Source organism: Acartia tonsa, chromosome 14 (assembly GCF_053477335.1).
Source record: "Acartia tonsa isolate MP-2025a chromosome 14, ASM5347733v1, whole genome shotgun sequence".
Taxonomy (NCBI): Eukaryota; Metazoa; Arthropoda; class Copepoda; order Calanoida; family Acartiidae; genus Acartia; species Acartia tonsa.
This window is the reverse complement of record NC_137273.1, coordinates 27231949-27303407: the sequence shown is the minus strand read 5'-3', so window position 1 is coordinate 27303407 and position 71459 is coordinate 27231949. Positions and strand designations below refer to the sequence as shown.

The window sequence follows — 71459 nt, the reverse complement described above, 5'->3', positions numbered from 1 at the left end:
TTAGGCTAGTTTTTTAAATCGTTAAATACAGCGTCTCTAGATGCTAAGGACGAATTATAAAGTAGTATTTTTTGTTTAATTTAAGTTATCGTAAACATTTCTTTCAATTGCTCAATTTAAAAAAATCACCCCTCCTATTTTTGTTCATTTTTATTTCAATACTAAAACCAAAATAATATATGAATAAGGTCTTGCTCAAAGCACCATGAGGCTAGGGGCGCAAACACTAGTATTTAGTTTTAAAAAAACCTAGTCTGAAGTATAACGGCTTATGATACATTCAATAAATATAATCTATACACGTTTTTTCAAGTAAAAAAAATGCAAGGTATTTATTCTGCAAGAAAGGACAACGAAAATACGTGGATATATTGACAGAGGAAAAATTATCGTCGATTTAGGTTGCTAACATTCACCTCATTTTTTTGGTCAGTTCGTTCATACGGTAGTTGGGTAGGGGATGGGGTGAGGGGGTTAATGGAGGTATCGTTATTTTAGCCACTTGCGAGTTTAACTTCATTAGAGAACATAAAATTCTAGTGCAACATCCAAGTAATGATATATTGATTAATGCAATTGTGTTTGCAACAAACAAAAAACGGGTAAACCCCTCAATCATACTTGAACAAAGATGACAACATCCATAAAAGCGAAGCTCTGAAACGGTAGGACAAACGGACATAAACACTTGTATAATGTCAGAACTGAATAATCAGAATGCGAATGTATAAGAGTCAAAGCAAAATTGTAAGTAAAAATTGTTGAAAAACTGCTTGATACAGGATAATGTTTATGGACATACTTACATTTTTAGGACTTGATTATAGAGTTGCTTCGCTTATAAAATTGTACTTTGTTGTCCCAGGAATCAGTATACCAAAAATCAGACCAATCGGATAATTTTGTCACATACAAATTTGTTGTTAAAAATGTAAAAAAATCAACATGTTTAAAATGGACGTACGGACATTCTGGTAATGATTATAGAGTTGCTGCGCTTTCTAACTCGTACCTAACTATTACAGGAATCACCATGCAAAATTTGAAATCGATAGGACAATTCTAACATGCCTTAATTAACGAAAAAAGCTATTTTAAAAAGTAAAAAAAATCAATATGTTAAAATAGGACGTACGGACATTTTGGTAATGATTATAGAGATGCTACGCTTTCTAAATCGTACCTAACTACTAAAGGAATAACCATGCAAAATTTGAAATCGATAGTACAATTCTAACATGTCTAAATTAACGAAAAAAGCTATCCGTTACGGACGTACGGACGGACTGACCCTAATTATAGAAAAGCTTCGCTTTTAAAATGTATAAGGCCAGAAAAAAAACATACATTCTAAAACATATCTAGAATAAATTTGACTGTTGTTAATTCCGCACATTCAAACATTTATCGATTTAGCGAAATGGATTCCTAAAAACAGAAACGTTGATGTATTAAAAATTTAGATATTTACCGGATTTATTTTTCTAGTACCAAAGAATATAGTTGATAAATAGATAAATTTCTGTCATTAACGTTTTAGAAGAAACTCAAATTGCAGTGCACGGAAAGAAAGTGTTTTCCCTGTGGAAAAATCTAAAAATCATTTAAATGTCGCAACCAGTAATCTATCCTAATGATACACCATGTAAATAGCTGGCATAATCTATAATACAAAGTAGCTTGATGTCTGTCTGTCTGTCTGTCTGTCCGTCTGTCCGTATGTCCGTTCGTCTGTCTGCCCGTCTGTCTGTCCGTCTGTCTGCCCGTCTGTCTGTCCGTCTGAAGCTTAAGATCTCAGTAACCGCTAAACCGATTGGGCTCTACTCTTCAGGGAATATACCTACTGGCCCTGTGTTGGTTTTAAGCTATTTTCTTGGGGGTATGACACCCTCAACCCCTCCAAAACTGAAAATCCCCCCCAAAAAAATTGTTTTTAGGTAGTTACTTCACATAAATTAGCAGCACCAGAAATTTTTATTTTTTTTTTAAATCAACTTGGGGCAAAGCCCCTAGAGGCTAGAAGCGAAGCCGCTAGTTTTATATATATCACTAGTGGTTGCACCTCTAGATGCCTTTAGGGCGATTTATCTGGGGAGGATGGGGATACCCTCCCTCTAAATAGTTATAAACCTTCTCTGAACCTATAAAAAGCTACACTGTAAAGCAGAACCATATCGATGTAGCGGTTAGTGAGATTCTTCGCTACAGACAAAAAAAGCTTACTACTTTATAAAATAGGATTTATGAAACTTGTAAATATATTAAAGAAGTATGAACGAAAATTGGGCCGAAGCACATTGAAGATTGTAAAGTTAATCTATTTTATTTTTATGCAAATAAATATATTTATAAATGAAATCAATGTAATTTAAAATGTATTGAATTATATGTAAAATTAATCTGTAATTTACTGCTAATAAATCCTATCATATAATATTTGAAATAGCCGAGTGTTTTTTTTTCTGTTTGATTATTATATTGAGCAAATATCATATATCTCTAAAATCACTTTCTTCGTCAATCTATCAATATGATCTGTATATAAGCTTTGCTTCTTTAATTTTTAAAGGGCAAAAGATCTAAGAAAGATGTAATAAGTTTACACTTTTCAGGGAGGTATTGTGGTGTTTCAGTTTGTAATCTTTCGCTTTAATATCCGCTGGATTAGAACCTGATCTATAAATTACTGAAAAATCATGTATCGTATATAATTATAAACAATTTTCTTCGAGTAAAATAAAATCATAAAATTTATATTCTTTGCCCGGGCCTTCTGTCCCCCGGGGCTAAAAAAAGTTAATTTAATCATTTGTAATTAACTATTCGCAAAAGCAACATATTAAAACTACTTTATCACTAGGTCTGTATATAAAAGTTACACGCTGTCTTTCTGTCTATGTATTTGTTTGGCTAAAGAACTTTCTTATCACTGGACCGATAGGGTTCTTTTGGTGAAGCTTCTCATAGATCCTTGGAAGGTTTATAACTATTTTAGTGAAGGATACCACCACCCTCCAAAGAGAAATAATGCCTGGAAATAAATTTCCCTTGTCCTCCCAAGAATATTTTCTATATACTTTTTAGTTGCGAAGCTACTCTATAATTAGGGTCGGTCCGTACGTCTGTACGTAACGGATTGCTCTTTTCGTTAATTTAGGCAAGTTAGAATTTCCTATCGATTTTAAACTTTGCCTGATGATTCCTATAGGAGTTAGGTACGAGTTAGGTAGCGTAGCAACTCTATAATCGTTACCAGAAAGTCCGTACGTCCATTTTAAACATTTTGCTTTTTAACTTTTTTAACAAAAATTTTTATGTGATAAAATTATTCGATTAGTCTGATCTTTGAAACACTGATTCCTAGGACAACAAAGTACATTGTTATAAGCGAAGCATCTCTATAATCAAGTCCTAAAAATGTAAGTATGTCCTTAAACAATACCCTGTATTTAAGCAGTTTACTTACAATTTTGTTGCGTTCGATATTTATATTCTGATTATTTAGTTCAAGTCTTATAAAAGTGTTAATGTTCGTTTGTCCTACCATTTCAGAGCTTCGCTCTTATGGATGTTGTCACCCTTGTTCTATATAAAACTATTCAAAAAGGAGGGTTGAATAACCTCCACACCCTTTTTTAAAGTGCCTTTGTTATGGTCCGATACTATAATGTAAATTACCCGCCCTAGGCCAGTATAAAGAGCACAAAACTTATATTTGGTATGTTCCTTGTAATTTTCCTGTCTTTTTTTTGTAGAAAATATATAAATAGTGTTATTGGTTGGACTGAGGATGGGAGGGGGGATAGAGCAGAGAAAATTAATGAAAAAAAGGAGTCTTTGTAAAAACGATCCCTCCTTCTATCTTATATTTAGACGTGTTACAATTGTCCTATATATTTCAAACTTGGGAGATACTAAAAAATCCATTGGTCCATTAACAAATGTTGATTTTTAAACTTTTCCAAGATATAATAGTCATATTCTTCAGTTTTTTTTAATTGATTCCTCTAACAATAATACACACAAATTACAAATGTTCAATGGTTTTAGTACGTTTGATTGAAGAGTTCCTTTTTATGGATGTTTTCATCCTTTTTTATATTAGTAGTTGATTAGTAGTATTTATCCACTACAGTTGCTTAGTGGGATATTTGTAAGCGTTACTAAATTTGAATTAAAGTAACTTCATTCCTTGACACACAACACCCACCTGAAAGAAAAATGGATGGGTTTGTTTTTACTTTGGATCTCTCGGGGTTTGTCAATAAATATAATCTAAAAGTAGCATATAAATAACTATCTAAGCATCCTTACAACTTTGAGCTGTTTAATCCAGCCGTTTACAATATTTGACTAGACAACAAAATTAGCAATCTTTTTGCATACCCTTTAAATGCATAAATGAAAACCTACAATTTCCCGCTGTAATTTGCAAAAATATAGTCTAAGTATGTTTGTGTGTGAGTGGGTACAGTGTGTATATGATATAAACAATAAGATATATAAGTTTTCCGGAATTTTAAAGTTAGGGGGAGATTTAAAATCTGCATCAAATTTTAAGGATTTTTTATAAAATTCGTTTTTTCTATAATTCTTTATCTAAAAGCGGAAATGCAATTTAAGTTTATTAATTTTGGCATCTGTGATTGGTGGATTTAAAAAATCTGCGCTCTGATTGGATGTAGTAAATCATTCAACCAATTAGAGCGCAGGTAGTTTAAAATCCACCTATACTATTGGTCAAAATTAATTAACTTAAAATGCATTTCCGCTTTTATATAAAGCATTATACAAAAAACGAATTTTATAAAAAATCCTTAAAATTTGATGCAGATTTCAAATCTCCCCCTAACATTAAAATTCCGGAAAACTTATATATCTTAATAAACAAGGATGACAACATCCATAAAAGCGAAACTCTGAAATGGAAGGACAAACGCATATTGACACTTGTAGAGTGTCAGAATTGAATAAGCAAAATATAAATCTAAAAGTGAAAACAAAATTGTAAGTTATTTTTTGCAAAACGGCTTAAATACAGGAAATTGTTTAAGGACATACTAATGTACATTTTTAGGAGTTCAGATGAATGGGATAATTGTATCACATAAAACATAAAAGACATTCTGGTAACAATTCTAACATATTTAAGTAAACGAAAAGAGCTTAACAGTTTCGAACGAACGGACGGATCAACCCTAATTATAGGAAAGCTTCGCTTTTAAAAACCTACACCTTTCCGCTGTGGTTTGCAAAGAAATGGTGTATGTGTGTGTCGGCATGGAGGGAGGGGACATTAGGCTGTTTATTACACTAGTCCCTAAAGTTTTTTTTAATAACTTTTTGTTATTCGTTGGTTTCACAACTTAAGGAATTTTTATTGCATTTTGCTTGGTCAGATGAGTGTCTAAACGTTTCAACCACTAATTGAAATCTATAGAAAGGGTAATTTTGCGAATTAAAATTGGGGTTATACTCAAGTTTATCATCCATTGTCTTATCCCTTTAGATCACGTGTATGGGTATATACTGTGTATATTTGATATTGCTTTTGCTGTGCTACTTATATAAACAAGGATGACAACATCCATAAAAGCGAAGCATTAACACGTGTAGAATGTCAAAATTGAATAATCAAAATATAAATCTAAAAAAGTAAATTTGTTGCAAAACTGCTTACGTACAGTATACTGTTTAAAGGCATACTTACATTTTAGGAGTTTAGATGAATAGGATAATTGTATCACAAAAAAAACATTAAAGGTTAAAAATCAAGATTTACGGACATTCTGGTAACAATGTCTAAGTTAACGAAAAGAGCTTAACAGTTCCAAACGAACGGACGGAATAACCCTAATTTAAGGAGAGCTTCGCTTATGAAAACCTACACGTTTCCGCTGTAGCTTGCAAAGATACAGGGTATTTGTGTGTGTGTGTGAGTATTGTGTGTATATAATATTGTTTTTTTTTCTGTTCTACATATAGAAAGAATAGACCCTGTGGATTTAAGAATGAGAATAAAAAAAACATATCATATTTAGTTAAAAATGTATTTTTTAGCTACCATGGCAAGTTAGAGAGCATATTAAAACATGTTAATATAAATATTGTAAAAACTTTCATCAATGATTTTATGGCTGGAAATTTTACCAATTGTTATATGTCTTTGTGTATGTTCTCCTGGGGTAACTGACTCTTCTGGGACTGTTGTGGTGATTCCTGAAAAAAAGTGGTATTAATATCTGTAAATGTATTTGATTATACAATTATTTTTAGTGGCAAAGCAACTCTTTAATTCCCCTCTTTTATCTAAAATCTTTATTTGTTGGTTTGTTCTAGCAATGTCCAAACTTTTCTACCTACAATTTTACTCATAAGAGAGAGTAATTTTGCAAATTAATTTTCCTCATTTGTCTTATCCCTTAAGATCCCTGAGTTATTTGACTTACCTGCAGGTCTTTTGTGAGTAGGAGCAGCTTTCATATCCATTCTTGGTACAGCAGTACTTGCAGTTGTTGTCCTTGTAGTAGCATCTATCTGTGCTGTGGTGACTAAAATAAAATTTTAATGATTTAAAGAAGGCTCAAAACTAGATCCTTGGAAAACATTTAAATAATTTCTGGCCCCTTTGGGGAGCTAAAAACCATTGGAGTAATATTCCTACAGGACTACTCTAACCCTTATTTAACCTATCCCATCCCACAGTATGAGAAATTATTACGATTTCTCTTTAGCACAGTTCATCAATCTTGATTTTCATTAAAACTCTGCATGCATATTTGCATTTTTGCACGCAACATGTGGTAAAATTTCAATTTTTTTCTTTTTTTGCAAAATTGCAGTTAATTTTTTCATTGCATTCCCAAAATGAGTCAGCTATAAAAATCGCATGTATACTAAGTCAGCTTTTAATAGATGAATTCCTTAGGATAAAGTTAACTTTCGGAAAATTATATACGTTGCTGTGCTCGTATTATTAAAATGAATTGTATAAACAAAAATAAACAAAAGCGTTTGTCTGCTAGAATTTCCTTATTAAGTTTGGCGGATTGTGGGGCAAATTTAATTATATACTAAACTATATCTATTTGTATATATTTACCTATGGTGGTTGCTAGGAGAACGGTTGTTGTTGTTGTTGTTGTAGTGATGTTCAGAGGCAATGAAACATTTCTCAGGATATGAAGTTGTGCAACACTTGGTACATTGAGAACTGAAATAAAAAAAAGTCATCGATAAGTAAAAAGCTCATTAATAATAAAAGCTCATTTAGAATGAGAGAAATAAAGTTTGATTGAATTTATATTGCAGAAATTGTAGATTATAATCAAAAGACACATTCTCAATCAAGTTAACACATTTTTGCATCAAGTGAAGCAAAATAATGCAATGAAAACACACATAAAAGAAATTACACAGTAATCTCGAGAATCCTTTTATGGAAGTAATACGATGTTTTGGTGTCATTATGTGTGTAGCGAAGGATCTCGCTAGCCAATTAACCGATAGGGTTTTCCTTTGGAGTTTAAAATTTATTTGGGGGAGTAAGGGGGTTATCTCGACCCCCCCCCCCCCCTAAGATAAAAAGCCCTTAGAAACACCCAAAAGTTTGGTTTTATTTTTAAAATCGACAGTAAAGGGTCGACTTAGGGAAGCACTTTTTAGTCAATTTAAGAAATGGTTTACCTGTATTGGCTGCTAGAAGTGGTGAAGCAGCTTTCATAACCATAAGAATCCTTGGTACAACATTTCTTTGAGGCATTCATCTCATAACATTCACGGTTAGAACTAAATATAAAACAATAATTATAAAAAGTAGAAATGATTTATATCTTTATTTTATCCCTAAGAAAACTTAAAACATTGTTAGAACAATCTTGCCAAAGCCATAAAGTAAAGAATTATATTTACCTAGGCCATAATAAACAGGATATATCCTATATTTTTGTTTATTTATTAACAATATTATAAGATAATTTTGCTTATGGTTGAGAACCTTTCTAATCCAGTGGAAACTAGATGATTTTGGAACGATTAAGCACAATATTGTAAGCAAAGCATTTCTGTAATAAGACCAAAAACGTAAATTCATACATTTGATGAAATAAAGCAACTTTTCAAAAATTAAAGAGCTGTTACTCATTCTTTGTTAATTGTCTGGATTGGTGAGCTTTACTTTTATGTATGTTGTCATGCTTGTTGGTAACTTACTTAGGTGTATAGTAGTTGTTGTTGTCATAGTAGTGGTCAGCATTCACCAGTACTGCCAACTGGACCATCAGGACCTTAATAAAATATAGTTACTTAAAATCTCACAAACTACACAACAGAAATGAAATATTATTATACTAGGGGCAGCGTTCCTAGCATCTAGGAACTTTATAATCAAAGGAGGTTGGAAACTAGTAAAATAGCCTAAAACCATCAAGGGATCTATATGAAGCTTCCATAACAAGAAGAACTCAATCGGTACAGTGGTTAATGTAATCTTAAACAAAACAAAAACATACTATTTTATATGATAGGATAGAGGCTTTATATTGGTCCTAAACTATTTTTTATACTATAAAACAGATCCCAACCCACACAAAAAAGGTTATCAACTTCACAACAAAAAGTTTAACATATTTTTTTTTTTAAAAGGATACTTATATATCAAGTCTGTATATTGCTAGGATGCTTGTCTGTCTGTATATATGCTTGTACTAAAAGATCTCGCTAACTGTATAACTGTTTTGGATATACTTTCAGTGAAGCCTTATATAGGTCTTTAGAAAAAGACATCAAACTCTTATCTATCCACCAAAATCAATATTGGGCCTCTTTCTTAAAAGATATTACATTTGATTTTTAAAACAGAAAGTTTAAGATTTAAATATAAATTAAAACTACGTACCACAATCTTTAGAGAAGTGTTCATTTTGAATAATTTAGTTGAACTGATATCCTTACGAGGCATATGCCAGCTTATATAGGGGAGGTTGTAAACTTGTAATTGGTGAAAATCATGACATACATGTATATTGAAAATATATGTAGGAACAAGAACGCGGAATTAGCGTAAAGGGTTACGCAGTACGCACCGGGGTTTAAACCAAACTTTGTCATACAAGAGACTTTAAAATATATATCTACTCCTGTTATGTCCAACACATGACATCAGTAGAAAGACTAAGGGATATGACTTCCACTTAAACAGACCATGTACAATGAACAATTAGGAGTTTCAGACAAATGTCATGAAATCAAATGTTTTTTTTGTCTGTTACCTATGCTAATATCTTCACAAGTTAACCCTATCTAAGTCCTTTAAATACGACGATTAATCACCTAGGAAGCCTTTTATTTTGGATGATGTTGGCTGGTAAAAATTTCCAATAACTATTCCTCCTAAGAGTTTTTAAATATCCACCCCCACTCCCCCACCTCTCCTGAAAATGAATTCTGAATAGAATATCTTACATCCCAGGGGGGGGGGTCTTGATTAGGTGAGTAATTAACACTTTATTCGAGGGGGGGGGGGGGGGGTAGGAAATTTTTTATCCACTCCTCCCAAAAGTTTTTTCTCACAAGGGTAAAATTTTTATTTTTAGGGGGAGATTTGGGGTCACACATTAAATTCTTTTGTGAAAAATATATAATATCACTAGAATTTTTTAAAACTAAGGTCCAACCCCTATCCCCCTTTCAACTTTTGACATCACACAAACTTTTTATAAAAATGTTATGAACCAAGACCTCCAAGACCTTCGAAGATACGCTCCTCTACTCTTGGTTCACATTTTCATTTTTTGAGGGTAGAGCCATTTTTAGATCCCTCAACTTCATTAAATTTTGTGGATTTTCAGGATATTAGCTACTATACTAACCCTCTTTTTTTGGATGGGGAGCAATAGAGATTCGTTTTTGTGGTGGGTAAATCAGGGGTTAGTCCCCCCATCCCCCCATATGAACTTTACTCCTGCATGCAGAGTATTGCCAAACTTGTAAACTTATGGGAAAACATGAATGTCTTGGCCGATATTAAAGGTAAAAGTCTGAAATTTTTCGCCAAGATTCCTCTGAACAAAATAACTTCCAGATAATTAACAATACAGAGAGTTAAATTTGCATGATACCCCAGTGCATCAATATTTTTTTTCCATTTAACATTTTTTTGTCAAATATATTAGTTTTCAAATAAAATGTCTCTTTTACCTTATTTTATGGTCTTGAGAGTGCTGACAAAAGAGTAAGTATAGTAAGCTTTTGGAATATTGTTTATCGCATCGTATTATAGACAGCTTTTCGTGGATACTTCTATGAAAAATTATATAGTTAAAACAAGTTGTGTTAGCCCCGAGGGGGCCGAAGGCCCAGGCTAACAAAACTGGTATTGATTTTCAGATTTTCATTTTGATATTCGAGTAAAATTGTCTGTAATACGATAATATACATGGTTTTTAAGTATGTCTGAGAACAGGTTCTAATCCAGCGGATATTAATCAAAGCCTAACCGGAAAATATATTTATACATTTCTGTTGACATATCTGAACTTCTAGGGTTAGATAAAACCTTTTACATAATTGACCTAACCTAAGACAATAATGTAAAAATATCATTAATAAAAAGTTTGCACGTGCTATTACAGTTTCAGTTAAATTGCCTTGCAAAAATTAAATGCTGATTTATAGCTGTTTTAAGTTTTAGGACTTACAATGGTTGATAATTCAGGAATCAAAATACCTGTAGCTTTCATGAAGGTCACATCCTCTATCTAAGGACCGTTTGAGACTATTTAGGGTTTTTTATTCTTAGTTAAACTTTGATTACTAGTTATTGATTAGTCTAGTTCTAGTATGTAATATGTATTTTTCTAATACGTTATCAGGAATCAAAGGGAAAGGGGAAGATAAATCAAAGTACATCCCCATTTATGATTAACAACATTATCCCATATGTAGATTAGTTTATTGTGGAAAAGTCTGGCCACTGATAGATTGTATAAACTATTTAAGATTTGATTATATTCCCCAAGGTTTTTGAATCTGGAAAAAGATTTTATGTGGACCAGTATAATTTACAGTCCAATATCCCCTCACTCCCTGCATATATGCATGTTCTATTACTAGGGGGCAATCAGTTTGGAAACGCCTTGAGTATTGGAAAATATTTTTGCGTGAATCACTGGTTTGATATTTTGCAGATGCAAAGCTTGTTTATATTTTAAGAGTTTCCATACGTCCCAAATATTGACAATGTAGACTTTTTATATGTACTAAGTTTAAGTATTCCTGTGATAATGTGGTTTCATTTTAAATATATTATAACTCTATAAATAAATTGACCTCTTTAAACCATTTAAAGTTTAACTTATTTTATAATTGAGATTCCTTTCATATTAGGAAGTAATGTCATAAGATTCAAAGCAAGTTTTTTCTATTAAGAAATTCTAAGTAAATTGCTAACGAAACAAGATACATATCTTGAATTGGATTGCTAAATTAACGTGCAAAATAAGCATATTGTTTTACCCCCCCCCCCCCCTCTTGTATTTAAAATAGACTTAATTGACTCTTTTAAGGGGTAGGTGGATGGAGATACCCCTCTAAAAGGCCAAGTTAAAAAACGATCGGTTATCTTTATGTCTGATTAGATGAGCTACGCTTTAATGAACATTACCATGATTGTAAATCGTGTAAATTACTTTTTAAATAAATTTTCAAACTTTCTAATCTAAACATGTTTATGGCGAGGCGAGTGGGTTGGAATTTAAAGGTTACTGGTTAAAAGGATTTAATTTAAAACCATTATTCAGCATTAATAAACCTATAGTATATCTATCTATAATACAAAATAGAATGATGTCTACCTGTCTGTCTGTCTGTTTGTTTGTACCGAAGGATCTCGCTAACCGCTGAACCGATCGGGTACCCTTAACAGGGTAGCTTCTCATAGGTCCCGGAAAGGTTTATAACTGTTTGAAGAGGTTCCTTCCCACCTTCCCAAGATAAATCACAAAAATCGAGAAAAATTTTTTTTCGACTGGAGACAGGTATCTAGAGACTTCATCGCAAAATAGATATGTATCGTAGAGACTTGAACAAAAAAACATTTAAAGTTCCACTAGAGGCCTCTAGGGGCGTAGCCGCTAGTTTATAATACAAAGTAGAATAATGTTTTTCTGTCCGTCTGAATCTCAGGATCTTGCTAACAGTTTGTGGGAGTGGGGTAATGATGTATTTAATTACCCCTCTATTTTGTACCCCCTCATCTCCAAAAAAAAAAAAAAACTTGGACGTCCTTGCTTTGAAGTTTTCATTAAAAAGTAGGGTTAGCTTTTACTAAAGACTAGGGTCAAAGCCTCTATTAATGCATAATTTGAAATAGTTAGAATTACGCTTTAATCAATTACAATTACAATTAATCAAATTTAAGAAAAGTTTGTAATCTATTTTTTTTGGAATTTTTAAGACTAGCAAGTTATGTTTTGATAAAAAGTAGATTAGCATTCAAAATTTAAACCCACACAATAAGATAAAAAGAAATAAAGCATTTCAAATGCTTGTAATTTACAAAAAAAATTTTTTTTAAATTTAACATAATCTAGTCCATAAAAATAAAAATAAAAACTTGGTGTTAGAAAGTTTAAGGGCTTTTTGGGTGGGGGAGAGGGTACGGGTGCTTAGTATTTATCCTAATTCACATCAAAATAATGACTTGATGACTGCTTTCCATTTATTTTTGAAAGGTTGACATACCGAAATTTTTAGAAATACAAACCTTACTGTGAAATAATTTTGGCAGACAGCGAAACAAAAATGGTGTTATTGTGTAAATTTTAAAAAGGTCTTTTTGTACTATTTGGAAAGTTTCTTGCAGTCGACAGAGGCTTTAAAAAAAATAAACCACAAACCAGAAGCGTGCAGTAGAGAGATGTAGGGGGGTGTTAACACCCTCTTAAAAATGAAAAAAAGGAAAGCCTGCCCTTTCCCTTTTTTCACCCCCTAATGGTTTTGAAACCACCAGGTCAATCGCAGTGCACGCCACTGACATAAACTATTAGGATTGAGGTGGGGTACGGTGACCCAATCCCTTTCAACAAGAGCTAGAGGCATAAAAATTGATGTGTGGTTTCACTTCTTCATAAAGATTTTCTGATCTTAAGTAAAGCAGTCAAAGACCTTTTGATTTAGCACACCACACCGCGTCACACTAAAGATGATCAAAATTTAACATACTGCTGCTATGTCTGACACTTGACAATAATAGTGAGTGTAGAGGAAAAGCCTTGTCCCAAAAAAGGCGCAACTTATTACCATGCACAGGGTTGATCGTCTGTTGGAAATACATAACATCATATCCTATTGTGAGCGATAGAGTATCGAATCTTATTACTAGCAGATGATACTCTGGTTTTTCTTGTTAATCACTTGACATCGAAAGATTATCCCACCCCAAGAAGGTAATTAAAGGATAATTTTTTGGCAACTTTTAACACTTTTTTAGGCCCTGTAATTGTACCTTAATGGCCCGACAACATTTGTTGGCATCCTCTACCCACTAAAATTGAATTCAATTCTGTTTCTTTAACATTAAAAAAAGTCTAATAATATTTGACCTTCTATCTTGAAAAGAAAAGATCTTTTAGGTTCAACATTTCTAAGTTGTTCACTCTCAAATTAGGGTGCTGTCTAGCCGTTTCAAAATATTTTATCTTTATTTTGTGCACTAAAGCAAGGTTTGGCAGCCGCGAACGAGTCGGCAATAAACATTAGAGTAAACACTATAGAGGGAAGGAATCCCAATCCCAAAAATCTTGTACCGACTCTCAATAGGGTCTTTGAAAATCAACCAACAGTGTCGGAAATATTAACACAGTAGCAGAAAACAATTTGCTAGCTGACGAAATATGTCCTTGAAAAAGGAAGCAGGTAGTTATTTGTCAATACATCTATACTAAAGATCGGTTATTTAAACCTCTTTCGATAGTAAAACTGTGCTGAACAGGATGAAAGCCATATAGAAACAAATCATTACCGTTAATGGATTATAAAAGTTATAACTATCAATTGTTCTGCGGTTCACAGACCAGCTGTCTTACGGCTGCCAAGCCCTGCATTTGAGGCAATTTAAGCACTAATTCAGACGCCAGTCAAAAAAAGATACAAATCTTGGGTAAGGAAAAAAGTATATTATTGTTTTTTGATGTGTAAATAATACAAATATTAAGTAAATTTTAATTGAATAAAAAAGAACGTACAGGAAACCCCTGAGTAGGAAGCACTAACTATTAAAGATTGTTGGGAAGGGTATTGAGCTCCTTCCCTCCAACCTAGCGCGGAATTTTTCTGTCTCATTCTCTATGTGTGAGAGATAGGAGCTGTAATTTATTGTCTTTTTAATTGAAGGCATTAGATACAAGTATGAATTATTCTTTGAATTATCTCCAAATAAGCTTGCACAGGAAGACAGCAAACCTGGCAGGGTCACCCAGGTTAAGAGAAAAACATTCGTTTTAATTCAATAAAGTATTTAAAATACAAAAATCTAAATTGATTAATTAACATTGCAAACCAACAAAATATAGCAATTCCAGGTTCCAGGTATGATCCTACAGGTCTACAACAAAACTTGAATGGTTCCAGTGGCCACAATTTATTGCTTATATACTTCATATTTAAAGCTTAAACTTATCTTATATGTATTTATGACACATTGGAGTATTGTAAGAATACTCTGCCTAGCATAAGCGCTACCACCAAAAAATTTGTTTAACCCTTCCTGATAAATTGGTCTTCTAGATTAAAAAAAAATATTAAATGTCAAATAGACGACATAAATGTTTAAACCTTTATCTCTGAAAGATGTTTGGGAATTCTAATAACAACTAGATTAGAAAGTAAGGCGCAAAATAGCTTTTTTCTGTAATTTACAGGTAAAAATATTCAAACTAAGATTCATATCTTAAATTTTATAGACGCAATAAACAAAGGCCTCTAGGGGCACTTACGAGAATAGGGAAGGGTTTAGTCGACCCTTCTATTTCAACTTTAGTATTAATAAGGAAAAAAGGGGAGGGGGGACTTTTACAGGGTCGATGTATCTTGGGAGGGTGGAGGTACCCTAACCATAAAAAGTTAAAAGCCTTTCAAGGAATAATAAGAATCTTCACTGTAGAGCAAGAACTTACTCTACCTATGGACAGACAATCATCCTAATACTTTTATATAAGGATTTATACTTATACATTGCAAATAAATTATTGTTGAAATGCTGCTACACAACAGTATTAATAGATTCATATTAGAGCACGCCCCTTATTTTATCTATCTTTCTTTTAGAATAAAAGAAAAAAAACAACCATAAAAACATTTATAAGTAGGAAAGCTTATGATAATAAAGAGAAACAAATTCTATAACAAATAGCAAAGCATGAAAGATATCTTAAAATATCAAAACATACATACATTAAGCTTGAGAAAGAGTTTTCCCTATATTTGTACATAAAATATCTGTGTAGTATTAAAGACGTCAAATAGACAGACAGACAATGTAAATCATAACAGAGACACTCATTTATCATGAAAAAGCTCAAGCTAGCGATTATATAGGGGATATTTTGTCTCGTTTTAAGTGTGTAAAAGAAAGAGGACTCTTTATCTTTTTGAATATTTTTAAATAGAGTTTTTATAAACGAGTGGAATTTAAACTTTTTAATATCCCCGTTCCTGGCAAGTATAGGATGCTAGGAATCCTGGCAAGGTCCTGCAGGTAAACTACTTTTGACTTCAACAATGCATTTGAATTTAAACTGACCAAAATACTATAATATATCCTATAATAATTCAAAACAATAAGATATATAGGTGTCCAATTCAATTGGTTGGCAGCAAACGTTAAATAATAAAACAATCTGACCCAAGTTGTTGAGACCCTTTTCGTCTGCTAGGAAATTGCTATCTGTTCTTTCGTTGGGACTTGGCTGTGTTTATATTTACGACGCTATTAGCTGATTTAAAAACTGAACACAAAAACGGGACAGGATCCAAAGCCTGTACGCAGAGTTACATATAGCTCATGTCCCCTCTATTCTTTCACTTCAATCTTTGAATTTCTACTGTAACCATGATTAATTACTTAATCATACCTGTCTACAAGACATATTCAAATTTTGTTAAAATTCTGCTGCCGATTTCCTGCCGACCAATGACGGTGGCAATCGGCTGCTGCCTTGGATAACCAAAACTGCAAAATTGTAATGAAATTTTTTTTTTAAATTAAAACTAGAAATAAGTTTATGCTCAAATAAACTGTCTACGTTAAAAATGATGAATTACACCCGTTCAAAGGTTTTTTTGAGAAAAAAGGACCTAAAATCAAAGATTGCTGGAAAAAAAACTAAATTAAGAAATTTAGGCTCCATAGAATAACCGACAGACCTACAGACCCAAAAAGTTACAGTCCCAATTTTTTTCAAATAATATTCAGATACAAAATGATGTGCACGCCACTGTTTGTACCTGTTTATTTAACCCTTACAGATCGGGCCCCAATTCCCACCTTATCAGATCGGGGGGGGGGGGGGAATAACGGAAACCACCATTTTCGGCGGTTACGGCGGTAAAACGGCGGTTGGCGGCGCCAATTAATATTCTTATCTGTTTATTGTTGCTCAAGGATTTACCAAAAAAATGTATTCATGATATATGTCTGTAGTAAAAGCCGGACAAAAATCGGTCATAAAGTTGGTCAGGGAGCGGTCAAACGGTCATAACACCACTTTTCTCAGAAGGTCATTGATATCTAAGTATTCACCATAAAAAAAATTAGAACACAGTAATAGTGTGTGACAGATTATGACGTAACAAAAAAAATTAGCCAATGAGAGGCCACTATAAATTTTACCATTGGTCAATAACGGCCTCTCATTGGCTAATTTTTTTTTGTTACGTCATAATCAGTCAGACACTATTACTGTGTTCAAAAATTTAGGTTTCTACCTTATACACAAAAGTCATAATGTATAATTTTTATGCTACCCAACCGACTTTGACCGGACACCACGACCGACACAGACCAGATATCCTAATAAAATCAACTCTTGCCGACGTATAATTACTAAACTTAAAAAGTCATGAAGTCACAGCTCTCCATCTTACCTACAAAAAAAATGAGATTGAAAAAACTGTAAGGGTTAAAAACCATTTTACCTACTCTTTCTATTGCTTTCAAATGCCAGATATTACATAGATATAAACCACTTTAATCGTCTGTAGTATGAATTGTTTTGGGCAAGGCTTGACCTAGCACCTCCCCAACAACAAGTAGATACGTACTCTTTACTCTAATGCCGCGTCGATATTTATAATATATTTTCTATATACAGTCTATGGCAAGTACATTTCAATCCCTATATAAACTTGAATACTTGATCATAAGGTATCAGTTGAACCTAATTATTCAATATGTACACGTCTCTCAAGCTTGTGGTAAGTGATTTATCTATTTATAAATGCCTCTAAGGGCACTTGATTGGGGGGGGGGGGGCGGAGGGGGAGGGGAATCCTAAACTCCTCAGTTTTTTATTGGGCGGGCTTTTTTTCTAGGAAGGCTGGTTTTAACCCTCCCCCAAAAATAGTTATAAACTTCTTAGGACATATAAGAAGCTACAAAATTGTACAAGAAAACCATATGGGTTCAGCGGGTAAATAGATACTTTGGATGTCAGTTTATGAGAAAATTAAAAGTTTTATCAAAATGTAAAAAAATATTAAAACCTCCCAGTATAAGAAGATCAAAAAGTCATCCTGCCTATAACCAATATAAAGCCCTCCCAGACATAAAGACAAACATCTCTTATTGCTATGTACTCTACAATCTAACCCAATATATATTTACAGGTCCTCCTAGTTGTCCAGCTGACAGTTCTAGTGAATGCTGGCCACAACTACCATGACAACAACGACTACTATTCTTCACCTAGGTAAGTTATTAGTTATCAACAAGGTTGACAACATACATAGAAGCACAGCTCACCAAAGTAAAAACAATAAACAAGCATATTTAGTTACAGCTATTATAGTACTGAAAAAATCCATATTGTTAAAGATTTTTTTATGAGCATTATCGCTTCCAAATCATAATCATTTCCATAGGTTGTAAGACGTACTAAAAATTAGTCGTATTGTTTTATATAAATTCTATATGAATAACAAAATTTAAATTTTGGTGTGTTCGCAGCCAACAAAATTTCTATACATATCACTGAAGATGATTAAAGTCCCTCAACAGATTATGACGTCATACGATAAAATAACCAATGAGAGGCCAACATTAATTTTACTATTGGTGAATTACAGTGTATACTGGCCTCTCATTGGCTATTCTATCGTATGACGGCATAATCCGTTGAGGGACTTTAATCATTTTCCACATCACCTTTGTTTTACTTTTTATAACTACATAACTACCCTTTTGTATACACTGAACCCAGTAAAAGTGTCTGACTATGACGTCAGAAAAAATTAACAATTAACCATTCGTCAATTACAGTAAGTACTGGCTTCTCATTGGTTAATTGTTAATTTTTTCTGACGTCATAGTCAGACACTTTTACGAGGTTCGTATACACTTACTAATTATGGTTGTATTGCTGAATTCCTATAAGCCAAATTAAGAGATTAATCATCTATACTTTCTATATTTATTGTTTTATAATTAGTTACCAGCCGGCCAACACCTATGATTCTTTTTCCAATATTCAGCACAGGTAAATAGACAACAAATATTCATTAACTGATCGGTCCTTTCCCTAAAAGCAATGCTTGGCCACAGAAAATGTCACCCATACCTTAATAATGCAAAGTCATCAAAGTTTGAATGAAAGCATTATTGCAAGAACTTTTTTGAGAGAAAAAATGTATTGAAAATATCATGTAATATAAGGGTTAGAAATTCATGGGTTTGATGATCCTTAGTTTACTCAGAGAATCTTCTTTAAATTGTAATAGCCGTTTTGCCACTAGCATCTTGAGGCTTTGTATCTGTTTTCGAAGGTGTAGGATTCCAAGAGCAGAAAATAGCTTTAAATCACCCGAAAACATACATTTAAAAACCAATAATCTAAAACCACCCTATGCATCTGTTATAAAATGGATAATAATCGACAAATCGTATCAGTATTATCGAAATCGCTAAAGACAAATAAAAACGTTACTACTTTATATTAGGATAAATTTTATTTTAGCCACCACACCACAGAGAGATGTTGGTACAAGAACAACAACTGCAAGTACTGTTGTATTAAGAATGGATATGAAAGCTGCAACTACTCCCCAGAGACATGCAAGTAAGTAATTCTTCTCTTGATTTTTTTTAGGCAGCTGTATCTTTGACCGATGCTGAAATAAAGTCTTCAGACAATTTCCCTACAACCTTCTTACCTCTTATTTCACACTTCCCTTCAGTCACATAAAAAGTGTTACTCCAACTCTACGGCAACAAAACATTTAATTTTTGACAACTTCAAATTGAATTAATTGGCTGAATGACTGCTCCAGATAACTGCAAAAATGACTCAAACACAAAATTTGAAGAAAAAAATTAAAAGTGGAAGGGGTAGAACATTTTGGTTAATTTTACACACTTTCCCTTTTTACCATCCCCACGCCGATATCGTATGCATGCCATTGTATATTATGTTTTAAAATCTTTAATTAAAACCATTCTCAATATTTTAATACCATGTTTTTTTAGGACTCGCCACAGCAGCAGAAGAGTCAGCTATCCCAGAAGAACTCATACAAAAACTTACAACAAATGGTAAAAATGCCATTTTAAGAAAATTATGATTATAGATAAAATTTGTCTATTTTTACATGATTTATGTAGCCTTACCATTGTATACATACAATGGTAGCTAATAACAAATATATTGTTAAACTCTTATTTCTTTTTTTATTTATATTAACCCATATAACTATTATTAAGAACGTACTATCCTTACATAGAAGTAAACGAATGTCTGTGTGTTCTTCTGTATGTAGATTAAGATCTCGCTAACTGAGGACCGATATTGTTCTTATTTACAGTGAAGCGTTTTATAGGTTAAGAGATGGTTTATAACCATTTTGGAGAGTGTATGGTACCTCAATCCTTGCCTCTGAAAATAATACCCTCCTAATTTTGTTTTCTTTTTCTTTTTAAAACTCAAATTGAAAATTGCTGTATATTAGTGTAGTTAGTCTATACATCAAGGTATAAACTTAGTTTTTTAATACCTTTTCTGATAATATTTAACAAAAATATTTTTCTTTGTCTTTTTTAAATGTACTATTAGCTTGTGCCTAATAAATATATGTATGTCAAAGACGCCTATAGTTGGTAGTAAGGGGAAGATTACATACCCCTCGCCCCCCCCCCCTCCCCCACCCACAAACAAATGTAGGAAGTTAAAAACGCGCGTTTCAAGCACGCCAGAGAGAATTTGGTTTGTGAATTACAATTTTAGAGCACAGTGTAATTCACATTTTTTGAAACCTACTCAACTCTACAACTAGGTCCTGACATTTTCATTGTGTACCCTCTATATCTCAGGGAGACAAATGAATGAGACAATGGCCGGTAAATTGATGTACATCCCCCATGATGATACACAAAATTACCCCTTCTGTAGATTACAATTGGTGGTTGAAACGTTTAAACACTCAACTTAATGACTAACTAATTAAAATTCAAATAAAGTCCCCAAAGTTGTTGTTCCAACAAATAAGAAAACCTTATTATAAAACTTAGGGGACTAGTGGGTATAAACCGCCCAATGACCCCTCCCTCTCTGTATACTACAACCACTTCACCCCTCCCCCTTCCCTCCAAGTTGACTTTGTGTAAAATTGCGCGCTTTTTAGTCATTTAATAAGGAAGTAAAATAAGGACAGGATTTTTAGTTAGATACAACAATTGTAATTCACAAATTTTGACAACCCATAAAACATTAAAAAGCGAAGTTTTCTATATTTATTTATATATGTCTGTAAGAATATATGCCCATTTAGGTTTTTAAGTATCGTCCTTCCTTTAAAAATCTACATGAAGATTCCTATGGGGATAGAGTATCATTTTGAAACCTTAGAAAATCTATGACTTACTAACAAAATTAATTTTTAAACTCATTTTTTCGACCAGTAAATCAAGACACAAAAATACTTACAAAAAATTGTTCTTCTAAAAGGTGATACCTAGACGATAGAATCTCACTAATTTTATCTCTTAATAAAACTTACGTAATTAATAAACATTTAACAAATTTCTCTACTTATGAACCATAGATTATTCTGACTTCTGAAAAAATACGTTTCTTTCATAATTTCATCAATGATAATGTCTAAATAATTGATTTTATGTATGTTTTCGTCCTTGTTTTTAGTAAGATAACCTTAACAATGTAGGGACGCTACAGGTCCATAATTAGACAAATAACAATTAGAGGCAGCTTTATATATTTAGTATATTAGGGTAAACCACTAGAGGGAGATGGGGTCATTGTGCCGACTCTTAATTGTGTCAATGAAAATAAACCAATAGTGTCGGGTATATTAACACAGCCAAGTAGCAGAAAACAATTTGCAAGGAGACGAAAAAGGTCAATGAAAAATGGAGGGAGGTAATTTTTATTACATACATCTATTGCTGAAAATTTCGATATTTTAGTAGCGTAGTTTTGGCGTAAAGCTTTGTTTTTGCAGTAACCAAAGGTTAGTGGGCAAGAATGGGGGGGGAGGGGGTTGAAGTGGGCAAGAATGGGGGGGGGGGGTTGAAGTGGGTTAGAGGGCAATTTTCACCTAGAATTGTTTGTCAGAATCCTGGTCTGTTGTCACTGATATTTAGTATCAAAGCTATTCTTTAACCCTTACAGATCGGGCCCCTATTCCCACCTTAATAGATCGGGGAAGGGGGGGTCATATTGACCCCCCCTCTATCTCGGCTTCTGTTACAGATAAAGACGTAAAATTTTTTTTCTGGTGGTTCATGTGTATTTTTAGAGAAAATTACTTTTTCTAGTCATAGCGGTCAGGCCGCTCCTTAGCCGTTTTTTAGCGGCCAGCTGCTAAATTTTGAAACAGCTGTAGAGCGGCCAATTTTGCAGCTAGGATGACCAAATTTTAGGACGAACTTTTATTTTTCATAACAAAAAAATTACTTTTTCTGATCATCGCCAAAAAACGGAAAATAACGGAAACCGCCATTTTCGGCGGTTACGGCGGTAAAACGGCGGTTGGCGGCGCCAATTAATATTTTTATCTGTTTATTATTGCTCAAGGATTTACCAAAAAAAAATAAGGGTCTCTAGCTGTAATAGAAGCCACGATATTCATGATATATGTCTGTAGTAAAAGCCGGACAAAAATCGGTCATAAAGTCGGTCAGGGTGCGGTCAAACGGTCATAACACCACTTTTCTCATAAGGTCATTGATATTCACCAAAAAAATTTTAGGTTTCTACCTTATATATAAAGTCATAATGTAGAAATTAAGACTTATTTAGAATTTTTTTAAATTTTGGTGCTACCCAACCGACTATGACCAGACACCACGACCGACACAGACCAGATATCGTAATAAAATCAACTTTTGCTGACGTGTAATTACTAAACTTAAAAAGTCATGAAGTCACAACTCTCTATCTTACCTACAAAAAAATGACATTGAAAAAATAGGGGGGGGGGTCAATATGACCCCCCCCCCCCCCGATCTGTAAGGGTTAACTGTCCTTCTGTCTCTCTCTGCCTGTCTGTCGGTGATGATTTCAATTATCTAAATCATGTGATAATCTAATACGACTTTTCCTTTCTTGTGTACTTTTTAGATTTTTAGTAGCGAAGCTACTCTATAATTCACTTTGTTTGTCCGTACGTCCGTCCGTCAGTCAGTCCGTGACGCTATGGGGTTAACGTGATTTTCTCGGCTTCTATTCAAGAGAGACAGGTGAAACTTTTATTGAAGATTCTTATAACACATGCACATCTAATCTATACATTGTTTTGTCCTTCTGTCTGTTAATTGGGTTGCTAGATAGATTCCTGGATTTTCACGCGTCCATAATTTTCTTTGCTCTTTTTAAAAATAAACGACGAAGATTTACAGGAATTAAATAAATTCACATTCCGCATATTTTCACTAAATTACATTAAGAATTGTATATTAATTGCGGTGCTAGATCAATTATTAAGTTTTAATAATATATGTATCTTATTGGCAAAGAAGGTGTATCAACTATTTTTTTTATAGCTAGCCGGTTCTTTTAGTAAGTAGTAGATGTAAAATTTTTCATAGAATTCAGATATGCAATCGGTTTTTTTGTAGACCTCTTATTTTTTAAGTAATTTAAGTTTTAAAAAAAAAAAATTAAGTCGATTTTAAGGTACTAAAATGCAACAAAAAAAAGAAAGAAAATGGTCATTATGAACAAAAATAGTAAGATCTTTAATTTGACACCTTACTTTTTCAATTCTGTCAGGTAATTATTGAAAAAATCGATTTTTTTAAACCCACGAGAATAAAAACTTTGAACTTAATTTTATTATTTCACAAATAAAAAAATATGGGTTCATATATACCATTAGAATCAGAAAAATATTACGAATCCATTGTAAGCAAAATTGAAAAAAAAAGTTTACAATATAGTATATAAACTACAATAAAAGGAATTATATGAAAATATCATATTATGTTGTACAGGCAACGTCTTAATTCTTCAATTGAGTATAAAAATGGGAAGGGGGTAAAGAGGGGGTAAAGAGGGGGTAAAAAAGGGAAGACAATAGTGTTGTCTGAACAAAAAAAATAATTGGCCATTTCTGTAATTTTTTAATTTTTTATTTTTTTTCAATTTTGCTTACAATGGATTCGTAATATTTTTCTGATTCTAATGGTATATATGAACCCATGTTTTTTATGTCTGTTTGAGAAAATATTTAGGTCTAAAGTTTTTATTATACCGAGGTTAAAAAAATAGATTTTTTCAATAATTACTCAACAGAATTTTAAAAGTAAGGTGTCAAATTAAAGATCTTACTATTTTTGTTCTTACTGACCATTTTCTTCTTTTATTTTGTTGCGTTTTAGTACCTTAAAACCGACTTAATTATTTTTTTTAAAAACTTAAATTACTTAAAAAATAAGAGGTCTACAAAAAAACCGATTGCATATTTGAATTCTATGAAAAATTTTACATCTACTACTTACTAAAAGAACCGGCTAGCTATAAAAAAAAAAGTTGATACAACTTCTTATAAAGAAGTTGATACAACTTCTTTATAAAATTATATCTGGAGTTGAAAAAGGTGCAGCCTTTTTATTAACATTCCGTAATCCGTACCTACAACTTGCTGTTTCAAATATGTGTTGCTCATTATAAAATACACTCTAGATAACTCTAATATTAGACAGTAGTCTAACTTTTGAGCTTTCTAGATATTACTTTTAGGGCATATTTTGAACCTTGAAGTAAGTTTGAATTTTGTTTTCAACATGAACACATCAATTAAGCTTATGGTTAGTCTATTTTTTTATTTTAAGTGATATTCTTTAAGCATTTTTACCTCTTTTGATAACTTAAATAATAACGAGTGGATACGCCCCTAGAGGCCTCTAGCTGGCAAGCATTTGACACTTGAAAAAGCAAAACACAAGGCTCTTGGATTGAAATTAATGTTCGCTTGTTTCAAATTTATTACGTTTACAAGCCTATCATATGGATTGTCCATAAAAGTCTGGTAGTTTAAAGCTAAGGCTTTATGAACTAGACATGGGTGATGAACTACATTTGAATAATCGGTGCTTTCACAAAAAGAGCCTGTTGAGCCCTATACCCTTATTTTTAAATGAATTGTGAAAAATGGTGGGGGGGGGGGAGATAGCCTATACCTACGGTGCACTAACCCTGCGGGTCTACCCAGTTTTATATTTTAATTTATTTCAAAAGAAAGTGGAGGGAGGTAGGTCACCAGCGCTCAACAAGGCATCTTGTGTGAAAGTTCTTTTACCTCTATCTTTCTTATTATTATAGGTATTCTGTTGTTTGCAGTTTGTAAACGTAATAGAAGCACGTACAGATAAAGCTTTGACATATAACAGAGCTCTACCTTCTACTGAATTTGAGGTTCCAGATAATGTTAGACCAGTTAAAGTTCCAGATTACGAAAATGCTCCAGTGGAGTATCCACCATATTGGACAACAACTACAGAATATCCCTGGTATCCAACATATCCCTGTCCTTCTTATGGCCCTCCTTCATTTTCAAATATAGTCGAAGTACGTCGCCCATATGACTGTAGCCCACATCCAGAGTAAGCTATTTTACTAGATTTGCCACTAGCCTTTATGAGTTGAGCATGCTCATAACTTTGCTAAAAATATGTAAAGGTTTAGGGATTTTTTTAAATTCATAATTTGTATATCTAGCTATAAGTATTTGTGATTGTATGTTTGTTTTTCTTTTTGTTATTCTTTCTGGCTGTCTATGTAATGTAATTATGTAAAAAATTAAGTATTGCATTAAATTATAGAGAATTATCTACGAATAATTTCAAGTTTGTAAGCGCAAGCCTTCGGCCCCTTAGGACTAAAATAATAGAATTATTCTTATAGTTATCCATTTTACTATCCGCAGAAAGCTACCTATATCACAATGCGGTAAATAACCATTTCTTTCTCTAATTCTTGCAATGTTTGGCTGTAAATTTTCTAAAAGAATACATAAATAGAAGAGAATATGCACAACAATGACTTTTGCTCTAATTTAGGGATGCTTGTAGCAACACAGCTAATGAATTTCTACGCAAAGTTTGTGAAAAAATGGAGAGATGTTTACAACTTTCGTCGAACTTTTACGAACACAGCGACTGCCTCAAAGGTAAAAGTAAGGATCAATAAAGGACTTAAGTTTATCCTAGGGGAGTGGGGGGGGGGGGGCAGGGAGAGGAAACAGTGTCTCTTGAAAATATAAAAAAGATAAAAAAAAGCAAAATTAACCGAAATGAACAATTATAAAAATTGAAATTCGTTTTACCGACGTATTACCGTTGTTCACCGTGGTTTCACGTCAAGTTCCAGATAAACACTGCTTTTCTCCTTCCTTTTAATTTAAAAAAAACATAAAAATATGTAGGGGGATATTTTTTGTATGCCTAATCCATGCAAATAACTAAAAAAATAGAGGTGTGGGGAGAGGGGATGACTGCTCAATGAGGTACTTTGAGTGAAAGACTTATTACATCCTTGCTCTGTAGAAAATGGATTATATGATGAATCTGGCCCTGATTATCCACTACCTGCACTAGAACCAGTGACAGTCACTGAAGAAACAAATGGACAAACCTGCTATGAAATGGAATCTCTTAAAACCTGCTATCAGAAGGACAGCCAAGGCTATGAAGTTTTCTACTACACTAGCGAAAGTGTACAAAGGTTTATTATTATACACATTTATTATTTGACAGAAAAAGACAACATGCTTTGGTAGCAAAGCACAAAAAAAAATCATTGACGGAAGGATAAAGTTATTGGGCATAAATTAAGAATTTGATTTATAGAAAAAAATCACAAAACCTTTCACTTGTGTCTTTTACACGTTTTAACCCTTACAGATCGGGCCCCAATTTCCACCTTAATAGATCGGGGGGGGGGGGGGGGGGCTCCAAGAGCCCCCCCCCTCTATCTCGGCTCCTGGTACAGATAAAGACGTAAAATTTTTTTCTGGTGGTTCATCTGTATTTTTAGAGAAAATTACTTTTTCTAGTCATAGCGGCCAGATCGCTCCTTAGCCGCTTTTTAGGGGCCAGCCGCTAAATTTTAAAACAGCTGTAGAGCGGCCAATTTTGCAGCTAGGATAACCAAATTTTAGGACGAACTTTTATTTTTCATAACAAAAAAATTACCTTTTCTGATCATCGCCAAATAACGGCAAATAACGGAAACCGCCATTTTCGGCGGTTACGGCGGTAAAACGGCGGTTGGCGGCGCAAAATAATATTTTTGTCTGTTTATTATTGCTCAAGGATTTACCAAAAAAAATTATAGGTCTCTAGCTGTCATAGAAGCCACGATATTCATGATATATGTCTGTAGTAAAAGCCGGACAAAAATCGGTCATAAAGTCGGTCAGGGAGCGGTCAAACGGTCATAACACAACTTTTCTCAGAAGGTCATTGATATCTAAGTATTCACCAAAACAATTTTAGGTTTCTACCTTATATACAAAAGTCATAATGTAGAAAACTATTCAGTTATAAATCTTTCTCAACCCAATTTAAAAGGAAAAAAGTCTACTTCATCGTTCCGAAATATATTTCAAGTAAAAAATACTCATTATCAATCGCATCTGGAAAAAAAACAACAAAATAAGTATATGATAAAACATTCTTTAAGGGTAAAACATTTAAACCTAACTTTGATAACAAAAAAATATGATAAAAAGCATTATTTAGGTACTAACAATTCACTAAGAAAAAATATGTATGACTTTACTATAAGATGGTTGTACAAAAAATGAAGGGGAAGCGGTCAAAATAATGTGAATTGAGAGGGGAAGGGGGAAGGTTTGAGTTTTGTGGGGTGTCTATAGTAGCACAGCTGCTCTATAACTGGTGATTTTAAAAAAAAATTGCAACTGCATTTTTAATAACAAATTTACATTCTGCGATTTAACAAAGGTTCAAGTTTTCTAATATAAAATTTTTCTCTGGCTAATCTTACCCAAGGATTATTGCTTTTAATTTGTTCAAAAGGAATAAATTCACAAGGACTCTGGTAGAAAATTGACAACTTATTCATACGTACTGTACTAAATCAATCATTACTTGGACTAATTTAACCAAATTAGTTTTTTTTTTAGGTTTTTGATATTTCATACAACCCCCTTGAGTTATTCATTACAGTAAAATACAATTTTAAAATTTATTTAATGTGTAAATATGCATAAATATGACGTTTTTACTGACAATTATGTTGATTTTTACTCAAAGCATATATCTGGTAGACAATAAAATGATTATAACTTTCGTTCTATTTGAGATAAATTGATGAAATAAAAAGTACATTCAATTTTATTAAGCTGAAAAGTCACTTATTGATATTAAGAAATAATAAACCCCTTTGAGTGGGGGAGGGGGGGGCCTTGAGTATCGAAATAAGAAACTAATGTAAATTTCTTTTCTACGGTGGGTTTTAATGATTCATATAGCAGCCAAACTGTTTTAGGCAATACCCATTTGTCTGTCTGTCCCTCTGTCTGTCTGTCCTTTTGTCTGTCTGTCCCACCACTTGTCTGTCTATCTGTCTAACTGCCTCTCTTTTGGATTTCAATGAATCATCTAGCATAGCCTAATTGTAATTTGTTAATGCCTCAAAGACTCTCTGTTACTATTTACCTGTCCCTCTGTCTGTCTGATCATTCACAGGTTCTCTATTGGATTTTATCTAATTAATTGTCTACTTTAGTAAAACTTTGATAGTTCTTCTTGCCCGTCTGTCTGTCTATCTACTGAGTTTCTACCCTTGGTATAACAGACTTATTCACTTAATTTATAAAAAATTAGATTTACCTAATAATATGGTGGTATCTTGTACCAAGAGATACACAAATAACCTTGTGTTGAAAAAAAACAAATAAAAAATGATTCAATTTCTTCTATGAAGAAAAGTGTAATACATGTTCCTTTATTCTCTTTGTACATCAAAAATATGTTTCAAATTTATAATATCAGGTTATATTCCATTAATTTATTAACAACTAAATTTTTTGACACCCCACTTATGACTTTTAACAGCCCCCTTTAACTAAAATCAAGGGTGATTTTATTAAGATTTTACCAAACCTACTTTACATAAGAAATTTATTACATTTTAAAATTTTTTTTTATAAAAAGAGGATTGGGATATATCTCCCTCCCAACAATAACTTTAAAAACTATTGTAAAATATATTAAAAGTTATAAACATATATCTATCAAGATCATTAAAGGAATTAACTCAAGTTTGAGGGGGGGGGGGGGCTTAATGCAACCATCTCGTAATCAATGCACAAATTGCACTTAGAATTCAAATTTTGTTACAAAACTTGGCATGAGTAATTCTTGGTACATCTATTTTCCCAAAATGGAACAAAAAGTTGCAAAAGTGACAGCTAACAGCTGGCGGCTCAGTCATTTAGCCGTTTTTGGGCTTTATTAAGGGCGAAACTATCATTAATTGCATAGGAATCAACTTTTTGAAACATATTTTTGCTTTAAATATCCATTTTTAAAATTTCTTGTACCAGCTGCTAGAACTGGCTAAAAATGGCTGGGAGTGGCTAAGAGTATGAAGAGTATATAGGGGTTGTGACATGTCTAGGGGTAGGTTTTTATTGGTACTGAGCTCAAAAATACTACTATAAATAGTGGGGGTCCATCCATTTGGCAGCTGGGGCTGTTACACAGACTGTTAAAAACCTACCTAGAGACACGTCACAAGCCCTATCTACTCATTCTACTCTTGGCCGCTCCCAGCTGAGCTGCGGCCATTAGCAAGCTGCCAAATGAGTTTTTTGTGGTATTTTAAAAATTAATAAAATAAAATTAATGGTCTTCTTATCAATAAAGGGGGGTTTGGTGCTGGAAGGTGGGCAAAATTGATATATATTGAGCTAAAAATTTTAAACTACCTTGGTCCAGTAGTTACTGCATCTAAAAGAAAAACAAAATTAAATTTTTTTAAGTTAGGTAAGAAAAACTGCAAAAATGGAATTTGACTTTACAGATTTCTTGCTACACCTTCATATGTTATTATTGAGACTGCTCCATTTTTTTGGTAAATTTCAGGTTTATATTGACATACTAGAATTGAAATTTTGTAAAAATCTTTAAAATTGAGATCACACAAAAGAACTAAAAAAAAACATTCTTTTTGCAGATTTCAAAAACTTTGAAGTGCTCGTGAGGTCACAATTATTGCATCACAGAAAAAAATATTTAGCATGGGTCATTTTTTTGCTTAAATCAACCACATTTTTACTGGGGGCAAAAATTTTTTCAAAATTTTTTCATGGTGGGATGATTTAATCTACAATATATACTTTTGGCTGTTGACAGCTGTTCTCAGCCATTTTTGGCAGTTTTCAGCTGTTATGACAGCGAAATCTAGAAATTAAAAAAGTGTTTTTAGTAATATGTCCTTGTCCATGACATAAAGTTATAATGTTAATTAAGAAAAGTTTAATTCCATGGAAATATTCAATTTTTTATATCCTTATAAGCCATTACCCAGCTGCCACTATTTTTGGTAGTATTTTTCAGCTCAACACCCCTTAAAACCTATCCCTAATGGATGATTCCTACGTAATTATTGCTGGATTTGCCCTGAAAATAGCCCAAAAATGGCTAAACAGCTGAGCAAACAGCCCTAAGCCATTACTTTTCCAAATTTTTGTTCCATTTTGGGAAAAAATCTACCAAGGATTACTCATGCCAAGTTTTGTAATGAAATTCGAATTCTAGGTGCCATTTGTGCATTGATTACATGATGGTTGCCTTAACCCCCCCCCCCTTAAGCTTAACTTTTTGTTAAATTTTGAAAAACAGACCTACTAAGGATTACACATGCCAATTTTCATAACAAAATTTGGATTAATTGATTATGGGATGGTTGCATTAACTCCCCCCCCCCCCCTACATATGTATGAGAGTTTCCTCATGTCTCAATTTACTAATTAAAAGTTGTACAGTACAGTTGTACAGAATATTGCAAGATTTTTTTAGTAAAGTCTGGTAATTAATTTACCTAAAAGTAGATAGCATAGAATTATCTGAATCAGTGACTTGCTTAAATACACCCTCCTTAAACACCCCCAACCCCACTTTATTTTAAAGGGTGTAAATTTATTTCCTTTATACCCCCTTGGAATTTATAGAGGGGTGTATCTGAGGGTGTTGGCTCTTGTCAAGAGGGTGGACATGGGTGGACACCTAGGGAGGTGTATCCATCCCCCTTAATTTTACAAGGGTGGTGTAAACAACCCCTATACCAACCTTTTGCGCGCCTTTGATCTTAACTATACTTTTAGAGTACATAAAGTTGTAAATTCAGTAACTATTCTACAAAAATTATCTTCCTAAATTGATATATGATTTTCAGGGTAATCTCCGGTGGACTAAACATTAAAATTTTATGGAAAAAAAGATATCTTTGGAACATGCATGTCTTGAAATTATCCCCCCTTTGTACTCAATACGCATTATTAATTCTAAGTGCATCAATTTTGCGTTTAAAGATACCCTTAGTTTAAGCATTAATTTCTCCAAAAAACGATGAAAAAAGATAAATTTTTTTTTGATAAAATGATAAAAGTATGTAAAATGAAATAACCAGCAAAAAAAATTACAAAATTACGTTAAATAGAACGAAAATTAGAGCGTTTTGTATGCCTTATAAAATGCGTATTTCTCATGAAAATTGTAACGATTTAGTGTGTTGAGTAAAATATTTACAAACTTCCCGCTTTTATAAGAAGCTAGAGCCTTTGTGAATTGTAAATGACTGAAATTATGGCCACTTTCTGAAAAATGTTGGCCAACTGCTGTGATTGCATTAGGTGAAATTGAATTTTTATGCTCAGAAAATCTTTTGACTGCTTTGCGGCCAGTCTGTCCAATATATTGTGGGTGTGTTTTACAATTTCCATTGTCTTTGGTACATGTTATACAGTAAATTACATTCTCTGAGTCACAAGTCAAATAAGATAAAATTGGAATAGTTTCATGTGTTACAGATGATACAATATTTTTAACAAATTTAGGCGAAAATTTACATAACATACAATTGAAACCACATTGTTTAAACCCTAGTTTATTTTTGGAAGGTCTATTGTCTTTAGGCAATTGTGCTCGAATCAAAAATTCTCTTAAATTTTTTGGCCTAGACCAGCACACCATCGGCGGTTCTGGGAAAACTTTTTTCATTTGGGGATTTTGTATCATAACCTTCCAGAATCGAAATAAAATATTTGAAATATGGGGAAGGCGGGGATCATATTGTAAACTTAAAATTGGCCTGTTTACAACTTTTTTCTCAACTTTTTGAAGTGCTGTTGCTCTGCTGATTAAAGATACACGTTCAAATGCTTTTAATATATAATTAAGTTTATAACCACGAGATAATAGTTTACATTTCACAAAATCTAATTGTTGTACAAAATCTACATTTAAACTACATATTCTTTTTAATCTAAGAGCAAGTGAATAAGGGATGTTCTCAGTAATGTGCTTTGGATGTGAAGAAGATAAAAGTAAATAAGAACATCTTTTGCCAGGTTTTACATAAAGATTTGTTTTTATAAAACCATTTGAATCAATCGAAATTACAGTGTCCAAGAAAGCTACAGATTTTGTCTCAAAATTATACGAAGCTTTAAATTTGAGAAATGGGTGAAAATTATTAAGGTGTTCTATAAATTTTAGCAACTCTTGTTCTGTGCCATTCCATAGAAAAAATATATCATCAATGTAGCGTTTATAAAGGTTAGGTTTTAAACCTTTCCAAGATTTTAACATCATATATTCAATACAGCCCATAAAAAGGCATGCAAACGTAGGGGCAACACGGGTGCCCATGGCAGTTCCAATAAGCTGCAAATAATGTTGACCATTAAAAACTAGAACATTGCATTTAAGAACTAATGTTAGAAGTGTTATTAGGAACACTGTGGGGACACTTTTATCACTACGAGTGTCTAAAAAGGCAGTAAAGATTTCTATTCCTTGAGCTAGTGGAATATTAGTGTAAAGACTTGATACATCAAGGGTCACAGGAATGGATCCTGGATGTTGTAGCCCTTTTGAATTTTCTTTCTCAAAACAACGTAACATATCTGGTGTGTCTGCCCAATAACTTGGTAATGATTTGACAATAGAAATAGAAGAGTAGAAGAATATTCTGAACCCTTTTTTCGTCAAATCTAAGAGAGAACATTCCTAGCAGACAAAAGTATTGTTTACTTTCGACTCAAGCTGATGTGGATTCTTAAAAAATGATAGACTCGCTATTCAATAGTGAGGCAAAATTATTTTTGTGAAAAATCATCCAAAAGCACATTAAAAATCTACAAAAATTAAACAAAATCATATGTTAATAACCCTCTTAAGATTTTATTTCATTTTTGTAAATTTTTTTATTCGATTTTGGAGGATTTTTCACAAAAATAATTTTGCCTCACCAGCGAGTTGCCAGCCTAACTTTTTTTTTAAGAATCCAACTTTGTTTCAAGCTTTCAAATTGTAAACGAAATTTTTGGGCAATTAATTCTGATTCCGCAAAGCTTTCTACTAAGAAAATATACTGTTAACAGCTGACTTTTATGTATGTATGAAATGAAAAAAAAACATGCCTTCGTAGGAAAATGTGTACATAATTTCAACCAATGAGATCCAATGTAAATTCCGATGCGATTCTCCTATTGGCTCAATCAGACATTCCCTCTCTTTCTTAGTACCTTTATTGATTTGACTAGATCATTAGAGTGAATGTCGACAAAATGACTGGCATTTTCGAAAGTTGTACCACTAGCTGATTCGACAGGTCTTAAAGGTGGGGTTGTTGTCCCAGGGGGCCATTTTTCGGGATCAACGTGGTCTTTAACAAGACCATAGAGTCTACCGGGAATAGGCTCATCAGGTACAAGCCATTTGGCAATATCGCCATCTATCCATTTCATGGATTTTGCTTTACTAACCTCAGATTTTAATGTTTCAAAATCATTAAATTGTATCTGTGCAGCCTGGTTGGGATCTAGCTTTTGAAAATAAGGGTGATCAAAGCCGTCAGAATCTGTATGTTTAGCTAACAATAGAGATTCCATAGAGTTAACATAATCTTCTGTATTTAATACCGAACAACCACCTGTTTTATCATTCGGTTTTATACAAATTTGACGAGATTTTTGAAGTCTAATTAACTCATTCATAGCCCGTTTTTCACATTCAGGTAGGTTAGTGTGTGTTTTATTTAAATCTGCCCCTAAAATACAATTTAGAGAACCATTTAGAAACGTAGTTAAATCTGCATTTGGGGTGGACTTGGGAAGGTTGGTTTTAACTGAAGTCCACGGCTTTTTACCTGACATAGGTTCTATCACAGAATTTTCTATGTCATTTTCTTTAAAAAGTTCCTCCCTCCATTTCATAGATCTCCCTAGTTTTTGGAAACCAGCGTGTAGATCTGTTGTATTTACAGATTTAGGGGTGACAGCAAAATTTAGACCCCTATTTAAGAGGTTTGTCATGTCCTTGGTTAAAACTGTGTCACTATAGTTACAAACTAATGAATTTAGATTTTTATTTTGACGTTTTATTTTCCGTCTGTACTGTGACCTTTTCACAAATTTTCTGGACTTTTTAGAAGTAGAATTATTCACGGATGTATCACTATTAGATTGTAACTCTGGAGGAATGGGCTTATTACTTTTATTTAAAAGGAAACAAAGTTTGTTTTTATGAACATTATAGTGCTGTTTCTTCAAATTTAATTTTTCACATTTAAGTCTATCTTCTAAGAAAACATGTAAGCTTGGTTGGGTTATTAGGCCATGTAAAGAAATTTTAAGCTCACGTACATGTTTTTTACACAACTCTAAATTTTTCTTTTCTTCAACTATGCCTAATTTCAAATTTTCAAATGACACATTTTGCAAATTAGCTTGAAAAGTGTTTGAAGCTGTGTTAGAGAATCTAACATTATGTTTAGCTTTTATAACAGCTGTTGGTGGTAAAATATTGAATCTTACACATTTTTTCAAAAACCATATGCGAGAGGCACATTTCTCCTGCTTTGACAGAGCTTTGTGTAAGATAAAAAAATGTTTTCTATAAGAGTTATCACTGAAAAAAGTCTGTTCATCATTTAAAATGTTGTTTAAAGTAGACGGGGGGCCAGGTGTTATAGCCCGGGCAGCCTGAGAACTTGGAGGGCTGGGTGCAGGGCGGGGCTCGGCCACCGGCACAACACTGTTCTGCACTGGAGTCTCAATTATCATTGTGTACAAATTGTGGTTAGAATGAGTCTCAAAGGTTGCCAAAAATAAAAAATTTCATAATGTAGAAATTAAGATTTATTTAAAATTTTTTCTAATTTTTTTTGCTACCCAACCGACTTTGACCGGACACCACGACCGACACAGACCAGATATTTTAATAAAATCAACTCTTGCCGACGTATAATTAATAAACTTAAAAAGTCATGAAGTTACAGCTCTCCATCTTACCTACAAAAAAAATGAGATTGAAAAAACTAGAGGGGGGGGCTCTTGGAGCCCCCCCCCCCGATCTGTAAGGGTTAATATTGCCATTTTTGTAGCATGACTGAGATACTAATAGACCAAGTAAATTACAAGAAAATCACATTTAAATCCATAGCGTTACGTACTGACAATGTCAGTTATGAAGTACCTTCGCTACTAAAAAGATAAAATTGGAGAATCAAGACAAAGTTTTATTTAATAATTAGGGTTGCAGTGAAGGTTTTTGATTTGTTATAAGATTATTGGTCCTCATGGTTGAAGACAGGGGCTTCCAAGCTTTTTTTTGGGGGGGGGGGTAAAATGGCGCGCGAAGCGCGCCGCAAATTTTTTTTAACCCCCCCAAAATTTTTACCCCGGGGGTAAAATTTGCTTGGGGGGGTAATTACCCCCCTGAAACCTGTTGGCAGGGGTAAATTTAGTTTACCCCCCCCAAAAAATTTACCCCCAGGGTAAAATTTTTGGGGAGAGTAATTTAAATTTTATTAAATATATAGTATTAAAAATGCGCGCGAAGCGCGCACAAATTTTTTTTATTAGAGATTTTGGATCTACTGCAGTTCATGGTAAAATATTGCTGGTAACGAATGCTTCCTGTTTCCTGGCAATGTTAGAAGATTCCTGGATCTAGCATAACAAGAAATAATGCTGGAGCTACCATTGTTTAACTTTCCTGGTTGCCAGCAATTTATGCATATTCCTGGTCACTGCCATTTTTGAAATATTCCTGTTAAAAAGCAATATTTCCCTTTTTAATTCACATTTCCCTTTTATTACACTTACCCCACAATTAGAGGTTGATAAGATTCACAAAACTCAAAAGTGGCTATTTTGGCATGTTTGTCTGATGTGGTGGGGGGGGGGGGGGGGGAGGAGGGCAGTGGTGTTTCTCTGTAGTAATTGAGGGAGTTAGGAAAAGGTATAAATATTGCTCCGCTCTGCAACAATTCACAATAAATTAAAAACCTTAAACTGATCAAATGTAAATAATGAATTAGCGAAGGGGGGGGGGGGTGTGACTGAGACAAATATCATAAAAATTCCTTTTTTCTGATTTATCAACAGTTATTAATACAACGTTTATGAAGGTGTAAAAAGTAACAATATAAAAGTAGTCAGGAAAAACTTTAAGGTTAATAGGTCCTAGGAAGGTTTTTAACTATTTGGTTTATTTGAGGGTATCATCCACAATCCTCCTAAGATGAACCGCCACTAGAAAAAAATTAATATATTTTTTTGGTTCATCGGTTAGCAAGATCCCTCTGTGTACAAAGACAGTCAAACACACACAAAAATGTAATACTTATAAATAAGTATGAAACTCATTATGTAATTGTAACTTACTTTTCCTAAATATTTACTTTAAATTAAAATCCTTCGCTACTTTTTATGTATTGTAGATTGTAGCGGTTGCGCCCCTAGCATCATGAGGATCCGTTTTTAAATTGATAGAGCCTTATGAAGCTTCTCTAAAATGAAGAACTCAATCGAATCAGTGGTTAGTGAGATCTTAATTAAGAAACAAACAAAAATTACTTTATTGTCAACCTTGCTTGCTTGAGTTTACAAAGCATCAAAAGGAAGGAAGATAATTAGAATTTAAAACACCCGCCAAAAGTATCAGAGATTCAGAACATAAATTTTAAATTTAGAAATGGGTAACCAATTAGCTTTTTTGTCAAGAGGTTACTTTATCTTAACTCTAATACCCACCAATTAAAACCCCGCATTTTATAAGACGAAATAAAGATGCCATTCAAATTTTGGCGCAAAAGTGTTAAACTTTCCCCTAAAGTTTATACAGCCTTAAATAAGGAGGGGATGGCGTTAATTGAATTTAAAAACTCCCGCTCTACAGCTGTCTGTACAGTATTGAGTGGGATGGGTTGTAAGGTATAGTTACGAAAATTGGCGCCAATTTAATCATATGCGTGTAAAGGTTAATTGATTTACTTTTGAAAGTCTAAAAAAGAGAGGGAATAGAATAATTTGAAATAAAAATCTCCCGCCATAATCTAATTACTTACATGGTTTCATGGTCTGTACGTCACAGTTACGCTACTCTTTTTGTTGATTTATGCTAGAATTGTTGGCGTTATCCTCTTAGAATTTTTTTAAAAAATTTTGATCCTCTCCCCACCCCAAAAAAAAAAATAAACAATGAAACCTGGCCGCGGCACTTTTTTTTATAATTAGGTTAGTTTAGGTTATAGGGGCTAGTATTAAGTTTTGGCATTCTATAGGCGTTCAATTTCGTTGGTTTTACTGTTTGATTTCAGAGCCTCACTTAGAAATAAATTGATTTAAAATTACGAATTTATCTCCCCCACTTTCCAATATATTATAAAATAAAAAGGAGCGCCTAAATTTTGGCGCGAAAGTGGATATTAAGATAAAAACAATTAAACATATAGGTAAAGATCCAACTCTCCCTTATTAATCATTGCTGTTTACCCCCTAAGAAAATGTGATAAGGGGTATGGGGTAAAAACTCCTGTAAGCCAGTAATCTTCTCTCATTGCTGGTAACCTGGAAAATTTGCAGATTGCCAGCTAACAGGAACCTAGGATTTAGGGGAATGTGCGTGCTGCTGGATCCAGGAATCTTGTAATATTGCCAGGAACCAGGAAGCATTCGTTACCAGCAATATTTTACCATGAACTGCAGTAGATCCGAGATTTTTTATTTGGGGGGGGGGGGTATTTACCCCTCAAAATTGTTTGGGGGGGGGACGCCTATGGTTGAAGGTTGTCAATAGGTCAAATTATTATTAATAATCTGCGTTTCAATTTTGATTAGGCTTATCAATTTCCATATAGTTTTGAGTTGCTTTCCCTTAAAATGTTTTAAATAAATTGAAAATCAGACTAGATTTTTTTCCATATTCTTGACCACTGTAGGGTCTATACCTAATTTTCTATAACCCCGGAGGGATACTAAGTAACCAATATAACATGTTCTAACTTGACCTAAAGTAACAAAAATCCCCCTCCTCTGTATTTTCAACATTTTTTTTAAGAGAAGGTTTATTTTTGTGTTTATCAAAAGTCGTTTTTTTTTGTGTTATGGGATAAGTCTATATGTGAAAGCATAGCTAGTGTTTTTCTTAGAGACATTTTTAAAAGCGAAGCTTTTCTATAATTAGGGTCGGTCCGTCCGTCCGTCCGTCCATTTCGTTAATTTAGGCATGTTAGAATTGTCCGATTTCAAATTTTGCATGGTGATTCCTTTAATAGTTAGGTATGATTTAAAAAGCGTAGCAACTCTATAATTATCACTAAAATGTCCGTACGTCTATTTTAAACATGTTGTTTTTTTTACTTTTTTAACAACAAATTTTTATGTGATCTAATCATCCGATTGATCTGAATTTTGGTATGTTGATTCCTGGGACAACAAAGTATAATGTAATAAGCGAAGCAACTCTATAATTAAGTCCTAAAGTATGTAAGTATGTCCATAAACATTATCCTGAATCATGCAGTTTTTCAACATATTTACTTACAATTTTGCTTTCACTCTTATACATTTATATTATGATTATTCAGTTCTGACACTATACAAGTGATAATGTCTGTTTGTCCTACCGTTTCAGTGCTTCGCTTTTATGGATGTTGTCATCCTTGTTTTCATGAAAACTAATTTTTTTCTATAATGTAGGGAACATTGCCAGAAATGTTGCTACACAGATGGTAATGGAGAAGAGTCCTGTCACTACACACCAGAGTGGAATAACTAAGACACCTGATCAATCATCACCATAATTTCAGGAAAAATTGTTAGTTTAGATTGAAATTTTCAATATTATTTAACTTCCCTCTGACTATACAGTATACATACAACTTAAAATTATGTTTAGTAAGGTTAGCTAAAGAAGATAAAAGAGCAGTGAAACAAAAGATTTATATTCTTTATCAAATACTAGAGGTCACGTCCCTAGAAGCCTCTAGAAGAACTTAAGGTTGGGGGGAAGGGGGGGGGGGATAAAAGAAGACCAACCAACACTAATTAACAATTTAAGCTTTAAAAAAATATATATATATATATATTGTTTTTTTTAGGGGGGGGGGGATAATTATGTCCTAGGGTTGATTTTCCTTGGAAGGGTGGGACATACTCTAACTCCCCCCCGCCAAAAAAAAAAAAAAAAAATTATAAACCTTCCCTGGACCTATAAGTAGCTTCACTGTAAAGATATCCATATCTGTATAGCAGCTAGAGAAATCCTTTGCTACAGACAAAAAAAGCTTACTTCTTTATATAATGAGATTAATAGTTGTAAACATATACAATGAAAATGAAAATTTTAAATAATTATAGATACAATGATTTGGCTGAATTGCTTGGAACTCATTTTATTTATTGTTTTATTAAATGTTACTATCTGCATGGGAATGTCTTTGTTTTGTTTTATTGTTAAAATATATTTATAATAAATTATCCTAATTACATGTATCTATAAATTTAAACTATTGTCGTATTCCATTAAAAACGGAGTTGTTTCTGAGAATGAGATTAATTAACAGTTAATTTTTTTTTGCAGTTTTATATAACCTGAGATCAATGACGTGTATTTGGTTTTGGCATGGGGACTGGATGTGGGAGCCTCCCCCCCCCCCAACCTTATTTTTGAAATAAATTGAAAATAAAAGTGGGGCATTAGTTTTTGTTTGTTTATTTATACATTTGGTCAGATTATTATTATATGGGTAATGGTGTAAAACTAACACATCCTCCCTATTTTAATTTTTTTTTTTTTAAATAAGAGGGGAGGGAGAGTTATTAGTGCTCAAATGGCCACTTGTGGGAAAACACCACCGAAATAGTTGCTGATTTTATTACTAAAAGAATTAAGAATCTGTTCAGATTTGAGAACCCAACAAGAAGGAAGGAGGAAGGCTAGTCTCCACAAGGCAAATGTCATACCTTAAATATTAATCATTTACCTAAATTTCTTTAACTTTTATCCTATATTAAAAAGAAACTGTAAAACTATTATGGATAAATGAGTTAAGTACTTTTTATTTTTTTCAAAAAAATTTTTACCCCTCTCTTTGGTATTCTATTAAATTCAGATTAATGAAGTGTGTTGTTAAAACATTCAGATATTTTGAAAGTCAAAGATTCTGTCAACAATAAGTTCAATTACAGCTCATCTAAAGTAAATGACTTCCTTTTGTAGAATATATAGGGTAAAATATTAAAAGTTGATTTAACAAAACTTATGAATACCCTGGATTATTAAAGAGCATGTTATTTTTATCTCCTCATTGGGTTGAGTAAATAATCAATTCCTGGCAAATCCAAGCAAAGCCCAATGATGTATAATATCAATGTGATAGTACTCCAAGTTGAAATAGGTTTGCTTACAATCAATCTGTATAGCTTGTTATTTTCTATCAATGACATGAAGTATGTAGTAGAATAGGTTGGTCTGGCATCTGTTGTTCTTTCAGAATTGGAAAAATTTGGCCCTCCAAAACTAATTACTGCTCTGTCATTTGTTATGCTTTCAGCTTCTGAAGAATTTAGTACTTCAATATTAACTTCTGCATTATCAGTATTACCATCTTGTAATTCTCGAACATTTAATATTACTGCTGGCAGAGGAACCACTGTTGATGAAGGACTTGGACCAGAATAACTGGGAACTGTCTGATTCTCAAGAATGGGCCGTTGAAAGTTGATATTTGAACCACTAGTGCTTGTAACATCTATTGGATTATCTTAAAAGTAATAAATCTTAGAAACTATAGAATGCTGAGTTGGTGGAAATCTAATAACAAACCTAACATTTCTGGGAATCAATGATGTTTTTTTTCTTCATAAAATCGCGCCTTTATAGGACAAACATACTTCCGGGTAATGAGCATTGGGTTTTATTGCTGTAATAATATTATGCAACATTGTTACATGCATTTTGTTAAATTAAGAAAATTAAATCTTATAAAAGTACCTTTAACTATAAGACGATTTGAAAGCTCTTGTGCATCTGGAATTTGTCTGTTGTTACCTATCTTTGACTTGCAGTTTTTAAACACTTTAATTAACCTTAAACATTTTAAAAGTTATTTCTTTCATCGTATTATAAACTGCTTTCTGCGGATATAGAATGTACAATTATAAGATTAAAACTAGTTTTTTTAGCCCCGAGGTGCCGAAGGCAAGGGCTAAAAAAACTGGTTTTAATCTTATGATTGTACATTTCTATATTCGTAGAAAGCTGGATATAATATGATGCAAGACATAGTTTTTTCGTATGGATGAGAACCGGTTCCTATCCACCGGATTCATATGAATACGAGAAAAAAAATTACTATTACTGCAGCTAGTACAGTTTACAAATTATAAATTACAATTTTTCAACAAGATAAACTTTGAAGAGGGAGGTGGTATCTATGAGTTCCCTTCCTGTAAGCTTTTTGGAGTAATCCAAGGAGGATACCATGGTATCTTCTTTATACAAAATTTAATTTCTCCATTTTAGGGAAGCTTCAAAGAGATCCAAGCTTTGCTTTATGTTTATATTCAGATCATGTGATGGTTTTGAGCTATTTTACTACCCCAGCCCCAAGTATTATGGACTTAGCTACTAGTTTTTAAGATATTTACCATAATACAGACTCAGCTGGTAAAACAAGACACCCAAGTAAAATATATTCAGTAGGTAAGGCCGTAACAATAAGCTTCTTATTCTCTATGAAATCAGGAACAACAAATTCAATGGAGTCTATTATAAGATTGCTGCATAAGGATTCATTCAAAATTATTTGGAGTAATAAGATGAGTAGGGTTACTCCCAAGATGATAGTGAGCATACATAGTTTCAATCTACATATGCTAATTGTTAATATGAAAACCATAAAGTTATAAAGTTGCTACTCTTGTTCAATTATACTTTATTATTATTGAATTTGCTAAATTAAAAATATGTTCTTGTTATTAACAATTCCTTTCATGATCAAGATTAACATATCCAAATCCATCCAAAGCTGAGTAAACTCTAAAACCTAAAATTTATAGAACTATGATAATCTTATTAATAGATAGGTGGTGAATCAATAGAGGTGAACCCAATGTTTTAAATAAAATGATACACTTAAAATAGATAACTATAGTAAAATTACCTTGGAAGCTGAAAAAGCAGAGATAAAAGAAGTTAAGAATATTCCCACCGTTGAATACTGAACAGGTTAAAGTAGGAGCCAAGGTAAAAAGGTACCTAAGAAATTTTCAACAGTAATATTAGATTATTTTTAAGCTTTAAAGCTTTAAAGACATATGCGACAATTATAGCTGACTAATAATGTGTGGTAAGCCGAACGTTTCAGCTCACCGGTTGCGAGTTCGAGTCCAACGAGCCTTAGCCTTGAATTATTCTACCAAAACAAACTAGCAGGATTTAGTCATACAGAAATTATATATTTAACTGAATAATATTTACAATGGATGTTTACAATGCGCACCTAGCGCTACTCCTACACGGTACGGAAAAAACGCCGTAACTGGCGCTTTTAGCAGGCTAAATCTGCTTGCCGTAGGCCAGAGGCCTACACATTGCGTTCAAAATGATGGAAATTCGACCTAAAAAGGCCGTCTCACGGGTCAGTTGGCTTCTCAGTTGGCGGCTGACTGTCCCCTTACTTGCCAAAGGGTCCAATCAGAGGTAGAATAGGCTAATTTCTGTAAGGCTCGATTGAAACACGCTGACACCAAGATGTGGTAAGCCGAACGTTTCAGCTCACCGGTTGCGAGTTCGAGTCCAACGAGCCTTAGCCTTGAATTATTCTACCAAAACAAACTAGCAGGATTTAGTCATACAGAAATTATATATTTAACTGAATAATATTTACAATGGATGTTTACAATGCGCACCTAGCGCTACTCCTACACGGTACGGAAAAAACGCCGTAACTGGCGCTTTTAGCAGGCTAAATCTGCTTGCCGTAGGCCAGAGGCCTACACATTGCGTTCAAAATGATGGAAATTCGACCTAAAAAGGCCGTCTCACGGGTCAGTTGGCTTCTCAGTTGGCGGCTGACTGTCCCCTTACTTGCCAAAGGGTCCAATCAGAGGTAGAATAGGCTAATTTCTGTAAGGCTCGATTGAAACACGCTGACACCAAGATGTGGTAAGCCGAACGTTTCAGCTCACCGGTTGCGAGTTCGAGTCCAACGAGCCTTAGCCTTGAATTATTCTACCAAAACAAACTAGCAGGATTTAGTCATACAGAAATTATATATTTAACTGAATAATATTTACAATGGATGTTTACTATATATATACAACAGATTATAACAATGGTTAGGTTTGAAGGGGGTGTGGGACACAAGGGCTTAGCCCACGGCGGTAGACAATCTGCGGGGGTAGCTGTGGTAAAAGGGGAGGCAGCGCCTCCCGGTTGTATAATTGCGTGAGGGGCGCGTGATAGCTGCGTGTCCGTGCCCCTCCCCATATTTAGGCAGGCCAGTTTGACCGCTGGACAGCGGGGTCACCGGCGGTCATGAGGTAAATGGTGATATAATGGGATTAGTGCAGAAGGCTTGTTATGATAAGTCACTGCGTAGCAATTCTGTAAACTGCCCGTCCGTCTGTATGCCGTATTACCACAACCTCCCCTTCAAGGGCTGCGGGGCTCCCGAGCCACCAGGCCTTGAACCTGGGGATACGGCAACCTATGTCTGCGCAGGACAACATCTTCCTGGGGCACAGCTCGGTGGAGGACAGCTCTGGCTATACAGGCTCCGCGGGACACTCGCTGCTCTGTCTGGCTGTGGTTGGATATCAACATTGTCAACTCCCGGTTGGCTTCCAGCCGTGGGTTAGCGACGGCCAGGCCCCGTCGTTGGAAGTTCTGCCTTGTCTGCAGGACTAGTTCTGTCTCGGCGGGTAGCTGGACACGGAGGCCTAGGCTAACTCTGGAGGCTCCCAAGGGGGGAATAACGATGGATGAAGGCGCGTAAAATTCCATGGGGGCGCCTGCCTGGTCCAGGTTACTTGGCCTCCTAGCTCCCACTCGGATGGGGACGGCTGTCATCAACAGGGGGCACATCGCTTCAGCTTCGTCCTCTGGGGCCGCCTCTTCCATCTCAGTGGCCGCCTCTCCTCCTGCAGGCTCGCTGCTGGCCGGCAGGTTCTCCATGTCAGTATCAGGGTTCCAGATGGCATCTCTAGGTGGCTCTGGAGCTGGCGGCGGCGGCGGTGGTTCTTTGGGTTGGTGCTGCAGGTTCTCTTCTACAGGGTCGCGATCCTGGCCGCTAGGCTGTGGGGCGGCGGCGGCTGGCTGGTACACTGGAAACTGTCCTGGGTCACTAGCTGGCGGCGTTGCAGCTCTGGCAGGCAGCTCGGTGGCGTCCTCGTCGCCGTCCAGGTCGCCTTGGATGTCTGTTGGAATCTGGTGGGCAGTTACATCTCCAGTGTATTTGCGCAGTCGGCCTACATGCGCGGTGACCTCCGAGATCCTGGCTGTTGGAGAGGCAGGTTTGATGACATAATGGACGTCTGTGGCTTGTCGCACTATCTTCCAAGGGCCAGTCCATCTCTTGGTAATCTTGGCTGCCTTCCCTGGCACCAGGCGGGGGGCCAGATACCAGACCAGGTCTCCAACTTCGTACTTGGCCGTGCCTTCGTAGGCGGCCGCGCTCCTCCGGATGGTTCCCTCCTCTCGCTGCTGGATGGCGTCGTACACGGCATGGTAGCGTTGCAGGAGAGCTTGGACGTTGGCTGGGACCGAGGCATACTCCGTGTCTGGCAGCCGGAGCACCATGTCCACCGGAAGTTTGGCCTCTCTCCCAAAGTAGGCCAGGAACGGGGTCACGCCCGTGGATCTGCAGGCCTTGGTGTTGTAGGCGAAGGCAATGGCAGGCAAGTGTGGCTCCCAGTTGTTGTCGTCTCTGTCTAGGAACAGCCGCATGCCTGTGTCGAGCATCCGATGGAACCTCTCCACCCGGTTGGACTGCGGGTTGTAGGGCGGTGGATGTGTCAGGCCAATCTCGAGCTTGGAGGCCAGCTCCTTGAATACCTGGCCGGTGAACTCCATCCCATTGTCGGAGTGGATCTTCAGGGGACATCCGAACGTGGCCAGGTGGCGGTGCAGAAGGGCTTCAGCCACCGTGAGAGTGTGCTTGTTGGGGATGGCGTAGAGGCTGACAAACCGGCTGAACCCATCCTGACAGGTGAGGATGTAGCGGTTCCCGGCTGGGGTCTCTGGCAGCGGCCCCACCAGGTCAATAAACAGGACTTGCTGTGGATACCCCTGGCGGGAGGGCACGTGTATCCCCAACTTCAACCTTTCCTTGGTAACCTTCTGTACACACTCAGGGCAAGTCTGAACCATCAGGCAGACGTCACGGGACAGGTTGGGCCACCAGAAATGCATGGCGACGCGGGCAATAGTAGCGTCCATTCCAAAGTGCCCGGCCATGGGGGTCCCATGGGCTAAGAAGAACGCGTCCTGCTGGAGGGCCGAAGGCAGCAGGTATCTTGTTCTCTCTCCTGTCAGGGTCTGGTCAGTGGTGGTGAGGCAGCCATGCTCGTCGAGTCCCAGGGCTGCGAAGCGGCTGGCGTACTGCTGCTCGTATCGTTCCTTGCCGCGCAGCTCAGCCTTAGTTGGGGCTTTGCCATCGGCCACCCACTGGCGGACACGGAGCAGGAGGGGGTCCTGTGTCTGTGCCTCTAACACTCTAGCCGGGTCCAGCCGTGCGGCAGAGGGCCGGCCAGCTGCGGGCTCCCCTAGCTGGCAGAGGGTGTGAATGTACTCAGCTTGCTCTGCTAATTCTTCAGCGGTAGCTGTCGGCATATTATCGTCCTCCCGGCGGCTGAGGGCGTCAGCATTGGTGTTCTGGGTGCCAGGACGGTGGCAGACAGTGAAATCTAGGGCCGCTAGCTCCTCCTGCCAGCGAGCCACCATCCCTGTGGATGTGTTCAGCGACTTCATCTGTAGCAAGGCTGAGGAATCAGTGTTGATCTGGAAGCTGCGGTAGGACAACATGCCGTGAAATTTTCGAATTCCATACATAATGGCGGCCATCTCTCCCTTCCAGGACAGGTAGCGAGTCTCGGGGTCGGTTGTCTTGCGCCCCACGGCGGCAATCAGCCTCTCCTTGCCGTCCTGGCATTGACTAAGGATGGCAGAGATGGCGCGGCTGCTGAAGTCTGTGGTGAGCTGGAACACAGCCGGCAAGTCAAACCTAGGCGGCGCTCGGATGGGGGCTTGGCGAAACTTGTCCTTGAGCTGTAGCAGCTGGGCTTCCATCTCAGGCGTCCAGGTCAGTGTCTTGGCCGTTTTCTGCCGATTCATCTCGTAGGTGAGGTCGGCATACTCTGGGATGAACAGGCGGTAGTATCCAAAGAACCCCAGGAGCGCCAGCAAGTCCTTGGGGGTGATGGGGGCCGGCCAGTCCAGGATACGGTCAATATAATCCTCTTGCATGGCTATCCCCTCACGGCTGAGGGTGTGGCCCAGATAGTCCACCTTGGCTCGAAACAGCTTGGTCTTGGCTGGCTTGAGGCGGATTCCTCCCCTGCGGTGGGCTTCCAAGACTTCCCGGAGCCTAGCCAGGTGGGCCCAGGTATCCTGGTGAAAGGTCAGGACGTCATCAAGATATGACTGGAGGTTGGCCGTGCCTAATGGGTTCAGGACCCCTGCAATAAATCTGGAGTAGACAGATGGTGCCGTAGCGAGGCCAAAGGGCATCCTTTTCCATTGGTACAAGCCCCTAGGGGTGGTAAAGGCGGTGCAGGGCCGGCTGTCCTCGGACACTCGGATGATGTAGTACGCAGCCACCGCGTCTAAGGCACTGTAGACGCGGTGTCCTCCCGCTCGTTCTACCAGCTGCTGGATCCTGGGCAAGGGGTAGCTGTCCAGCTCAAGGCACTTGTTGAGGGCTCTGTAGTCGACTGCCCAGCGGGTGCTCCCGTCCTTCTTCTTGATGGGCACCAGGGGGCTACTCCAGGCGGAGTCTGAAGGCTCTATGACTCCCTCTTGCAGCCAGGTGTCCAGTTGCTTCTCCAGCTCAGCCTCCTGCCGCGGGTTCAGATCCCTAAATCTCTGGCGGATCGGCTGGGTCCCTGGTTTGAGGCGCAGCTGTAACTCTGTAGTTTGAGAAAACGTCCCTGTACTCTGATAACATGGTCCAGACCTCCTTCTTGAGCAGGGGGTCCTTGCGCAGAAATTCGTTCTCCTCCATCTCAAGGGCTTCCCACAGCTCCTGCATATCTGGGGGCTCAACAGGCTCTTGGAACGAATGGATACGAGGGGGAGGCTTATCAGAAACCTCCAAAATGTCAGGCTTTACCAGCTCCCCAGCCACCGGGAGGCCGGCGTCCAGCAGGAGGGGCGTCTCCCCTTCATTTACCACCAGCACTCGAAACACGCTGGCGGAGCCAGGCCTGTGGGCATACAGGCCTTCTGGGATGACAAGATCCTCCCCAAACCTCTGTTCTGGGGCAGATAGTTGGATGGCATCCTTAGTACGGTGCCCCACTAATTCAACAGGGACAGCCATGACACCGCGGCCAGGCAAGACCACCCTCTTGGCCGTACGGAGTTGGGGTGGTTGGCCATCAGTTGGAGTGACAGCGCTTAGCCTGTACGTGGCTGGCACGGGGTCAGCTTCGGCTCCGGGATCCACCGGCCGCGACTTGACGGGCTCGGCATCGGGAGGGGCTGAGGTGTCGGAGCCAGGCGTGGCTCCGAGGGCGTCCGGCCACGATTTGACGGGCTCGGCGCTGGGAGAGGCCGGGGCGCTGGGACCAGCCTGGGCTCCGTGGGCGTTCGGCCGCGACTTGACGGGCTCGGCGCTAGGAGAGGCTGAGGCATCGGAGCCATGCGTGGCTCCAGAGGCGGCCGGCCACGACTTGACGGGCACGGCGCCTGGAGAGGCTGATTCCTGGGGGTTGAGCGTGGCTCCAGGTGCATCAGACCGCGACTTGACGGGCCTGGACTCGGACTTGGCCGGTTGAATGGCTGGGGGTCCCAGGTAGAGGGGGCCAGGTGGACACGGCTGGCCGTTGATGAAGGTGTCAGCGGAGAAGATCGGTTCTGGAGGGCTGGCAATCTCGGGAAACGTCGTTGGCAGGTTGGGCACTGGGGGCAACCCCATGGCTAGCAGGTTGGTCCCCCTATGGGCGTTTAGCGCAGCATCCACCCAGTGCGTGCCTTTCTCAACCACACGCGGCTGCTCTGGCAGTGGGCCTGGCAGAGGCCCCTCGTAACTCAACTCTCTCTCGGCTGTCTCCCGGTCGACGGGGACACCACGGAGTGGGATGAACTCCCCACGCACCCACAAGCAGGGGGGTTGCATGTCGAAACAGAGCCTAGTTCCGAACTCCTTGAGAAAATACCCTCCTAGGTTCAGAGGGTGTGAGAGATTTCGTACCACAGTCACGTGGTACAGATGGAGTATAAGAGTGTGTGAAACTGCCATATATAATTCATATAATTTTCCGATTACCTGGAGGGGCTGGCCTTCCTCGTTAGCAGTCAGGATTTGGGTGTTGTCTGGAACCAACATGCGTTGCACGCCCATTGCGTGCATGAGGTGTTCAGAAATGACGGCAGACCCTGGTACACGGTTGCCAGAATCGACCATGGCATCAACCTGTACGTGCTGGGCAGGGTCAGGAGTGGGAAACCTCACCCTGATATGGCAGGGGAAGTGGAGGTCCTGCCCTTGAGACAGGGGGGCCTCCCGTTCGGCTGGGGTCGGCAGAAACTTCGGCGGTGGCCGAACCGCAGCTATGGTAGTATCCCTTACCATGGTGTGTAGACCGCTGGTGGTGGCTTAGACTGTAGCTTCGAATCACTAGAGCTTATCAATTATCACTGGGTCAACAATTTTATATTTCTTTTTATCACTTGGTTGACATTTATACACACTTATGTGTAGTTATCACTAGGAGCTCTAGGTGTGATTCTGGAAGCACTGGCAGCAGGGAATGTCCGTCCTGCAAGGTTCAGAGGGATGGCGGCGGCAGGGAATGTCCCGTCCTACAGCGCCGCTGGTTCGAATCCCGAAAAATGGCGGCAGGGAATGGCCCGTCCTGCAGCGCCTCGGGTTCGAATCCTGGGAGGCAGCGGCAGGGAATGTCCCGTCCTGCCGTGCCTTTGGCTCAGATTCTGCTGTCCGTCGCAGTGGTAGGCCTTACTTGTGTGCTGAAGCTTTGCAGCCACACATTGCCTTCTCAGGGAGACCAGCACTTAGCTGTCCGTCTCGTAGGTTTGGCCTGGGTGTCCTGGGGCTTGTCCCAGCTACACTTGCCAATTTAGACTCAGTTTTGTAGCCGTTTGAGCTAAATTATCCGATTACCGTGGCTGCGCACCTAGCGCTACTCCTACACGGTACGGAAAAAACGCCGTAACTGGCGCTTTTAGCAGGCTAAATCTGCTTGCCGTAGGCCAGAGGCCTACACATTGCGTTCAAAATGATGGAAATTCGACCTAAAAAGGCCGTCTCACGGGTCAGTTGGCTTCTCAGTTGGCGGCTGACTGTCCCCTTACTTGCCAAAGGGTCCAATCAGAGGTAGAATAGGCTAATTTCTGTAAGGCTCGATTGAAACACGCTGACACCAAGATGTGGTAAGCCGAACGTTTCAGCTCACCGGTTGCGAGTTCGAGTCCAACGAGCCTTAGCCTTGAATTATTCTACCAAAACAAACTAGCAGGATTTAGTCATACAGAAATTATATATTTAACTGAATAATATTTACAATGGATGTTTACTATATATATACAACAGATTATAACAATGGTTAGGTTTGAAGGGGGTGTGGGACACAAGGGCTTAGCCCACGGCGGTAGACAATCTGCGGGGGTAGCTGTGGTAAAAGGGGAGGCAGCGCCTCCCGGTTGTATAATTGCGTGAGGGGCGCGTGATAGCTGCGTGTCCGTGCCCCTCCCCATATTTAGGCAGGCCAGTTTGACCGCTGGACAGCGGGGTCACCGGCGGTCATGAGGTAAATGGTGATATAATGGGATTAGTGCAGAAGGCTTGTTATGATAAGTCACTGCGTAGCAATTCTGTAAACTGCCCGTCCGTCTGTATGCCGTATTACCACAAATGCACAACGAATTTAAAAAGTATACCCTTAATTACTACGATCTGTAAAATGTGTCAACCAATGAGATGTACATTTACTATTCTCCTATTGGATGATTTAGACATTACGTCTTTCTTTTCTACGTGTATATTTCAATATAATTGTTAATGTTTTCTCTTTCTTATTTCTTGAAGAGTTTTATATGGTTTAGTATTTAATATAATCCATGTTTTATCAATGTATAAACTTAGTTTTAACGTTTTTTACCTGACTAAACTTGGTATAAAGAAAGCGAGCACATCAAACAAAATCATATAATGAATAAACACTATAAGCATTGATAACAACACCCATCTCATTAGAGCGGCTTTGATATCTTGCTGTGACTCGGCCAGATTTCTGTAATATGTTTATTCTTGTTTTATCTTAATTCATGTTGTGGCCTAAAGAAATAATTTTCCACACAAAAATCAAATCTCCTCAGTACCACCAACACCATAGAAAATTTATAAGAAAAAGTTAGTTCAGACATTTATCTTTGATAGCAGTCTATCAAATCACACTTCGAATGTATTTTTAACATTAACAACAGACTGATATGACCAAAATGTTGTGCTTTTTGGTAAAATAATTCACAAATTATTACATTCATTTATGTAAAAAAACTCTTCTCAAAATAGTATGAACTGTGTTAACATGTATAATATAGGCGTAATGGTAATGTTTGCAGAGGAACAAACTTTCTAAATATGCCTTAGGTTTCAAAGAATAATATGTAATATTACAAAGTTTGTAATCATAGGGACTACATCCAACATAAGACTACTGTAGACCTAAATATAGAAAAGCCTTGCTTTTATAAACACTATACATTCCTGTAGTAAGAGTACAACCATGTCAATACAAGAGAACTGAAAATGCCAACTAAGATTTCAACAATAATTGTTATCCAGGTATGGATGAATGGGAGACTGGTAAATAGATTTTGGTTGATATAGAACATGGATATGTGCTGAAAGAGGTGTTTATGATTTTAAGACCAACCTTTTCATAAAGCTTAACACCTCACAGACTCGACAAAGTGGCTGAAAAAAAGAGCTGTGTGACGTCAATAGATCCATCTCTTTTTAAGGGGTTTCCCTTTCCCACTTCTCCTTTCATCTCTCCTTTTTATGATGCCCTGCACAATCACATGGCTTATTTTTACCCACTTTGTCGAGTCTCTTAACACTTTCCTAAAGCTAAATCTAATCGTGAAATTATTTTACATCCATCTGCATAAATTTATTTTACACCCGTCCCACCCTCCCCTGAGATTCACATTACCTGTTACCTCATGAGTTCAAGGTCCTCTTAAACTTCAAGCGGTTGTCATAGGACTTTTGTCATTTATTTAAACTGAATGAGTTTACCCACCCAAAGAAATTAGATTAATGAGTATCCAACAGACAACCTACAATTTGATTTCAAGTTCTATATTCTAGAAGTTTTGTAATGTGTTGCGCCAGTATACAGGCCAAGACATTCTATCTAGTTTAACTAAGTGGCATAACAGAAGTAGGTTGCTTTAAATAGACTCTAGTATGACGTGGGTGGTCCTGATGAAAATTCCCCAACAACATTCAGTCACACTACCATTTTATAATGCAGCAGGTAGGTTTATGCTCAAAAAGTTGTCAAAATTCATGAATGTGTTACTTTAAATATCCGTACCCCTTTTAAAAACTCTGCAATTATAAAATTGAATTCGTTGTGACTGACAAATCTTTGCCAGGCCAATATGCTATCTAATTCATTAAAATTTTGTGTTTAAAGTATGGATAACTAGTATAGATCTTGAAATAATTGGGTTATTTAATAGCAATAGTCTTAGTGCTTTGCATCTGCTTCAATATCAAAACCATCCCTTGCTGTAATTATTACAATAGCCAAGAAAAGTAAAAACCCGCCAAATTTTCTTTTAATTTCTTCTATTTCTGGCATATTTGAATTCTGAACCTAGTAAAAGTGTCTGACTCTGATTATGACGTAAAAAAATAAAGCCAATAAGAGGCCAGTATACACTGTAATTGACCAATGGTAAAATTTATAGTGGCCTCTCATTGGCTAATTTTTTTCACGTCATAATCAGAGTCAGACACTTTTACTAGGTTCTTTAATTCTCTGAAACAAAGACAATTTATATTTATAAAAAACATAAACAAAAATAAATCCAAAATTAAACATCACAGCAGAACTTTAAATTAAAGGCCCACATACATAACTAGAATTGGGAATTCTTAGCAATCTATCTTTGGTGACAGCTAAGAAATTAACTATCGTTCCATAGACAGACTGACAAAGTTCATCATATACCTAGATTATATGCTTATTTTTCACTTATCTTTTCACAGAAAAAATTCATCGTATTTTTTAAGTAAATTCTAATTTGAACAGCCATTCAAAGTTATTTTTAGAGAAGCTTTGCTACAAAAATATTTTTTAAACCTTATTTTTTTTTCAGCCACCATGGCGCAAAGTTAAAAAACTTTTAATAACAAAAAAAAATATTATTGTTATATTTTTATCTCCAAACCTCTTCATAAATTTTACGATTAATTTTAAAGGATTTGTTGTTTTATTTTCAAACATAGTTTTCCAATATACGATTTGATCAAATTTTACACATAATTGCATTTTACGGCGTAGCTCCTTTTAAATTTGGGCATCAAGCATAAGGAAAAAGGATAAGAGGATGAATACTCACCCCTTTTTCATGGTAAAATACTACTTCCCCATCCCTAAATTTAGAAGCAGACGAAAATCAAAAACCGCCCAGGGCTTTTTGTAAGTCAATCATAAATAATAATGTGAATAAAAAGAAAAGCGGTATTTAGCAAACAGCCGTGGGCGGTCAGAATCAGCTGAATGTTCATTATGAAAAAAATTTCCCCCTTTTTATAAATAAAAGGATTCATCTTTCATGAAAAAATTTTTTTAAATAAAAATAAAATTCTATGTAATTTTTAATTAAAACATTAAAACGAAAATATCTAATCTAATATTCTTGCCCTAAATATGGAAATAGTAAAAAGTAAAAAAATATTTTTTTAAATAATTTTTAATCCTCCCATTTGAAAAGTAGTGGAATAGCAATAAATTTTAGCGCGGCAACAGCGCTGAGTAGGCCTCTAGGCCCACTGCCTATTTTCATCTTCTAGTTGCTTCGATTCCTCTCTTTTATTTTTTTCTCTATGGCATCAAGTCTCACTATGTCAGTCACAAAATATAGATAATAGAAGGTTTCGTGATTATTCATTTAATTATGATTCAATCTTATAAGCACGGCTACTCTATAAGTTTTAATACAATTTTATAAAAGTATTATTATGCATGAGTTTTTATGTTAATTGATATGTGCAGTGTTATGATGTATAAAAACTAATAAAAAAACTTTTGTGTAATATTATGCGAAAATGTTTATTGGTCATTTTCAGCCATATTTGTATTTTATTTTGCGGAAGGCGCCTTTTAAGAACTCTAGGTGCATCTCTGCGAGAAAGGGATACCCCCCTCTAAACTCATAGATATTAATAAAGTATAAGACTGGAGGGGTATCATCTTATCTTTAGATGGTTGAGAGACCTTTCCCAAAATAGAACAAAACCTTATTTGCCTACATTTCAACATAAGATGCCCATGCTTTAGACAAACTCAAATTATAGAGTAGTTTCTACCAGCGATTAGGGTTGGGCCGGATATCCGGTCTGGCTGGTTATTCGGTCATTTTCAATATCCGACCGGATACCGGATATTAAAACTATCCGGTTACATAATATCCGGCTGATTTTTGACGCCGGATATCCGGTTACATAATATCTGGCTGATTTTTGACGCCGGATATCCGGTTACATAATATCCGGCTGATTTTTGATGCCGGGTATCTGGTTACATAATATCCGGCTGATTTTTGACGCCGGATATCCGGTTATCCGGCCGGTTATCTGGTAATTTGCCGGATATCGAACATTGGCCAGATATCTGGCCGGAACCGGATATCCGGCATTATAAATCAGCCTGATATCCGGTATCCGGCCAATAAAGTATCCGGCCTAACCCTAGTTAAAATCACACATATGTTGATGACCTAGCTTTTATTAAAATGTAATTGTAAACTAATTGTCAAATTAGAATTGGCTTATCCTCCTATTATAGAAAAATAAATTTAGATTATTAAATTAACAAATTATCAGAGATCCAAAGGGATAAGACAATGACTGATAGATTGATGTAAATTCCAAATGATGATACACAAAATTACCCCATCTGTAGATTACAATAAGTGGTTGAAACGTTTGGAATTTCAATTAATGTATCACAAATCAAAATTAAACAAAAGTCTGCAAAGTTCTTAAAACAACTATAATAAAAAAATATTATTGTAAAGCTTTGGGGACTAGTGATATATACAGCCCAAGGCCTCAGCACTCCCTGACAAACAGACAAAATAATTTTAAAGTAGATACTGATTGAACTACTAAATCTTTACACAAAAATTCAGATTCATATCCTTATGAAAAGCTAAGAAAATAAATCTTCACACACAAAAGTAACATAAGCAGCTATCTGAAAAGATGGAATAATACTAAATCAATATTTTTTTGAGAGAGAAAACAATTATCATATTTTAATGAAAGGTCGATAAAATTGTTAAGCATACACTGAAGTTGGTCAATATCGAAACCGCCAACAAGGACCATAATACCTCTAGTTTATAAACTGATTAAGCATAATCAAATGAAACCTAAAACCCTTACAGATCGGGTTAAACTCCACCCCTCCCCCCTAGTTTTTTTAATGTCATTTTTTGTAGGTAAGATTGATAGTTGTGACTTCGTGACATTTTAGGTTTAGTAATTATGCATCGGCAAGAGTTAATTTTAAAAGAATATCTGTTTTGTGTTGGTCATGGTGTCCGGTCAAAGTCGGTTAGGTGCATTATGACTTTTGAGTAAAAAATAGAGATATATTTTTTTAATGAATACTTAGATATCAATGAACATCTGAGAAAAGTGGTGCTATGACCGTTTGGCTGTTTGACCGCTCTCTGACCGATTTTATGACCAATTTTTTGTCTGTTTTTTTTTCTATAGATATATATCATGAATATCCTGGCTTCTATTTCAGCTATTTTTTCTGGTAAATCCTTGAGCAATAAGGAACTTCCCTGATTAGGAAAGTCATGACCATTTGACCACTCCTTGGCCAATTTTCTAGAGAGCGATCTTACGAATAGGACTAGAAAAATATATTTTTTTTGTTATGATAAAAAAAGCTCCACCTAAAATTTGGTAATCTTAGCTTCAAAATTGGCCGCTCTACAGCTGTTTTAATATTTAGCAGCTGGCCGCTTAAAACAGCTGGGAAGCAGTCAGACAACCATAACTGGAAAAAGAAATTTTCTCTAAAAATGTCCATGAATCACCAGAGAAAAAAATTATGTCTCTATCTAGAAAAGGAGCCGAGTTAGAGAAGGGGCATAATAAGCTTTTTTCTTGGGGGGTGGGACACCCCCATCCCCTCAAAAAACAAAAAATTCTCCAACCCCCTTTTTTTGCTAGGCATCAGCCTGTAGCAAGCGAAATTTTAAAAAACAAATCTGTACAAGGAGCCTATTTTTTAAGAACAAATTCTATATAGGAGGGTTGACTTCCCCTTACCTCATAGGGCTAAGCCCCTAAAGGCTAGTGGCGAAGCCGCTAGTAAGATTAAAAAACATAATTGAAAAAACAAGATTAGGATTTGCAGGACCATACCTGGAGCCTATAAAGTTAAATAATAGTTATTTCTCGCATCGTATTATAAACGGCTTTCCGCGGATATTAAGTACAATTATAAGATTAAAACCAGTTTTTTTAGCCCCGAGATGCCGAAGACACGGGCTAAAAAAACTGGTTTTAATCTTATGATTGTACATTTTTATATTCGTAGAAAACTGGTTATAATACGGCGCTAGACATAGTTTTTTTTGTATGTATGAGAACCGGTTCCTATCCACCGGATTCGAATGAATATGAGGAAATTAATTTTTAACATTTCTTATTATTATGGTATATTTTAGCACCTTGCATAACACTTTAAAAGTCTAATAATTATTGATTTCTATCTTTTACAAAAAAAAATGGAAAGGTGGTTGTCCCCCTCCCCCACACACAAATAAAAAAGCTTAGATGGCCTTTGCCTCTATGATATAAAAATTATCCTACCCCCCCCCAAAAAAAAAAAATTTAAATTTTCAATTTTTTACCCCTCGCCAAATAAAAGAGCTTGAACGTCCTTGCCCCCAACCCCCCAATCTTTTAAAATATTATAAGATACGAATACATTTTTTAATGCTTACCAAAATATAAAATTACATAATTTTTAATTATCTTTACAAAATTGTTAGCAAATATTTCAAAAATCAATATGTAATTATATTCTTTCTAAATGTTTAATTTAAACATCAATACATAATTATCTTTTATCTAAATATTGATACCTCCACAGCCAGAGGGCCCCTTTTCAGATAGTAACTAACTGGAAGAATTCTGACCAAATTAAAAAACCTTTGCTTTTATGTTTTAAACTAATAAACTGATGGCTGACAGATGCAGTTCCTCTGTTTAATAAATAATTTTCCTTCGCCATTTCTTTATTTAATAATTTTCGATTTAAGGTCTTTTTTTTACGGCAGCGGCGGCTGTCGTCGGGAACACAGCAAAGGATTTTCACAAAATTTTGATATATTATTCAAGTTTCAACTCACAGTGGTGTGTAACCAAAAGACTAGAAAAGTGAGTAAGTACCTATTGTCTGTTGGCTGTATTCAAAGGGGGAAAGAGATATCAAAAAATACCCTTAAACCATCATTAGATAAAGTTAAAAAGATAATAGCCATAAACCATTTAAGAATCTACATGGTTTTAAAAATTTATTTAAACTTTCTTTTTATAAATACAGGATGCAGCAGAGATTTTGACAACGTGAATGATAGAGTAGATTCAAGGATATTATAACTAATATATATTGTCTACTATCGGCTAGGCCCCTAGAGGCCTCTAGGGGCACATCAAGAGGGGGAAATGAATTAGATAACCTATGTTTCTTTTTATTTTAAATGTAAAAAAAGACGTAAAAAATTTTTGGGGTTGACTCCAAACCTATAAATTTTTTATTTAAATCTAAGAAAAAAAATTTATTTGGGGAAGGGCTAATTTTTTTCTAGGGATGATTTTTCTTGGTAGGGTGGTAGTAACCTCTCTCAAAGTAGTTATAAACCTTCCCAGAACCTTAAAGAAGATACTATGTAAAGGAGATTCAAGCGGTTAGCGAGATCCTTTGGTTATTGTCCAAACATACAGAAAGACAAATAGACATCCTGTTACAATATTATAAGGATTTTTTACTTTGATTTATAAGTTAATTTTTTACACTTGAAAAATATTGTGGTAAGACGGCAGCATACGGACGGGCATTACACAGAGTTGCAACGCAGCGGCTTATCAAATCAAGCCTTCAGCGCTAATCCTATTATCACCATTTCACCCCTGCCCGCTGAGACCCCACAGGCAGCAGTCAGATTGGACCGTCTAATAGTGGGAGGGACGCGGCCACTTTACAACCCCGCGCCCCTGGCAACTATCCTACCGGGAGATGGTTGCCTTCCCCTTGACTGCAGCTTACCCCACAAATGCCTACCGCCGCAGGGCTCCGCCCTTGTCTCCCCACACCCCCTTCAACCTAACCTATTGTTATCATCTATTTTTGTATATATAGTAATAACCCTATTGTAAATGTATTCAGTTTTAAATATATCTTTGTAGTAGTAACTACTGCTAGTTCTTTATTGGTAGAATCTTCAAGGCTAGGGGCTCGTTTGGATTCAAACTCGCAACGGTAAGCTGAAACGCTTCAACTTACCACAATATAGCTATTTCCTTGAGGAAAAACAATTATATATACATTTCATAAAAACTTGATTTTGATTTTATAACTACTTACTAATTTTCTTGAAATTTTATTTTTTAAATTTTTATTTGTGGCGAACACTTGAGGGATTAATGGTGGAAGGAAGAATCCTACCTACCTTTTTTACTTTGTGGGTGTGAAGGGTGAAAAAGTCTGCTCTACCCAAACTAAATGGCGTGTCAGTTAGAATTTTTCAAATTAAAAATGGACTTCAGAGTATGTGTTGGGGGGGGGGCACAACATAGCAAAGCACACCAGAAAATTTGGGTATCCCCTCTAGACCAAAATTGACATAAGGGGCTTTAGGGCTTTAGAGGGTGCATTATAGACAACAAGAGGATATTACTTTTAGTTATAGGAGGGTGGATAAACCCCCTAAAAACTGTCTCTTAATTGTTAAATTGAGAAAATTTTGCTCTAATTTTTTTAACATCAATTAAAGAACGTGTGGCTCTATACCTTAATACCCCCAGGTTGTATTAGGGGGGTGTATCAGGGAGGTGTAAAGTCTTGAAATGGGGGGGGGGGGGTGCAGATGGGTGAAGTGAAGTGAATATCTAGTGTGTTTTATCCATCTTCTTGATTTTGACATGGGGGTGTATCCAACAGCCTAAATTTTGCCTATACTCGGTATTATACTATAAGAAAAAAATAGTATAACTTTTCAAACTTAAAAATATAAGTTTTTTTTTGTTTTTTAAACCTTGTCCTTAAATATTTGCAGTTTTCTCTGCAATACTATTTTAATAGCCCATATTAAAATCAAGTCTAGTGATTTCTAGGTTAACTCTTGCAGACTTTAATGCAATGACTTTTCGCAACGATTTAGAGACTAAATAACATTTTTTTGCATTTTCATTTAAAGTGTCAACCAGCCACTTATATTTTTTGTTTTGAAATAAGTAAAAAAAAAGTATTTTCTTCCTTTGCTTATTTTTCTTGGGAGGATTGAGATTAAATTATAAACCTTCCCTGATCCAAGAAGCTTCTCTGTAAAGGAAAACCACAATGGTTTTAGCAGTTAGCTAAGATAACAGCCAAGAAAATGACTTTAGGACCGACAGACAACCCAGGTTCTAATTAATACCATAAAAACACCTAGTTTTTACCACTTTTATGGTAAAATTTTACCAGCCTATACGATTTAAAAGGTGGTAAAATTTTACCGTAACCGTGGTAAAAACACTTTTTGTGGTACTTTCTAACGCTTTATACCAGCGATTTTTACCACAATTATCGGTAAAATTTTACCAGATTTCCGGTAAAATATTACCATTTTAGGACGCAAATTTATACCAGATTTTGACCAATTTTTACCACTTTTTTGGTAAAATCTTACCGCAAATTTCTGTAAGATTTTACCGAAAAAGTGGTAAAACTGTTCAACACCTGGTAATATTTTTGCCCTAAATTGGTAAAATTTTACCAGAAATAGGGTAAATATGGTAAAAATTTACCAAAAATTGTGGTAAAAACGGGTGGTAAAAATCATGAGAAAGTGGTAAAAAACGACTGACCTTAATTATAAAAAAACATCGCTTGTAGGTATAAATCGCAAAAATAAAAAAAAATTGTTTTCATTTTTATCTTTATTGATTGAAACAACACTTAAACATAATTTTCTTGATTCTACTGCTCTGGCCGCGAAAACTGTTGCGCAACCTCCTGGATTTGCTGGGCACCGGCCCCATTCGACCTCGTATCACTGATATTCAACCTGGAATAAAATTGCTCATTAGTTAATTAGATAATTACAGGGATATAAAGGGATAAGACAATGGCTGATAAATTGATGTTCATCTCTAATGATGATACACATCGTTACCCCTTCTGTAGATTACAATAAGTGATTGAAATGTTAGGACACTCAACTTAATGAACCAACCAATAAAAAATCAATAAAAGTACCCAAGGTTGTTAGGCCAAAGAATAAGAAAATGTTATTTGAAAACTTTGGGGGCTAGTGTAATTTACAGCCCAATGTCCCATCCCTCCCTACTAAATATCTAATCTATAATACAAAGTAGAACGATGTCTGTCCGTCCGTCCGTCCGTCCGTCCGTCCGTCCCAAAGATAAAGCCTATACTCGCTGTTTACGCAAATGTGTCAGAACTTCCCCCCCCCCTTACTCTCACACCTAAATTTTTTCTTTTGAAAGCAAAAATAAAAGTGTGTAGGTTCGACTCCCCCTCTCCCCCCTCATTCATTTCCTACAGGCATCTTGACACGTGGCAAAAAAATCAGCAAACTTATCTAACTAAACATCTTTGAAAACGCAGAACGAGAAAAAATAAAGGGAAAGCTTACCTGGAAAACATAAGCAGTAACAACATCCCTGGCTAACAAGAACATGCTGTGTCCATACTACTCGGCATTACTGATTATATGCTTCACGTGGCGTATGGAGTCGTGGAACGCGGGGTCCTAAGTTATGGAGGATTAAATGAAGGAAGGAAGTGGACTGTTTATTACACTAGTCCCCAAAGCTTTATTTTCTTCTTCGTTGCTTTAACAACTCTAGGGACTTTTATTGAATTTTGAATGGTTGATTAATCAAGTTAAGTGTCTAAAGCTTTCAACAACTAATTATACTCCACAGAAGGGGTAATTTTGTGTATCATCATTGCTGATGTACATCAATTTATCCGCCATTGTCTTGTCCCTTTAGATCCCTGTCCCAAACAAGTAATAATATTAGATAAATTTAGACCTAAACCCCAGGCAGGGAGGGTAAAATATGGTGTAAATATCATAATGGTATCCAAAGTTTCAGAAACAAGTTTACTTATTCGTCAACTCAAAAACTTTGAGTACCTAATTTTTATTAGGTAAATCTTGATTTAATTTCAATACTTCGTCTTTTGTCCTATCCCATAAGAACCATGTTTCCCGTTGTGTCTACAGAAACGTAAATTATTTTAGTACAATCTTTTTTTAAACTTAAACAATATTTTACTTCGTCTTAAATCATTTAATAACCCATTCCTGAATAGCCTTGGTCCCTGGTCCACGTCTACCCGGGGAGGGTGGAGGTCCCCTGCGTCCTGGAGAATAGTCACCTGGTGGCCCTTTGGATGGGGGTGGTGACATGTACCTTGAATATTCAGATTAGTTTATAATAAGTAAATGTTATGTCGTTATCTATTAAAAATAACATATATCATCAAAATTCTAAAAAATACCTATTAAAAATCAAATTAGGTAAAAAAACTAGGTACTTTATGTCATTATTGAGAGGAGACAATGAACTGTTAATTTCATCAGTCCCAAAAGTTTTATTATAACGTTTTCTTATTCATTGGCTTAGGTAACTACTTTGGGGAGTTAATTAAATTTTGATTTATTGTTTCAATAAGTTGAGTGTTCAAACGTTTTTTAACCACTAATTTTATGTATCATCGATGTTGATGTTCATCAGTTTATCGGCCATTGACTTATCCCTTTACATCCCTGATATAAATTTGATTTTACCTTGGGGGTGGCCGACCTCTTGGTTCAGGTGAGTAATCCCTGGGTGGTGGGCCCCTACCGGGAGGTCCCCTCCTGGGTGACGGGGAATATTCTCTGTGGTGGGGGGGAGGAGGTCCGCGGGGGGGTCCTCGTGGCGACATATCCCTCATTGGCGGTGGGGGGCCTCTGTAACGTTGTTGTGGAGGGGAGTAGTCGCCCCTGGGGTGTGCCTCCCTTGTGAAGTAATGTGAGGGGGGTCCGTAGCCATCTCTCCTCTCATACCTGAAAAAATAAAAATAATTTACTTAAAAAGTTAAAATTCATTAAAAAAAAGGTTTTTAAAATTTTTTGATTGGTAGAAAAGGGAAGAACTAATAAAAAAGAGCATATCTAGGTAGGAAAGTTATTGTAATTTTAGAAAATCTTTAATAAAGCAATAAAAGAGATGGTAGGCATTTAAAGTTAGCAAATTTGGAAATTACACTAATATATTTTGTTTATATACTAAATTGTTTAAAGTAAAAAGGTTCTTTGTCTTTAGCTTAAGATTTCGATAACTACTAAACCGATTGAGTTCTCCTTTATAGGTAGGAAAGCTTCTCATATGACACGGAATGGTTTTAGACTATATTTCTGTCCCCTATCTATCCTTTTTAATACAGAGCCCCTAAATGCTAGGGCCGCAGCCGCTAGCAATATCTAAACTAATCTTAAAATTTAAAATTTTACCTTGGTGGAGGGGATCTACCACCCCCTCTGCCACCACGTCCTCTGAAACCACCCCTGTCCCCTCCACGGCCTCTGCCTCTAAAGCCACCCTTATCACCTCCCCTTCCTCTAGAGCCACCTCTGTTATTTTTAAATGTTTTCATTTTGAAAAAAAAAATTCGATGATTTTTAGTAAGTATTTTGGAAGATTAATTTTAAATTTTTTTATCTTAGGTACTGCTGTTTTATTAGCGCAGCAACTTTATAACAAAACTGTACGTCAGTCCATGGCGAAATTACAAAAAATGCATTGCTTTTAAACGTTACATTTAATAAATAAGCCTACCTAAAGATTTTCTAACTTTTACTTTTTAAAACAAAAACTTTCCTAGAGTAATGTGGGGGGCTGCGTCTTTCATACCTATCCCCGCCCCCACCCCGGCCTCTACCTCTGTAAGAACTGCGCCCCCTATCACCTCCGCGTCCTCTATCACCGCCTCCACGTCCCCTGCCTCGTCCCCGGGATATTTCCACTCTCAGCCGTTCACCGGCATATAATGTACCGTTCATTTCCTTAAAAAATAAAGTGAAGTAAAAATAACTTCAAGACCTGAAGTTTGTTTAATAACAATAAGGTAAAAATAAATCAAAACAATTCCCTATAACTTAAAAATACCTCCTACCCTTGTGGAATATTCTAAACCCTTCTTGATCTCCCTAAACCTAACTAAAAGCAGTAGTGAAAGTTTCAAACAAAAAATTCAAGTAATGAAAAGGTGAAGGCAAGCCTTGACTTTTAAGGGGGTGGCAACACCCAGCCATTTTGTTGTAAAGAAACCAAAATATTGTTTGTATTATTATACAGATCTACAAAGATAAATATAAGCTGCGAAACTTTTCTGTAACTTACTTCTTCAACTGCCCCCTATGTTTCAAATGCTGATCTGAGGTCTTGTTTCTTTACAATCTAAATAAAAGAATTTGTTATAATCAAAAACTATAGGTATGAAACTAAAAAAATACGACAAAAGTAGAAACCTTATACTTTTTAGCTAGACCAAAATAATCAGTAGGTAACAAGTTTGAAATAGATAGGACAATTCCTACATGCTTGAATTAATGATAATAGCTATGAGTTTCGTCCATACAGACCGGCCATCCAACACTAATTATAGAAAAGCTTCGCGTTTACAAAAAACATAATTCCCTTCCACAAAATAACAATGATAACGTTTATGAGAGTAAAGCTCTCAAATAAGACAGTGGGACAAACGGAATTTTGTTGGTAAAACTTCAAGGATTTAAAGGGATAAGGCAATCCCCGATAAATTGATCCACATCATTAATGATTATTAACAAAATTACATCTTTATAATTATAATTTTTTTTTAAATTTTTTTCAATTTTGTACCCCCCCCCCCCCCCCCCCCCCCCCGACTACCGACGAACAACTATTTTAGGTTAGGTTAGGTTTTAGGCTAGGGAGCCGAGCGCTGCGGCTAGGCAGGCAAGTGGGCCGAGCGCTGCGGCTAGGCAGGCAAGGGGGCCGAGCGCTGCGGCTAGGCAGGCTAGGGAGCCGAGCGCTACATTTCTAAAAGGATAATACCACCTACTCTAATGAATGTAGAATATACGTGGATATTACGACAGGGGGAAAAATTGTCGTTATTTTAGCTTGCTAACATGAAATTCGTTTATTGGTCAGTTTGTTCAACCAGTAGTAGGGTAAGGATTGGGTTTAAAGAAGGGGGGTATCTTTATTTTAGCCAGCTGTGAGCATCTCCTTATCAGAGTAAATGAAAATGTGGTACAACATCCCAGTAATAATATATCGATTATTTTTATAAACTTTAATGGAAAAAACATTAAAAAAATAATATACCTGTCTAGCTAACACTCTGGTAAGGGTTATCATAGTCTTAAACCACTCCCGGATTAATTCTTCCCATAAAGTTAGTCCACTCAAAACCTAAAACAAACGAACTTATTTTGACAGGTAGAAAAGTTGGTGGAAAAATAATTCATCTAAATTAATGAAGCAAAAATTCGTCCCCAAACTTCATTTTTAATTCTTGATACAGATTTTAAAGGGTGGGGCTTAAAGGGTGTTAACTCCACTCAACCCGTAAAACCCCTTATTTGTTTCCCTTCAAAATTAAAAAAAAAATATATTAGATTACCAACCTCAAACCTTTGAAATCCCTCATTTTATCCCTCTTAAAATTAAAAGCTTGACGTACAATCAACCATTGGTTGTCTTTAGGACGATTGGCAAATAGATCTGATTCCTGTACTGTAGAACAAATAAAACATTATGGAATGGATATAGAATATACGTGGATATTGATGACAGTGGAAAAATTGAAGTCAATTTAGGTTGCTAACATGAAACTCATTCAATGGTCAGTTTGTTTATCCAGTAGGACGGGACGGAATGGAGTAAAGGGGGCGAATTAGGGTTATCGTCATTTTAGCCCACTGGGAGTTTTACTTTATTAGAGAAAATAAAAATCTAGTGTAACATCCAAGTAATAAAATATCTATTTCTGCAGGTTATCTTAATTATAGTATAGCTAACATTACCTCTAGAAACTGATCCCAAAGTTCACAGGACACAACAACATAGAGATTAGCCTTGATCCATGTGACAATGAGGGTCTGGAAGATGGCCTGGGTCAACCTTCCTCCAAGGGTGTCCTCCCTGATAAGCATAGATAACTATTAACTAAAGATCCAAGAACAAATTAAATATAAATAGGCTATTTTTATTTAAGTGTGTAGGTAGGTATAAAGTATACTTTTTATCTAAAAATGGTATTTTTGTCTCTGATTTTATTTATCGCGTCGTATTATAGACAGCTTTCCGCGACTGGTAAAATGAGAAATTTTCAGATCAATAGCAATTTTGTTAGCCCCGAGGGGCCAAAGGACTGGCCTAACAAAGCTGGTATTGATAATATAATTTCTAGACTATTGTTCATAGAAAATTGTCTGTAATACGTAATTTTTCAGTATGGCCCAGAACCATTTTTAATCCAGGGGATATTTATCGGTTTCAAAGCCATACTGGAAACTCTTTGTTTAGGTCAAAACTACATTAATATCAATTTTTCTTTATTTTAGATTTAGTGTGCTGACTAAACAAACTAATTTCATTACTTCTTCTTTACAAGCAAAATGCTAGTGAATTTGTTCTTAAATACTTAAAGAAAATCGTAACTTCTCTATAATAATTATCTATATGCCTGCGTCTTGGTGGTGTTTCTGTGAGGGTGAGTTGAGTTATCTGCAGCAAGATAAAGAGTAACTGCTCCCATGTTCGCCCGTCCATCTTTACATTCATTACCATAAACCTGACCAAAATAAAATTATTGTTAGATTAGGAATATCTATTTCTTAAATAAGATTAACAGGATGTCTTTCTGTACCATTTGAAAAAGTTTAATTTTAGCTATAATGGGAGAAAAAATCGGCGTTATCCTCTTAGAAATTTTTTTTTCAATTTTTTTCAATTTTGTACCCCCCCCCCCCCCCCCCCCCCGACTACCGACGAACAACTATTTTAGGTTAGGTTAGGTTTTAGGCTAGGGAGCCGAGCGCTGCGGCTAGGCAGGCAAGTGGGCCGAGCGCTGCGGCTAGGCAGGCAAGGGGGCAGAGCGCTGCGGCTAGGCAGGCTAGGGAGCCGAGCGCTGCGGCCAGAGTTCATAGTTCGCTGTCGGGGGGGGGGGGGGGGGTACTCAAATTTTCAATATTGAAAAAAAAATTTCTAAGAGGATAATACCAAAAAATCAATTTAATGGACATTTTATATAATACAGAAAATTTCTTCCTTTCCCTGTACCTTATAAAAATCGTCGGAAAAAGCCGTTTTTTAAGCAAACAAAAGCGCGTTTTGCTCTATCTGTGAGATATTATGAATAAGATAATGTTAAGATTTGATATTAAGATGAGAAAAATTTACGTTCACAGTCCCTTTAAAGACACAATACCTGTAATAATAATGTACAAACTTTTCAACCACTAATAATACCCTGGCCTTTCTAATTATAAGCCTAGGCAGAGCCATGCTGGTGATGCTAGCTCAAGCGTGTACTGTGGTTTCTGTAGAACTGAGCTTGATCTTTAAATCGTTTTTATGGTGATTTAAACCGGGGCGATTCAGAGGTGAACTGTAGGTGCGTTGGTGTTAAGCCACAGCGCGCCTATAAAACATGGATTTTTAAAAGATTTTCGGTGCGGTGTTGTTAAATCGCCTGCGCACTTACTAAAATATCGATCCGTGCCAGTACAACTTTATTACTTAAGCAGTGTCAGTAAGGTATTTTATATAAAATGCCGTGTCCGTATGGTATTTTATATAAAACATTAATATATAATTTATTTTAAAAATAACTATAAAAATGTTTTCACGATAGTTTTGCAATAAAATATTAAAGTAATTGAAAAAAAATATTTATTTATTAAATAAATCACCCCGATTTGGTTCGGCAATGGCACTCGGTGAGTGCCATTGCCGCGCCGGGCCCGCGCCACTGCCCGATTCAAATCGCCCATGCAAATTCGATTTAAAGATTGATATTAATAATTTGATGGTGCGCCAAATGAATCGCCCCGGTTTAAATCACCTATAAACGATTTAAAGATCGAGCTCTGTACTTCTGAAGCCAATACAGGGTTACGAAAGTTTAAATTGATGTTTTTTTTTTAATGTTAATATTAAATGTAATATAGTTTTGTAATGACATATAAAATATATATTCGATAGAATATAAAAAAATATAGTGCATTCAATATTAAAAAAAAATATTTAAATATATATATAGTTGTTAACCATATATGAACATATATGAATCTATTTCCGGCCGGGTTCTTAAAAGATATTGCCGCGTTTTTTCGACATTTTTTACGCTATGAATAACAAGCGCGACATTCGCGAAATCTAAAAGAGTATACAATGATTTATTTAATTATTTCGCTTTTGATGGTACGGCCTTCATAGAAAAAAAAAGATTATCTTCAATCCATTTTTGCTGCATATTAATTAATGCATCTTTTTAGAGCTGTGTTAGACATTAGAAAAATTGCTAAAAAAATAATTTAAAATTCAGTATTTTTATGTTATATACTCTGTTTGAAATTCTATCGTCAACGTTCAATCAATCAATGTCTAAAAAACGCCGAAAAAATGTGGCATTCATCTTTTAAAAACCCATCTCGGTGGTATTTCCGGTTGGCAAAGACAACATAAATATAGAAATCATGAAACATTGTTGTTCCACAATTTTGCCACATTTTTAAACATCTTGCTTAAAAAAAATCTTCCTTGTAAATTCTACAAATTTAAATATTTAGAGAAAATTGAGTAGTAATTTACTTCTTGATTCAAAATATTTGATTAAATTGAATCAAAACTAATAATTATTTTTGGCACTCTATATTCAAATAATCATAAGCTTATCAATAGTGCGCATGCGCGCACAGAGGTGCCATAAATTTCAAAACTTAAAAATATAAGTTTTGTAGCGAAATTACTCTATAATTCGAAATCTCTGTCTTTCTTTTAGAAACATTCAGGGGAATATACGAAAGCTTATATTTATATTAAAGATGAAAAATCGATAAATTCAAATGCACACGGCACATCTGCGTAAACACACCCTGGATTTTTTTTCTTTTAATTTTAATTCGTATGAAGCTAGCTCAAATAAGTAAATATTAAATTTGATATATTTTTGACGATGCGGGAGGATGTTTTAAAAGAAATGATGAAATAATTTTCAAGGTTTTAAAAAAAAGTTAGCTTCTTTTATGCGAAAAAATTCAATAAAAAGTAAAAATTTTTACCAAAAAGTTGGTCAAATTTTACCAAGTTTTTTTTTTTGTTAAAGTCCAAAAATCTGGACTTAGCCTAAAAATTTACCTTGTCAATTTTTACCAAAAAGTTGGTCAAATTTTACCAAGTTTTTTTTTTTGTCAAAGTCCAAAAATCTGGACTTAGCCTAAAAATTTACCTTGTCAATTTTTACCAAAAAGTTGGTCAAATTTTACCAAGTTCATTTTTTTTGTCAGAGTCCAAAAATCTGGACTTAGCCTAAAAAAATACCTTGTCAAATTTTACCAACTTTTTGGTAAAAATTGACCAAATTGCATTTTTTGTCTAAGTCCGAAAATAGAGTTGTAAAATTGACCACATTTTTGGTAAAACTTCCAAAAGTGGTAAAATTTAAAAAAAAAAAAAAAATTTTAAATTTAGGCTTCCTTGTATAGAAGTCATTATTTTAAAGTACTACAACTGATTATGAAGAGCTGTTTTTAATTTAAAACACAAAAAACGGGTTTTTTTGTTTCGTCAAATTTTACAAAAAAAATGGTAAAATTTGACAAATTTTTTGGCTAAAATTTTTGCTGGTAAAATTTACCACGAAACTGGTATATTTTACCAGGTTGACCAGCTTTACCACTTTTCTGGTAAAACGATTTTTTTTTCTGGTATTTCGTAGAACCTGGGTTAAGATAAGTTCAAATATGTGTTAAATGCTTGTAGGTGTTTTCTTATTTGTAAAGTCTAAGTAGATTCACCAAATTTAAAACATCAATATTAGATGATAGTTCTTGAATATGCCTAGTGCTGGCAACAATGAAGGCTACTTTAAATTTTAAACTCTTTTGTTTCTGTGTGTTTTTCCTTGCCTCAATTGCTGAAGCATTAGGTAAAATTATAAGCTTGTTAGTAGCAAAGCTACTATATCATTCACTTTGTCTGTTTGAAACCATCAGTCCGTAACTATGTGGGGAAATGTGATTTTTCTTTGAATGATTTTTAAGATAGATTTTCAATAAAATTATTTGTGAAGATTCGCCATACTAGTATATAATAGCGACTACTCCCATAGAGACCTCTAGGTGTACTTGGTTCAAGAGGGGTGGGTAGTCGACTCTTCATTTAAAAATTTGCAAGACTTTGCAGCCGTGTGAAAGAGGAAGTGAAATCTTTATATTAAAACTTTAAAATTCCACTGGTAGTCTAAACTTGTTCCTAAACAGACAGTCCTTCTTATAGGAATTTTATTTTCTACACAAGCAGGTTTAATTGAGGCTTATGCGCGGCTGCTAAACCCTGCAATTTTCACTTCGTAAACATGTGACTTGTTATATTGATGAAGGAGGTGGAGCTAAAATCCTGTTAGCTCAGGATCAACAGCTTAGGACTGGGTCAACACTGCAGCTTACCTGTGATCTTACTGAGTTAGTTAAAAGACCTCCTTTTATCTGGTGGTAAAATGATTTTTTTATAATAAAAATTACTCTAATCTTTACCTAAGTATGTGTTTGTCAAAAAGACTCATTATGATCCTTATTTAATACATTCAGAAGAAAAAGAATAAAAGGTTGAACACTATTACCTATATCAACGTTAAGCCAATACTTGCCCATAGATAGCCATGGCATTAGATCATATAGCAAATTATTGAGTAGCTTCTACTAACAAATAACAAACCATGAACTCTCTCACCTCTACACTTATTTTTGAAATAAAATTAAAAAAGGTAATAGTTTTTTCCAAGGTCCAATCCCTGCAGAGGGCACTAACCCTGAGGGTACTAAAACTACAGTGCCCTAACACGGTCCTAATTAGAACCTAATATAACCTGGCCTAAAGTAATAAAAAACGAAATATTTTAATTTTAATTTTGATTAAGGTATAGAGATGAAACTGATGTCAGCTTTGATTCCGATGTTTACATTTCTACGGTAATAGAACCTCGGTATTATCCTTCTGGTAAGCCGAGCGTTCTCGGCCCACAGGGTAACGAGTTCGAGTTCAACGAGCCCTAGCCTTTAATTATTCTACCAAAACAAACAAGCAGGATTCAATCATACAGAAATTATATATTTAAACTGAATAATATTTACAGAGAATGTTTACTATATATATACAACAGATTATAACAATGGTTAGGTTTGAAGGGGGTGTGGGGTAGTTCATGTGAAAATGTGAATGTAAAATCAATTCGTGACATTTTTAGTGAGGTCAAGGACCAATCTGACCTAATAAAAAGTCTAAAACCTGCCGTGGAGACTAGTGAGCTGCGCGAGTTCAAGCGTGATTTGGATGAAGCTAGTGAGCAGAAAACTGTTGCAGATAAAGTCTATGCGTCGTTGGAGCAGTGTACAAAAATCCTGTACTGGCTTGACAATGATTCAGACGACGCGAGGTCAAGCACTGTCGCCAGGAACCTCGACGTCATTGAGAAGGTGAAGATGGACATGGGAGTGCTTAAAATTTCCGTGGAGTTGCGCCAAGAAGTACGTGATATGTACCGAAGGCTTAGAGAGATGGAACGTCGTTCATCTAACTTGGATGAGAGTGGGACACCTGCCATGCTCTCCAGAAGTATGTCTGCCGCGGATATTCGGAGTTCCAACCCGCAGTATGGGCGCTGGGACAACAGTTTGCTGCCGTCCTTCGACGGTACTGACACGGATTACCCAAACTTTAAACAGGTCTTTAAGGATCTATGCTCTGGTTACGGATTTGCTGACCAGAGGTTAAGTCTGATGTTGTGTATGGAGAAGGTGATAACCAACCCGGAACTACGCAAGCAAGTGTCAGCGATTAGAGATCATAATGAACAATGGTCGTTTCTTGATCAGATGTTTTTATCAAACACTCGCCGGTTCATGAGGATTTTAACTAAGCTGAACAAGATGAAACCTGTGGATAAACCTGTGGACGTGGTTAGCGCAATTGCTACCTTCAAGAGCATGATGCAGGAAGTAGAAGCCATCGTTGGTTCTGCAGCTAAGGATTACAACCACCTAACTCTTATTCATATTTTTAAAGACAAGTGCCCGGAAAATTTGAGAGAGAAAATTATGATGGAGCTAGGTAGCATGAACCAACCAAACATCCAGAAGATTGTAGAACTACTGGAGAGGACCAGGGGAGCCATGTTGGCCGGTG

General features: G+C 35.9%; 5 protein-coding genes across 9 annotated transcripts in view; 3 read left to right on the top strand and 2 right to left on the bottom strand.

Moving 5' to 3' along the window:
- Positions 1-6036: 6036 nt before the first annotated feature.
- On the bottom strand, positions 6037-8983 carry LOC145306528 (uncharacterized). Its single transcript, XM_080148695.1, has 6 exons — positions 8897-8983; positions 8212-8285; positions 7687-7788; positions 7103-7213; positions 6450-6551; positions 6037-6219 (listed from the first exon to the last, which is right to left on the bottom strand). Exons 1-6 carry the CDS (start codon positions 8957-8959, stop codon positions 6147-6149), a joined length of 525 nt encoding a protein of 174 aa, XP_080004821.1. The 5' UTR covers positions 8960-8983; the 3' UTR covers positions 6037-6146.
- Positions 8984-17379: 8396 nt separating this feature from the next.
- Positions 17380-19945, top strand: LOC145306527 (uncharacterized). The gene is made up of 5 exons (XM_080148694.1): positions 17380-17472; positions 17884-17966; positions 18705-18752; positions 19230-19331; positions 19739-19945. The coding sequence occupies exons 1-5, from the start codon at positions 17449-17451 to the stop codon at positions 19806-19808; spliced, it is 327 nt and encodes a 108-aa protein (XP_080004820.1). The 5' UTR covers positions 17380-17448; the 3' UTR covers positions 19809-19945.
- Positions 19946-24434: 4489 nt separating this feature from the next.
- LOC145305263 (uncharacterized) lies at positions 24435-39084 on the top strand. The gene is made up of 5 exons (XM_080146862.1): positions 24435-24535; positions 25050-25330; positions 25787-25896; positions 26273-26450; positions 38968-39084. The coding sequence occupies exons 1-5, from the start codon at positions 24512-24514 to the stop codon at positions 39044-39046; spliced, it is 672 nt and encodes a 223-aa protein (XP_080002988.1). The 5' UTR covers positions 24435-24511; the 3' UTR covers positions 39047-39084.
- Positions 39085-59909: 20825 nt separating this feature from the next.
- On the bottom strand, positions 59910-66595 carry LOC145305313 (ral GTPase-activating protein subunit alpha-1-like). Of its 2 annotated transcripts, XM_080146923.1 has the most exons (8): positions 64377-64458; positions 63405-63461; positions 62885-63067; positions 62516-62637; positions 61808-62068; positions 61324-61430; positions 60644-60762; positions 59910-60052 (listed from the first exon to the last, which is right to left on the bottom strand). In XM_080146923.1, the coding sequence occupies exons 3-7, from the start codon at positions 63062-63064 to the stop codon at positions 60701-60703; spliced, it is 732 nt and encodes a 243-aa protein (XP_080003049.1). In that variant the 5' UTR covers positions 63065-63067; positions 63405-63461; positions 64377-64458; the 3' UTR covers positions 59910-60052; positions 60644-60700. The 2 variants fall into 2 exon arrangements, with proteins under 2 accessions (XP_080003049.1, XP_080003050.1); XM_080146924.1 differs by lacking the exons at positions 59910-60052; positions 60644-60762; positions 61324-61430; ... (1 more) ...; positions 62516-62637; positions 62885-63067 and adding exons at positions 65078-65195; positions 65740-65847; positions 66484-66595 and having other exon boundaries at positions 64377-64463.
- A 2502-nt stretch (positions 66596-69097) lies between these two features.
- LOC145305557 (uncharacterized) overlaps positions 69098-71459 on the top strand; it is a 22824-nt gene continuing 20462 nt past the window's right edge. For 3 of the 4 annotated variants that reach the window (XM_080147222.1, XM_080147223.1, XM_080147221.1), the window contains exons 1-3: positions 69102-69204; positions 69658-69769; positions 70195-70246. In XM_080147222.1, coding sequence (XP_080003348.1) covers positions 69132-69204; positions 69658-69769; positions 70195-70246 — 237 coding nt within the window. In that variant the 5' untranslated portion in view covers positions 69102-69131. Of the gene's footprint in view, positions 69205-69657; positions 69770-70194; positions 70247-71459 lie in introns of all 4 variants that reach the window. The other variant, XM_080147220.1, reaches the window with a different exon arrangement.

Excerpts from the sequence above, each read along its gene's own strand:
- LOC145305313 (XM_080146923.1), bottom strand. The coding sequence starts at position 63,064 with ATGAACGGTACATTATATGCCGGTGAACGGCTGAGAGTGGAAATATCC. Across the intron at positions 62,638-62,884 it reads GCAGCCCCCCACATTACTCT|AGAGGTGGCTCTAGAGGAAG; the intron begins AGGAAAGTTTTT and ends TTTAAAAATAAC. Across the intron at positions 62,069-62,515 it reads GGTAGATCCCCTCCACCAAG|GTATGAGAGGAGAGATGGCT; the intron begins GTAAAATTTTAA and ends TTATTTTTTCAG.
- LOC145306527 (XM_080148694.1), top strand. The coding sequence starts at position 17,449 with ATGTACACGTCTCTCAAGCTTGTG. Across the intron at positions 17,473-17,883 it reads ACACGTCTCTCAAGCTTGTG|GTCCTCCTAGTTGTCCAGCT; the intron begins GTAAGTGATTTA and ends ATATATTTACAG. Across the intron at positions 18,753-19,229 it reads TTTTCCAATATTCAGCACAG|CCACCACACCACAGAGAGAT; the intron begins GTAAATAGACAA and ends ATTTTATTTTAG.
- LOC145305263 (XM_080146862.1), top strand. The coding sequence starts at position 24,512 with ATGAACACATCAATTAAGCTTATG. Across the intron at positions 24,536-25,049 it reads ACACATCAATTAAGCTTATG|GTATTCTGTTGTTTGCAGTT; the intron begins GTTAGTCTATTT and ends TTATTATTATAG. Across the intron at positions 25,897-26,272 it reads ACACAGCGACTGCCTCAAAG|AAAATGGATTATATGATGAA; the intron begins GTAAAAGTAAGG and ends CTTGCTCTGTAG.
- LOC145306528 (XM_080148695.1), bottom strand. The coding sequence starts at position 8,959 with ATGCCTCGTAAGGATATCAGTTCAACTAAATTATTCAAAATGAACACT. Across the intron at positions 8,286-8,896 it reads ACACTTCTCTAAAGATTGTG|GTCCTGATGGTCCAGTTGGC; the intron begins GTACGTAGTTTT and ends TATTTTATTAAG. Across the intron at positions 6,220-6,449 it reads TACTCACAAAAGACCTGCAG|GAATCACCACAACAGTCCCA; the intron begins GTAAGTCAAATA and ends ACTTTTTTTCAG.